Here is a 72,089-nt window from a genome sequence, read left to right as displayed (position 1 = left end):
AATGCTGTAGAACGTATATACAGAATTTTCGTAAAGTTAGAAGTACAAACCGTGTAGGTGACGATGAAATACTTGAGGTCGCGAAAGGAATGCACTAGCTAGCGTACCTAATAGCTTGGAAATCAAATTTGATGCAAATCCGATCGAGACTTAGTCGAATTTCCTAAGCCGGGAAGGAGTTTGACAAGGCCAAGTTTGGCAATTTTTGTAGGTGAATTGGATTAATTGGTGGTAAGGTTTCATGGCTGGTTTTGATAGCCTAACATACCTTCTTGAGTATAGAATAGGTGATTCGGCGTCTTAAGTAATGAATTTGATTTTTGGGGCGCTTTAAAAATTGTGCATGGCATGTTTCCAGCTAGTGTCAGCGTCAGGGCACGGTCACCATGCCTCAGCTTGACATTGCAGCGCTGGCTTGCTCGACATGTGTGCACACCACCGTCGCGCCACTGCACATAGCCGTTGCGTCCGCCTGTGCCTCTGCGTCGCTGCCGTTTTGATTAGTGCATGTGGTCTTGCTGTGGCATAGATTGTTGTACGCCATTAATGGCACCATGACCGTGCCACTGCATTGCCGCCACCAGCACATGGGTGTGCCCCCTCTATTGGCTATGCTAGCTCGCAATGATAGCCCGGGTGCGGTTGTCACATCCCGCCAAGGCTCGGGCCAGCAACCAGCCCCATTCCTTTCTTTTTCCGCTCCCTCCTCTGCTGCCGGTCCGGCCAGGCCACGCCTTCAATCCGGCATGGTGAGGTCCCATCCTTTCCATTCAGCATGCACCCAACTTCGTCTTCAAGTCTACTGGCCAACGGACCCCGCACCGCGTCGTATCGTACCTTGGCAAGCTCCAATTTGGAGCCGGCGCCCGCAGTCGCGCCATTAAAGGCGTAAACGCCGTTGCCGTGGGCAATTCGCGCCTGGTTCTTTTGAGTCCAATTGGTTATACCCCCAGCCTCACCTTGTAGTCCTCCACCTGATGTGCACCCTTAGTTGCACCGCTAGTGCCTGCCCAGTGCCGTTGATGCGGTCGTGCCACCACGACCGTCGCCGTGTTTACCATGCGCGCGTGGCCGGACTCACTCGGCCCGTCCCCGGTCAAGACATCATGTCTGGTAGGTTCTGGGTGAGTTGCTGATGCCCATCCTCTAGTCCTTTAGCCTCGGTGGTGCCTGAGCTCACGAGAACGTGGCCGCCGCCGCTGCAGGAGGTCCGTCGCTGTGGAGGGAGCTCTGGACCCCATCTCTATTCGTCGCTTCACCGCCCATCGCCTCGCGTTCGCATCAAGGTGAGCGTCGGCTCGCTATCAGGGGCAGGGAGGGGCTAGGCTGGCCAGCGTGACCGCCCGGTGCCAGCGCCGCCGCGCCGGTGCGCGCGTGGGTGTCCGAGGACGTGGCCGTGGTAAAGATGGTTTTCTCCAAGGGCTTGTTTTTGCGTAAACGCTGACTGTGGGAATAGTACTTCAGACGTCGGGGTGAATCGTCGGTAGTTCGAGGGTGTTTTCATAATTGTGACCGATGCACGTGGGCCTCCCCATTGCGGGCTGTCGTCGCACGGTTGTGCCGTGTCCGCGTGGGCCGCACCGGTGGGTCGTGCGCGCGCGCTGCGCGTGCATGGGCCTCGTCGCGCGTAGCAGGCCGCGCGGGTTGGATTTGGTTTTTCTTTTTCTAGAGAATTAGTAAAGGTTTATTCAATTTAGTTTTGAGCTGATCTTTAGAAAATTATAGTAAATGTTGTAGGTGTCCAAAAATAGTAAAACAAAATTTATTAGGTTCACAAAAATGATATCTATCTGTTGGTGTAGTTATTTTACAGTTATCTATGATAATGATAGATTCATTAATTCATTTAGGAATACTTAGTATTATTTAGCTTAATATTTATAGGAATTTTTGTGGCAAATTGGTGAGAGATTTAGCCATGAAATTTTTACAGTAGGTTCACTAGATTATTAGGTGCTCACTGTAATTTTTGTAGCCCTTGAGTAGGTTGATAAATAGAGTAGCTAGTACTCCTTATATTAGTATATATATATAGTAAATTGATATTAAGAGTAAGAATGCCTTAGTTGCTAAGATAATACATGCCATATTTCACACCAGTTAGTGGTAATAGTAGGTAACCTAGCACCTTAGTCGGTAGAACTAGCTTAGTAGCTTGGTAGGTGTATTCGTATTTTAAGAGTTGTTGTTGCCGTATTACTACGTATGCATCATCATTTTATGCATGTAGATAATGAGTTGGTAGAGTTCGTGTCTGTGGGCGAATAGGAATACAAGGAGGTCATCGAGGAGTACGAGGAGGAGATTCTCGTATAGGAGGGAGCCCCGGTGCCATTTGTTGCTGACTTTGTTGACACATCGCCTGCCCAAGGCAAGCCCCGGTGTATAACCCTTATTTTGAATGATCACTTAATATATATATGATGTGCATTTACGTTACAGGCATTTTATAGAAACTACATGTATAGATATACTTACCTATGAGTCCTACTAGTATAGGTCGAGTAGCTGCTATGCTTAGGAATTCAGTAGCGTGAGTAACCTGCTGTTACTCACAATAGGTGATAATTATGATCACTCATGATAAAATGGTGGAAAGGAAAATGGAAACCAGGCAGGGATAGGGTTTGGGTATTCGTGGGTGTAAGAGGTTGTGTCCTACAATCAATAGGGCATAGCTTGGTTACACTTTTTCCCTGTCTGTGTCGGTTAAGGACCGACCATTGCATTAGGTTCTAGGCAAGTCATAGACTTATTATCCTAAGTACATACTTGGGTATGAGTGTAGGAAAGGCTTGTTGCTCTCTTGTCGTGGGTTCTGGCTCTTTTTGGACCAACTGATTGGAGGCGCGGATGGTGGAGGTCTAAGCACCGCACTGAATCTAGGACTCAGGAGCGGGGGCTTGGAGTCCAAGTTTGGACGTGGACTTGGACCCCGTGACAAGAGAGCGATGGGTTGGTCTAGCTTGTGCCTAGGGTACAAGAGGGGCGTGTGTTTCGAGGTACCCAGCTGGGCACATTGATTCATGAATCACCGAGCATTCCGGTATGGCTTATCTACAGTCTAGCACCATAGTAAGAACCGAAAGATGAAAGGTGATGAAATGGAACTGTTTGCTCAACCCTTGCTTGAAAGTAGAACAGGTGCTTACATAGAATGGCTAGGTAATGAATTAATCATGACTGCTAATAATAACATAAATAAGGATTTACGAGTAGCATTGCTTTCTATAAAAAGGAAACCAGCATACCATAAAGCTTATCATATTCCCTTGGAGTCAGGAAATTATTCCCACTAGTCGGATAAATCTTGCGAGTACATTGTGTACTCAGGTTTTATTTACCCCTGTTGCTGGTACTACTTGAGGAGTAGCCATTGTGTGAAGGATTCTTCTGGTGGGCACAGACGGATCCTTATTTATTATTGATAGATGTTTAGTTGATGTTTATTTTCATTCCGCTATTTAATATTCCGCACTCTGAATTTGGTAATGTAATAATACCATTTTTAAGAACTATGGATGTATGAAATAGACTAAGTTTTGTAACTCGTTCTCATTATTGGATCCTTGGGAAAAAATGTGGATTATTCGGGCTCTCCCTCGGGGTGTGCTCGATGGAACCCGCCCAATGTAGCTCGCTCTCGGGGTGCTTGGTGTCAGTGGAAGACAAGCGCCTCTATAAGTGCGTTATTTTGGGCGGTTCTACCATAGTTGGTACCCGAGCCAATAATAAGTCTACGAGTTTATCACTCTTTTCCAAAACCTAAAATTTGACCAACAAAAGTTTTGCGAAAAGTGAGATGCGATAAAATTATCTAAATAAGTATAAGCCCTAGCAATATGGTCTATCTAGGATAGGGGCACTGGTTTTATCTAATCAATTTTCTGTAGGTATACTAACTTATGCTGCGTAAGAATCGTTTAGCATACGGAAAGTGAGTGTGCGATGTGCCGAAAATTCTTTTGAATGCCACTATATTCCGGCCGGAGTGAACATTTAGGTCGATGCATGCATCATGATAATAGAATCTTGCTTAAACTAAATTTCCCCTATACGTATAATTTGGATTAGTAAATTGATAGGATAACTAAAAGAATGCTTTAATAAATGTCTTATGATTTCTCTAATCTCTTGCTCCTAATCTGGAGCGTGGTCCCTAATGGTTGGTTCGTATCTGTTTACAGATGAACCTGAGGTCTGGTTGTGGGAGCACTAGTGCCGAAGCGGGCCACGGTCTTGGCGAAGGCCAAGGTGAAAGTGGCTGGGGCAATGAGCACGACAATAGGGAGAGTCATGAGGCTCCACTTCTGGCTCCTCCTCCTCTGCCACCGCCACCTCTGATGACTCATGCGGAGATGATGACGGAGATATTGGCTGCTCATTGTGAGTTAGCCCGTGCCATGGAGCTGCTGGCACAGGCTGTCGGTGGCTTCGCCCATGGAGGCCACGAGGGCAATGGTGGGAACGGGGGTGGTGCCCATTGTCCTAAGAGACCCTGCTCTTATCAGGATTTCTTAAAGCCACAGCCACCCACGTTCATGCCAACGGCTGAGCCTCTAGATGCAGAGCATTGGCTTCGTATCCTGGAGCAAAAGTTTCTGCTTCTCACCATAACTGAGGAGCAAAAGGTGCACTTTGTAGTGCAACAGTTGTTGGGATCTGCTAGTGCATGGTGGGATACATTCAATGCCATGCAGCCGGTGGATCACCGGGTGACCTGGCAGGAGTTCACTGTAGCTTTCAGAGAATATTATATTCCTGCTGGTGTTCTAAATAGGAAGTTGATAGAGTTTCTGGACCTTCGGCAAGGGAGTATGTTCGTGATGGACTACGTCAACAAGTTCAACCACTTGTCACAGTATGTTGGGACTCATGTTGATACAGATGAGAAGAAGAGAGACCACTTCTACCATGGCCTCTCTTGCAGCCTACAGAAGGAGTTATATACTAGGAACTATCAGACCTTTGGGGTGATGATGAATGCTGCTATTGCCATGGAGGGCTTGCAGCGTGACTCTCAGGCAGAATGGAAGTGCAAGCGGGTGGCTACTGGGTCTTCTAGTCACCCCTATGCTCAGAAAGTACAGGTTGTTAGGTGGGTGCCCTATTAGTCTTCGAGTGGGCATTCATTTTGGCAGCCTCAATAGACCTTTTAGGCTCCTTCCACTCAGTACCGTGCACCGACTCAGTAGGTACAACCTCAGTAGCCCTAGGGACAGTAGGTCCCACCTCGTCTGGGATAAGGGAACAAGCCTGGTGCTTGTTTCAAGTGTGGCAAGGAAGGCCTCTATGCCCAAGAGTGTCTGCAAAACCAGTCGGCCCAGTCTGCTCAGCCTTCAGCTAACTCTAGGCTAATCAAGCGAATAGTTATAAAGAAGAAAGCGCTAGTGAGCCGATCTAGATAGGTTAATTTCACCGAGGCCGAGGAAATATTGCAAAATAAACCGGTGATGGCTGGTATGTTCACCATTGACTCCCATCCAGCTTATGTGTTGTTTGATTCTGGCGCATCATTTTCATTTATGAGCATGGGATTTGCACACCGGCATAATATACCTCTTATGGCTATACCTTTTGCCTATAGAATTAGTACTCCGGGTGCGCAATTGTGCGTTAATACTTGGACGGATATAGTGGGCTTAGTATTAGCCACTCACACTTACCGTCTCCAGTTCATGGTACTGCCTGGGCAAGGCATTGATGCAATTTTGGGAATGAACTGGTTGTGTGTATATGGGGTAGTTTTAGATCTGAAGCAGAGAGTTGTTCAGTTATGGCTTCCTTCTTTTGAGGATAGGATGTCTCTTCTTATGCCCTCAGATCTAGCCTTACCTGTTGCTGCTCATGCTGAAGCTTCCCCTGATCTTGCCTCTATTCCTATGGACTGTGAATTCTCGGATGTCTTTCCTGAAGATCTACTTGGATTGCCACCGGATAGAGATGTGGAGTTCTCCATTGAGTTAGAGCCTGGGACTACTCTTATCTCCTGACGCCCGTACCGCATGGCCCCGAAGGAATTGGCTGAAATGAAGAAACAGTTAGAAGAGTTGTTGAAAAAGGGATTCATCCATCCTAGCTCTTCACCATGGGGTTGTCCAGCCATTTTTGTGAAGAAGAAGGATGGCACTCTTTGGATGTGTGTGGATTACCGCCCTCTTAATGCGGTAACAATTAAGAACAAGTATCCTTTACCTCATATTTATACTTTGTTCGATCAACTAGCTGGTGTCAAGGTGTTCTCCAAGATTGACCTCCGTTTAGGCTATCAACAAATCAAGATTAGACCACAAGATATACCAAAGATAGCTTTTTCTACTAGGTATGAGTTGTATGAATACCTAGTCATGTCTTTTGGTCTCACCAACGCTCCTGCATTCTTCATGTATCTCATAAACTCAGTCTTTATGCCAGAGTTGGACAAGTTTCTAGTGGTATTCATTGATGATATCTTGATATATTCCAAGAACAAGGAGGAGCATGCCCAACACCTTCGGATAGTACTAACTCGATTGAGAGAACACAAGTTGTATGCTAAATTCAGCAAGTGTGAATTTTGGTTAGATCAAACGTAGTTTTTGCGACATGTTCTGACACCAAAAGGTATATCTATATACCCTAGCAAGGTGCAAGATGTTCTAAATTAGAAGTTTTCCAAGTCAGTGCACCAGATTCATCAGTTCCTTGGTCTTGCTGGATACTATCGGTGTTTCATTCTAGATTTCTCCAAGATAGCTCAGCCGATGACCAAGCTGCTCCAAAAAGATGCCAAGTTTTTTTGTAGCTTGGATTGTGAAGAAGCCTTCCAAGCTTTGAAAAACTTTCTTACCACTGCTCATGTCTTGGCCCAACCAGATATTGACAGACCTTTTGATGTATATTGCGATGCCTCGAAGATGGGGTTGGGATGTGTGCTTATGCAGGATGGGCGTGTGATAGCTTATGCTTCACGCTAGCTGAAAAAGCACGAGGTGAATTATCCCACCCATGATTTAGAGCTGGCTGCTGTGGTGCACGCTCTAAAAATATGGAGGCATTATTTGTTGAGAAACAAGGTTCATATTTTTACGGACCATAAGAGCCTCAAATATATTTTCACTCAGTCCGAGTTAAATATGAGGCAAAGGAGATGGTTGGAATTGATCAAGGATTATAACTTGGAGGTACATTACCACCTCGAAAAGGCCAATGTGGTAGCTGATGCTTTGAGCCGAAAGTCATATCAGGTTGAAGAAGCACCTTTATCTCTCAACCATGCTGAGGTGCTAGCTCACATTGCCTTAGTCTGAGATTTACTTGAGCAGATTATCATGGAGCAAAGGCAAGCCACTTTAGAAATTCCTCACATCAAGAAATTAATTGTCGAAGGGCATGGTCCTCAGTTTAGTATTGATGTGCAAGGGGTAGTAAAGTACAAGAACAGATTGGTGGTTCCATTAGATGATGGGCTTAGAAGGAAGATTTTGAATGAAGCTCACCATTCCAAGTTGTCTATTCATCCTAGCAGTAACAAGATGTACCATGATTTGTGCCACTTGTATTGGTAGCCCAATATGAAGCAGGACATCACCAAGTATGTCACGGAGTGCAACAATTGTGGGAGAGTTAAGGCCGATCATATGCATACCCTTGGATATTTGCAGCCTTTGCCTATCCTTGTTTGAAAATGGGAAGATTTTTCTATGGATTTCATTATGGGTTTACCCCACACATCCAAGGGCTACGACTCTATTTGGGTCATTGTGGACCGTCTCACTAAGTCTGCTCATTTTCTTTCGGTGGACACTAGATATACAGCCAAGAAGTATACCCAGATATATTTTGACCGGGCTGTGACCCTACATGGAGTTCCCCTTACTATCATCTCCGATAGAGGGTCAGTTTTTGTCTCTCGTTGCTGGGAGCAACTTCAGCAATGTCTTGGTACTCGTCTCCTTAGAGGCTCAGCTTATCATCCACAAACTGATGGCCAAACTAAAAGGGTGAACTAGGTACTCGATGATATGTTGAGAGCTTGTGCCATTTCTTTTCCTAAGAAGTGGGATGAATGCCTAAAGTTAGCTGAGTTTTCTTACAATAATAGCTATCAAGAGAGCATTCGTATGGCACCATTTGAAGCTCTGTATGGAAGGAAATGTAGGACACCACTTTAACTGAGTTGAAGTGGGAGACCATGGATATTCTGGACCTAATTTCATCAAAGAAGCTCGAGAGCAAGTTAGCATTATTTAGGGTCATTTGAAGGTAGCTCAGAGCCGACAGAAAGTTTATGTGGACAAGCGAAGAAGGCCTTTGTAGTTTGCAGTTGGAGATTATGTGTACCTCAAGGTGTCTCCTATGAGGAGGGTGCATCGGTTTGGTGTCCATGGCAAGTTAGTCCCGTGGTATGTGGGTCCTTACAAGGTTTTAGAGCAGTGTGGTCCAATTGCTTATCGTCTCTAGCTTCCAGATATCTTATCGGTGATACATAATGTGTTTCATGTATCTTAGTTGAAGAAATGTTTATGGGTCCCTGATGAAGCTATGGAAATTAAAGGACTTCCTCTCCTGCCTGACTTGACGTATATTGAGCACCCTGTCAAGATCTTGGATGAAAAGGAAAGGGTGACGAGGAACAATGTGGTGAAGTTCTACAAGGTGCAGTGGCAGAACCACTCGGAGGAAGAAGCAACATGGGAGCAAGAAAGTGACATCCTAGAGCATTATCCCCATCTTCTCTCTGGTCACCGAGGTAGTTGTCTACATTGAAATATATTCCTTATCTCTTTTCCCACACTAGGCACATGAAATCTCGGGATGAGATTTTGTTTTAGGGGGGGTAGATTTGTAACACCCTCGGTTTTACACTGTAAATCTTTTGCTAAAACACTGCATGGGCATCATGTTTATGTGATAGTGTATGTAAAATAGTATGTAAATCAATTTCTGTAACTCGAAATGACTAACAGAAATGTGAAACGAAAGTTACATTTCATAGTCGAGTTATATTACTTAGGGTTTTAAATCAATTTTTATTAAGAAAAAATGCTATAGAACATATATATGGAATTTTAGTAATGTTAGAAGTACAAACCGTGTAGGTGACGATGAAATACTTGAGGTCGCGAAAGGAATGCACTAGCTAGCGTACCGAATAGCTTAGAAATCAAATTCGACGCGAATCCGATCGAGACTTAGTCAAATTTCTAAAGTCGGGAAGTGGTTTGACAAGACCAAGTTTGGCAATTTTTGTAGGTGAATTGGATTAATTGGTGGTAGGGTTTCATGGCTGGTTTTGATAGCCTAACATACCTTCTTGAGTATAGAATAGGTGATTCGGCGTTTGAAGTAACGAATTTCATTTTTGGGGCGCTTTAAAAATCGTGCATGGCTTGGTGTCAGCGTCTAGGCGCGGTCACCATGCCTTAGCTCGACGTTGCAGCGCTGGCTTGCTCGACGCATGCACACACCACCACGTAGGCCCCATATCGCTGCTACCGCTCCCAAGCAAGTGACTCTAGCACGCACGCACTCACGCGCATCGCCATGCTCGGTGGGACACTAGGGCCGGCGGGCCTGGCCGCTCTACTCTGCTGCTTTCATCGCTACACCACCGTCCCATCACCGTATTGCCCCGCGTTGTCGCCGTCGTGCCACTGCATGCAGCCATCGTGTCCGCCTGCACCTCTGCGTCGCTGCCATTTCGATTAGTGCACATGGTCTTGCTGTGGCATAGTTTGTCGTACGCCATTAATGGCGCCACGACCACGCCACTGCGTTGCCACCGCCCGCACACGGGTGTGCCCCCTCTCCTGGCTGCGCTGGCTCGCAATGATAGCCCGGGTGCGATCGTCACATCCCGCCAAGGCTCGTGCTAGCAGCCGTCCCCATTCCTTCCTTTTTTCCCTCCCTCCTCTGCTATAGGTTTGGCCAGGCCACGCCTTCAATCCGACACAGTGAGGTCCTGTCCTTTCAATTCAGCATGTGTCTGACTTCGTCTTTAAGTATGCTGGCCAACCAACCCCACACCGCGTCTTATCGTACCTTTGTAAGCTCCAATTTGGAGCCGATGCTCACCATCGCGCCATTAAAGGCGTAAACGCTATAGCCGTGGGCATTACCCGCCTGGTTCTTCTGAGTCTAATTGTTTGTACCTCCACCCTCACCTCATAGTCCTCCACCCCATGCGCACCCCTAGTTGCACTGCTACTACCTGCCCAGCGCCGTTGACATGGTCGCGCCACCACAGTTGTCGCCGTGTTTACCGTGCCCGTGTGGCCAGACTCACTTGGCCCGTCCCCGATCAAGACATCATGTCTGGTAGGTTTTGGGTGAGTTGCTGATGCCCATCCTCTAGTCTTTTAGGCTTGGTGGTGCCTGAGCTCACGGGAACATGGCCACCGCCGTTGTAGGAGGTCTGCCGCTGCGGAGGGAGCTCTAGACCCCATCTTCATTTGTCGCTTTACCGCCCATCGCCTCACGTTCGCATCAAGGTGAGCGTCAGCTCGCTATCGGGGGTAGGGAGGGGCTAGGCTGGCCGGCGTGACCTCCCGGTGCCAGCGCCGCCGCGCCGGTGCGCGCGCGGGTGTCCGAGGACGTGGCCGTGGTAAAGACGGTTTTCTCCGAGGGCTTGTTTGCGTAAACATTGACTATGGGAATAGTACTTCAGACCTCGGGGTGAATCACCGGTAGTTTGAGGACATTTTTGTAATTGTGACCGACGCACGCGGGCCACCCCGTCGTGGGCCGTCGTCGTGTGGTTGGGCCACGTCCGCACGGGCCACGCTGGTGGGTCGTGTGTGCACGCACGCTGCGCGTGCATGGGCCACGTCACGCATAGCGGGCCGTGTGGGTTAAATTTAGAGAATTAGTAAAGGTTTATTCAATTTAGTTTTGAGCTAATCTTTGGGAAATTATGGTAAATGTTGTAGGCGTCGAAAAATAGTGAAACAAAATTTATAAGGTTCACAAAAATGATATCTATCTGTTGGTGTAGTTATTTTATAGTTATCTGTGATAATGATAGATTCATTAATTCATTTAGGAAAGCTTAGTATTATTTAGCTTAATATTTGTGGGATTTTTATGGCAAATTGATGATAGATTTAGCCATGAAATTTTTACACTAGGTTCATTAGAATATTAGGTGCTCACTGTAATTTTTGTTGCCCTTGAGTAGGTTGATAAATAGAGTAGCTAGTACTTCTTGTTTTAGTATATATATAGTAAATTGGTATTAAGAGTAAGAATGCCTTAGTTGCTAAGATAATACATGCCATGTTTCACACCTATTAGTGGTAACAGTAGGTAACCTAGCACCTTAGTCGGTAGAACTAGCTTAGTAGCTTGGTAGGTGTATTCGTATTTTAAGAGTTGTTGTTGCTGTATTACTAAGTGTGCATCATTATTTCATGCATGTAGATAACGAGTTGGTAGAGTTCGTGTCTGCGGGCGAACAGGAATACGAGGAGGTCATCGAGGAGTACAAGGAGGAGATTCTCATATAGGAGGGAGCCCTAGAGCCATCTGTTGCTGACTTTGTTGACACACCGCCTGCCCAAGGTAAGCCCTAGTGCATAACCCTTATTTTTAATGATCACTGAATATATATATGGTGTACATTTACATTACAAGCATTTTATGGAAACTACATGCATAGATATACTTACCTATGAGTCCTAGTATTATAGGTTAAGTAGCTGCTATGCTTAGGAATTTGGTAGCGTGAGTAACCTGCCGTTATTCACAATAGGTGATAATTATGATCACTCATGATAAAATGGTGGAAAGAAAAATGGAGACTGGGCAAGGATAAGTTTGGGTATTGGTGGGTGTAAGAGGTTGTGTCCTGTGGCCAACAGGGAATAGCTTGGTTATACTTTTTCTCTGTCTATGTCGGTTAAGGACCGACTGTTGCATTGGGTTCTAGGCAAGTCACAGACTTATTATCCGGAGCACATACTTGGGTATGGGCGCAGGGAAGGCTTGTTGCTCGCTTGTCGTGGGTTTCGGCTCTTTCCAGACCGACTGATTGGAGGCGGGGATGGTGGAGGTCTAAGCACTGCACTGAGTCCAAAACTCAGGAGCAGGAGCTTGGAGTCCAAGTTTGGACGGGGATCTAGACCCCATGATAGGAGAGCGACGGGTTGGTCCTGCTTGTGCCTGGGGTACAAGCGGGGCATGTGTTTCGGGGTACCCAGCTAGGCACATTGATTCGTGAATCCCTAGGCAATCCAGTATGGCTTGTCTACGGTCTAGCACCGTAGTAAGAACCAAATGATGAAAGGTGTTGAAATGGAAGTGTTTGCTCAACCCTTGCTTGAAAGTAGAACAGGTGGTTACATAGAATTGCTAGGTAATGAATTAATCATGACTGCTAATAATAACATAAATAAAGATTTACTATTAGCATTGCTTTCTGCAAAAAGGAAACCAGCATATCATAAAGCTTATCATATTTCCTTGGAGTCAGGAAATTACTCCCACTAGTCGGATAAGTCTTGCGAGTACATTGTGTGATACAGGGTTTATTTACCCCTGTTCTAGGTACTGCTTGAGGAGTAGCCGTTGTGTGAAGGATTCTTCTGGTGGGAACAAACGGATCCTTGTTTATTATCGATAGATGTTTATTTTCATTCCGCTGTTTAATATTCCGCACTCTGAATTTGGTAATGTAATAATACCATTTTTAAGAACTCTAGATGTATGAAATGGACTAAGTTTGGTAACTCGTTCTCATTATTGGATCCTTGGAGAAAAATATGGATTATTCGGGCTCTCCCTCGTGGTGTGCTCGACGGAACCCGCCCGATGTAGCTCTCTCTCGAGGTGCTTAGTGTCAGTGGAAGACAAACGCCTCCGTAAGTGCGTTATTTCGAGCAATTCTACCATAGCTAAGGGGGAGCATACCCCTGCTACAAATCAGCAGAGCGGCAGTGCCGCACATAAGAGCAGTAGTGCTGCACTCCCTCTAACAGCAGCAGCAAGTCCAACTTTGATTCAAGGATAGAACCTACAACCTATATTCGAGCAAGAAGATAATGAAGATCTAGAAGATGGACAAGAGGCCATTGATTATCCAAGGCTAATGCAAACTATACAATAGGATCACCCCATTGATAACATCCTTGGGAGTCTTCGAAAGGGGGTAACGACTCATTCACATTTAATAAACTTTTGCCAATATTACTCGTTTGTTTCCTCTTTAGAACCTCTTAAGGTTGTGCAAGCACTTGGTGATCCGGATTGGGTGATGGCCATGCAAGATGAGCTCAACAATTTCAAAAGAAATCAAGTGTGGACCTTGGTGAAGAGACCCAACACCAATATCATTGGCACCAAGTGGGTCTTCCATAACAAGCAAGATGAGAATGGTGTGGTTACAAGAAACAAGGTGTCGGTGTTTCGTACAAGCACCGGCAAGTAAATTTATAGTAATGCGCGTTAGGCTTGGATGGTGCGCTAAAGGACACAAGATTTATACTGATTCGGGCCGAAAGTCACTACGTCCAGTTTGTTGCAGCCCGTGTTATTAGCACCATGAACGGTTTGTAGTAAGGGGTACAAACGATCGAGAGAGGGACTGGTCCCAAGTCTCTGATGGAAGGGTTGAAGGGATGTCAATAGGTTCGAAACAACTTGACTGTGTGTATTCATGTGTCGTATTGTTCGGTCTCAAGAGTCCGTCCCCCTGATGGAGGAAGCGCATCCCCTTTTATAGAGGAAGGGGGTGGTTTTACAAGGGCGAGGGTTTAGGATGTATACTCTACTTAGTCTTGTGGCTCACATCTACCTGGCTTCGTTCTTCATTTTGATGAGTACGAAGGAAGATAGGCGCCTACAATACTGTTGATGTCTCTATAGAATGTCAGGTTGATTACAGAATGCTGCCCTGCGCAGGGTGTGGGCTGTAGTATAGTGGTTTTGACTTATGGGCCTCTCCCAGCCTTGCTCCGCACGCCTTCTCGTTCCTGTGAGTCTTCATCGGAGGGACGAGGGGTCGGGGTCCGGAGCGACGATGTGGTCAAGGCCTTCTGACTTGGCAGACCTGAGGGGTCAGGAAGCGAGTGCTGCTCCCTTGGGTCCATAGCGTGGTGATGGAATGTCTGTCGTGGGTGGAGATATTAAGTCCTTTTCTGGAGCGTAGCGGTTGTCGTATATCTTCGTCGGGTTGCGTGTCCTAGGGCTAAAGGCGGCACCTACAACTCTACAGGGCGAGGAGCACGCACCTATACAACCTTTCGGGCTCTGTGGCGCCTGGAAGGGTCTAAAGCACCTACCCTGTCATCCCCTGGCAGTACTTTTCCTGCTAGGGCGTAGGGTATGGTCCTTGGAGCCATGGTTGACCCGAACGTCTTGTCTTGCCCTGTACTTATCATCTTTGAGGGAATGGGGAGAAGTTGTCAGGGAGGATGAATCCAATCTTTAGATATGGAGCAGGGTGAGACTCGTTCCTTACCGTCGGGCGAAACGAAGACCAATTCCTATCTCTCGGGTGAGACCGACCTCGCCCCTCCGGGGTCGGGCGAGGCGGAATCTATCCCTCAGCCCTCGGGCGAGACCGAGCCCGCCCTCAAGGCGTCGGGCGAGACGGAGTTTATCCCTTGGCCCTCGGGCGAGACCGAGCCTGTCCCAATGGCGTCAGGCGAGACGAAGATTATCCTTGAGCCCTCGGGCGAGGCAGAGTTATCTCCCAAAGGCGTTGGGCGAGGCGGAACCAAACTCCTGTCACTCGAACAAGGGATGAAACGGCGCCCTTATGCGTCTAGAAGTTTTTCACGTTCAGTGGTTATTGGTTCCACCTTCTGGGGTACCCTGGTGTTAGATCCTCGACAGTAGCCCTCGAGCCTCTAGGTGATTCGAGTAGAACCGCCTAGAGGGTGTTTTTTGACTTCGTCGAAGTTACTTTGCCAGAGGGTGCGCGCGAGCGCACCCGATGGGTGTAGCCCCCGAGCCCCCGGGTGATTCGAATAGAGTCGCCCGGGGGGTTGTATCGGTCCCTTTGCGGGTAAGGCTGAAGGACTTAGTTTTTTATCAACTGGATGTTTTTCCGAGTGGGTCGTGGCATCCCGTTCGCTGGGAACTGATTCAGGGCTGACCTAACTGGTGCTTCTGCCCTTGATTTCAGATCGTTCGTGGATCCTTCCTTAGTTGGGCCAGCCGGCGAGCTTCTGGGCCCTAGGTGGGCCAAAGAGAAAAGAACAGGCCTTCGTGGCTTGTGTTTCCCAGATGGGTAGAGAGTCCAGATTCGCCTAGGGAAGGTGAACCGTCCGCCGAGATTTTTGGGGTGAGAGGATAGGGACTACGGGCGCGTGTCCCGCGACGTGACGCGGTGGCACGCGTGGCAGGCCCGGAGATCGAGGCGGACGGTTGCCCTTCTCGCGTCCGTCGCCCCCTATAAAACCACGGGGTTCGCCCCCAAGGTTCTGTATTTTGCTCTCCTACCTTCGTGTTCTGAAACATCCACCACCAATCGCCCCAGCCTCCTGTGCCCGTATCGCCACCACCGATCAGCTTGCATTCGTGTTGCAGCCGCCGTCAAGCTCACGCTTGCCCTTCTCCCTAATTGATTTAATGGAGTTGTGGGGCAGATCTAGCATCACCTCCCGGCGTCTGGAGGGCCTCGTCCGCCGTGGCCTTCTCCGCCCACTGTCCGTCGTCCAGGAGTGGCTACTACCTGGCGACGAAGGTGAGCCGGTGCCGCCTGAAGGGTATGTCGTCTCTTTTGCCATCTTCCATGAGTGGGGATTCGGGGTACCTACGCATAGATTCCTTCGGGGGCTGCTGGATTACTATGAGGTAGAGTTGCATCATCTAACTCCCAATGGGATTCAACACATGGCAGCATTTGTTGCCCTGTGCGAGGGTTTCCTGGGGATCGATCCCCATTTTGATCTGTGGCGGTATTTCTTTAACATTAGTTTGTCGAAGAGGAAGATTGGGGGGAAAGATGTGAACGCGCCGATGGGATGTGCCAGCATTCATCTGCGCCATACCCGGTCGAGGGGTTACCCATACATGCGTCTGGCGACATCCAACAAGGGATGGCACTTGCAGTGGTTTTATGTTAGGGATGATGTGAGTGCCACCCTACCGAAGTACACATGACGTCTTATCGTGGACGTTCCAGAGTCGTGGGGCTGGGGCGTCCAGTCCAAAGACAAGAAACACATCTTCGACCTTCTTTTCGACCTCCAAGCCCTGAAGGATCGGGGTGTAAAGGGGACGGGGATTATCAGTGCCTACCATGCGAGGAGGGTGGCGCCACTGATGGCGCGTGTGCTTCCCCTGCATCGGATGATGCCCGGGATATCGTTTGAGGGGACGGTGCTCATTGACGAGGCACTCCCTTACTCAGAAGTGGCGTAGCGCATCAAGGAGGCGACGGAGCCGACGAAGGATTCTGTAGGCAGGGTCCTCGACATTGTGTATCCGATGCCCAGACACCCCCCAAAGCGGCCAGAGCCTGGATTCTTTGAATTCGTATGCCCTCTTTTCCTGTGCTCATTTCTTTTTCTTGGATCTCCATTTTTTAACACTTGCTTTGTGACGTTGGGACCGGCCGAGGGGGCTGGTCTTCAAGGATAGTCCGGTTCCGCTGCCGAAGGACAAGGTCGTGGCGGCGGTGAATCGACTCGCGGCCGAGCAGGCCAAGAAAGCAAGGGAGGAGATGAAGAAGGCAAAACGACTGAAGCAGGAGGCACGGGATCGGGGAGAGGACATGAGCAATGAGGACGACGATGATGACGATGATGATGACGACGATGACGAGGTAGCCATCGGCGTGGATTGGGGCGTCCTGGAGGACGAGGACGTGCTGACAAGTGGCCACCCATCCGTGCAGGGGCCCTTCCCTTTCCACGCGGAGGGAAGTGAATCGATGAGGTCAGTGGAGGCTGGCGAGTCCACCACTTCGTATGGCGTGCCGGCCGAGGACTGGTGGACGGGGGAGGGTGGGCTTGCTGCCACTAACCTCGAGGCGACGATGGAGGGGAGCGGCTCCGGTGCCGCGCCCCGTGAGATGATGGAGGGGGACGGCTCCGGTGTCACGCCCGACAAGATGAACCCCCCTGCCCCGGAGTAGGGGGTAGGCTTGAAACGGTCCCGCCCAGATGAGTCAGGGTAGGGATCTGGGGATCCATCCCCAAAACGCTTCCGCCGGCCAAGGACGTCAACGTAAGCTGCTGATTCCCCTGTTTTTATCCTTTTTCCATTTCCATTTTGACTTAATGGTTATTACCTTTGTGCAGGTTCTTGCGGACAGGTCACCCCCTAGGGCTGGTGCCCAAGAAGAGTCTCGCCATTCAAGAGGGACAGACAGTGTTGCCTGGAGTCACCCCCGTTTCGGGCAGGAGTGGTGCCAACGTCAGGGCCACGTTGGCCGACCTGACGGCGCCCGTGGTGGCTCCCACGCCCGCGGAGGTTACTGAGCGAGCGGCCTCCTCCATGGTGGACATGGAATAGCCGGCCGAGGGCCGCATACCGCCGGTGGAGGTGGTTGTGACCGTGCCAAGCCAGGATCAGCCGGGCACGGTCGTGGTGGCGCCCGAGGGCGTAGTGCAATCCGCGCCACTAGGGGCCCAGGTGGATCCGCCCGTGGCGCTCGAAGCGGCCCAAACGGAGGAGGGTCTAGCCGGAGGGTCCTCGAGTGCGGCGGTGGTGCCGCATAGGGTCAGGAGGGAGCCGCCCCCGGTCCCTTTGTCAGGAGGAAGCCGCTCCCCTACGCGGGGGGAGCCGCCGCTCCAGTGGATGGCCGCTCAGGACCCGACGTCGGCTCTTTTCTCGCTCAATGATCATTCCGAGAGCATGGAGCGGGAGGGTCTTGACATCGGGATCTCGACCATGCTGAACACCCTGGACCAGGCTAGAGGAGCCCTCCGTGAGATCGTTATCCCTACTACTCAGGTATTTTCTGGGCTTTCTTCTTTCTTCGCATGTTTTTGTGTTTTTGCATTTCTGATACCAGTCTTCTTCCCCTTCAGGTTCTTGTTGCTCGTAGCTGGAATAAATCCCAATTCCTTCATGAACAGAAGGCGGAGTGGGATCGTCTCTCCGAGGAGGCCCGGTTGTGAGTAGACATGGCCGCCCAGCTACAACCGCCCAGGAGCGGGAGGCCTAGGCGCATCAGGACGCGGAGGAGGCCCACGGGATGTTCGAGGATTTGTCGGCGAGGTCTAAGCTAGATGGGGAGGAGATTGCCAGGCTCCAAAAAGAGCGAGACGAGCTGTTGCAGAGGAATGCCGCGGCCAATGAGAAGGCCGGCGAAGTCCTGAAGGAGCTGGAGATGGAGCGGGACCTCTGGCGGAAGGCCAAGAGTAGGGCCACGGCCCTCCAGCAGAAGGTGGACGAGGACGTCAAGGTGGTCCGCTCTCTCCGGGCGGAGCTCGGTGACACGGTGAACCAAAGGTTGAGCGCTGAAAACGTCTCCGTCAAGCTGGAAAAAGAGGCTGCCCATGCACGAAGGGCCCTTCAGGCTGAGAACGATGAGCACGATCTTCTGCAAGCTGCGGTCGGGGTGGTTCTTAATGCCCTGAATGTGATGGAGCCGGTGGAGACCAGCCCGCTCGTGGCTCGTGTCGCAGGTATCACGGCTCGGGTGGGCCAGCTTGAGGAGAGTGCCTTTCACGCCGAGATCACCCAGGCCTTCACCATCGCCCATGCTCATTACGAGAAGGAAATCAACCTGAAGGTAATGAGCGAAGGCTTCCCGTCCACCTATGAGGATGAAGAGCTGGAGGAAATGGAGGAGATGGTCGCTCCCCTTGCGAACAACCTGGCAGACAATCTGAAAGAGATGGTTCTCCCTCCGCGGGAGTAATTAGTCTAACAATTTTGAGAACAACTTATATGTAATATGTGGACAAGTGTCGGTATTTTTCGAGTCTGGACGCGGTTTCGTGATTTTGCGTCGTAATTTCGTTTTGTTTGATTTTTTGCGATCTTACCAATCTGTTCCCCTGAATTATGCCGCTGGTCATGATGCGAGGAGATTGTTTCGAAAGAAAGAAAGGAGGTAGCCGTACCTTAACCAGCCCCCGAGTAAGGTCCGACCCCCTGCATTTGCTGGGGTCATGGGTTACTGGAGATCAGAACTATGGTTTTGGTGACAGGGTCGACGAAGTCCATGGATGACATCGCAATATTCCCCGCCCTATCTTCCAACAGAAATCCCCAACTGGGTATTCTATGGGCTCGGCAAGGTGGGGCCTTCAAACCTGTGTCCCTGTATTGATTGGCTCGAGCCCCCGAGCCTTGTTAGGGTCTGATAGGGGTCGGCCGTTATTTGCGTGTTACCCCGTCCTCGGTTTTCACAATCAGAGGGGCTGAGTGAACGACACTTGCCTCGACGGCTCGAGTATCATGCTCAATGAGCTCACTAACAGGTACGTTCGTGTGGAATCCGGGTCCATCATTTGCTGATGGGGTCAGCAGAGCCCTCTGGTGGCACTCCACAACTTCTTAACCCGCCTCCCAGCAGATGCCTGAGCCATTCGATAGGCTCCGGTGGCCCGATGGCCTCTCCTCGACGGAGATTCTATGGGTTTGGCTCAGGGTTAGAATCGAACAAGAGAAGGTCGAGACGTCCCTGTCCGCTTCTGAGCGGGGTTGGGCAAGGCCATTGGGGCTTGTCTCGGTTATCTCTCCCTGGCTCTGTTCAGCATGAGGCAGCCTCGAGCCCTTCGCGGGCCGACCTTCGAACCTCGGCCTGTGGTCGCCTATATCGAATGAGGCGACAGCTGTTTCGTGATGCGACACGAAGCGTTGGGATGTTTTGCCTACGTATAATATAATCGAAATGAAGGCGGGGTCGGTAACATTACCTTGGCGGTATGAGTGACGAAAGGCTCCTACCAAATGTGTCCATGCAGGGTTCGGACCCTGATGTTCACGATGAGGTTGGAGTAACCTGCATAAGAATCGCTATTCTTTGTCTTTTGTATCTCGGTGGCGGTCCGAGCCGTTTAATTAGCTTGGGTAACCTGACAGCTTCTCCTTTGGGGGAGATTCTGTAGACGGACCCCTCCGAACCCTTCCTGAGAAGGCAGTCGTCGAAGCTGGAGACGCGAGGGGCATTGAGCATGATTTTTCTGGTGAACAGAAACACCGTAGCTACGGAGGCGTAGGGTCTGCTAGTTCATCTAGTTTTACTCAAAATTCTATGCCCGTGTTTCGCATCCTTAGTTTTAAGCGTACGGAGGGGGTCGGGTGAGGAGGATGTCTAGATTGGTAGACATCCTTGGCAGCCCCCGAGTGATGTTCGTGTTCCCGCTTTTTGACGGGGTCGGAAGCTCGAGAATGAATTTTAACGCGTAAAGTAAGAAAGCGGAGATGCTTATCTTTCTTTGGCCGTTCGTTCGTCGTGTCTTCTGGGCCAAATGGCCGGCCCAGGAGATCCGAAAGGTCCTATCATCGGATCGTCCGTGGTCCCAGGCAGTGCTCAGTTTGACCAAAGAGGGACGCCTCGTCGATCGGGGCGCGTCCCGTCAGTTCCAGTGCATCCCCTCAGATATCAATCAGCATTGATTCCATATTTAAAGAGGGGAAGGGAGAGGGTTTTTCGTCCAACCTTTCGCCTTTCCTTAGCTAGAGCGCCTCCTCTTTAAATAGGGAGGGGGAGAGGAGTTCTCATCCCACCTCCTCTTCTGCCTCTGAGCCGCTATCTCTCCTTCTTCTTCCTTTCCGCCGAACGCGTCCGTGCGTCGCAGCAGTTCCTGAGTGAGGAAGAGTAATGCCAGAGAGAGAGAGAACTCACAAATTTGCTCATGAGTCTGGTGCATGATGTTGAGCCAGAGGTTATCCAACGTAGATGAGATGGTGCGTGCTGCCCTTGCTGAGGAGTCGCTGCTGCCGAAGGAGAAGAGGCGCCGGTGGGCGTCGTACGTCGATGACTGCGCCGTCGTCCGCTGTGCTCCTCCTTTGGTGGGAGGCGTTTCCTGCCCATACGCTGTTGTTAGGGTTATGGCTAGGGATGATGGTGTAGTCCCCAGACGCCCTAGCGGTGGCGTCGCTGTCGAGGTTGCGGCTGACGACGATGGCATAGTCCCCGGATGCTCCGGTGGAGGCGTCGCTGTCGGGGTTGCGGCTGACAACGATGGCGTAGTCCCTGGACGCTCCGGCGGAGGCGTCACAGATGGTGGCACCTTCGAGGATCTAGTGAAGCGACGGGATATCGGGATGTCGCCGATGGAGAGCATGGCACGGCGACTGCAGTAGATGAGCTGGCCCGTGTACACGCCCCAGGCGTCGCCGATGGAGAGCGTGGCACGGCGACCGCAGTAGATGAGCTGGCCCATGTACATGCCCCGGGCGTCACCGATGGAGAACATGGCACGGCGACCGCAGTAGTACTTGTAGTAGAGCTAAGCAGAGACTGTAATGAAATACCTTTGTGGGGAAGCCCCTGAGTAAACAGTCCTCTGAATTTATAAGTATATTGTTCCTTTTTGTAATGAAATAGCTTTGTAAGTGATGAATTTGTGCAAAAAATGAACAAAATTACATCCTTTGCTTATGGCAAGCAATTTTTTATCTTTCTCCTTTCTATAGGAATGATTTTAGTGCTTTCCGACCCTTCTCATGGTCTAAGTCATAAGAAGCTAGGAACGTGGGTGAACTAATTCTGATTGAACTGGTGAGCAAAGAGGTTGCAGCCGCTGGGGCATGGGTGTCTCGCAGTCCTACCAGTTGTATTCAGAATTGGTTCCCAAAATCTTAGCCCTTGGGACTCATTTATGAGGCGAATGGAAAACTTAGAGAATGTTTGTAAATATAACACAGGTGGTTTTTTGCAAGCGTAATACTTGTATTACATATGTCATATGTTACGATCACATGCCAGCCCTCGAGTGAGGTCTGACCCCTCGTGATTTGCAGGGGTCAGAAGTCACTAAGGATCAGGGTTTTGTTATGACAAAATCTGATAAGGAAGAAGTGTAAGCTTATTTTAAGGATAGAAACGACGTAGCTGCTCGATGTTCCAGGCGTTGGTGAAGACCTCGCCGTTGATGGTTTTCAACCGGTAGGCGCCTGGGCAAAGTACTTCCGCGATGACATAGGGCCCTTCCCAGGACGGGGAGAGTTTGTGGCGGTCCTTGTTGCTCTGCACAAGACGGAGGACGAGGTCTCCGACGTTGAAGGCTCGACCCCGCACCCGTCGGCTGTGGTACCATCGCAGCGCCTGCTGGTACTTAGCCGAATGGAGGAGGGCGATGTCGCGGGCTTCATCTAGCTGGTCCATGGCGTCTTGGTGAGATGCTTCGGCCCCCTGTTCATCGTATGCTCTGATTCTTGGTGCTCCGTAGTCGAGGTCCGTTGGGAGAATGGCCTCGGAACCATAGACCATGAAGAAAGGTGTGTAGCCGGTGGCCCAGCTAGGAGTTGTCCTTAGGCTCTAGAGCACGGCCGGGAGTTTAGCTAGCCAGCGTGCGCCGAATTTGTTCAATCGGTTGAAAATTCTAGGTTTGAGGCCTTGAAGAAGCATGCCGTTTGCGCGCTCGACCTGCCCTTTCATCCGGGGGTGTGCGACGGCTGCCCAATCGATCTGGATGTGTTGTTCATCACAGAATCAAATGAATTTCCTACCGGTGAACTGCGTGCCGTTGTCCATGATGATGGAATTTGGTACTCCAAAGCGATGGACGATGTCGAGGAAGAACAGCACGGCTTGCTCGGATTTGATCATGGATATTGGTCGAGCTTCAATCCATTTTGTAAACTTGTCAATGGTGACAAGCAGGTGGGTAAAGCCCTCGGGCGCCTTTTTGAGTGGCCCAACCAGGTCAAGCCCCCAGACCGCGAAGGGCCACGTGATGGGGATCATCTAGAGAGCCTGGGCCGGGAGGTGTGTTTGCCGAGCGTAGTACTGGCACCCTTCATAGGTGCGTATAATTTGCTCGGCATCGGCTACTGCTGTGGGCCAGTAGAAACCTTGTTGGAATGCATTGGTGTGGCATGATGACCGCAGACTCCACCGTGGATGTCGCCCAGCAGGAGTTTTCCCTGTTCGCCAGGGATACAGAGTTGCAGAATTCCGATGTGACTTCATTTGTAGAGTTTGCCCTCCACGAGAATGAAGGATTTGGCACGTCGTGCGAGCCATCGGGCTTCCATCTTGTCTGCCAGTAGTATGTCGTGGAGGAGGTAGTCGAGGTAAGGCATTCTCCAGTCATCGGGAGGGTCGGAGTCCACTGCTAGGTCCTCTTCAAGCTCCATGACCTCAGGGTCGGGAGGAGCAGTTGGAGGATCGGCCCCTGGAGTTGGACTAGATGGGCCATCGTTGGCTCGTTCCGACCCCGCGTAGCGCACAGAGGGTTTGTGTTGATCACTGGCAAAGACGCCAGTTGGGATTGGCTCTCAGCCGAATGCTGCTTTTGTAAGTGTGTCGGCTGCTTCGTTGAGGCGCCTTGGGATGTGATTGAGTTCGAGGCCGTCGAATTTGTCCTCCAGCCGTCGGACTTCTTGGCAGTATGCCTCCATCTTGGCGTCGTGGTAGCATGACTCTTTCATGACCTGGTTCACGACCAGCTGAGAGTCGCCCCTGACATCGAGGCGTCGGATGCCCAGCTCGATGGCGATTCATAGGCCATTGATGAGCGCTTCGTATTCTGCAGTATTGTTTGATGAGGGGAAATGGAGCCGTACCATATACCTCATGTGGACCCCGAGAGGAGATACAAAGACTAGTCCTGCTCTGGCGCCCTTCTTCATCAGCGATCCATCGAAGTACATTATCCAGTACTCTTGATCGACGGCTGCTGGTGGCATCTGGACCTCGGTCCACTCCGCAATGAAGTCTGCTAGTACCTGAGATTTGATCGCTGTTCGAGGAGCATAGGAAATGCCCTGATCCATCAGCTCGAGTGCCCACTTTGCGGTTCTTCCCATAGCGTCATGGCTACGAACGACCTCGCCGAGGGGGAACGACGTCACTACTATCACGGGGTGTGACTCAAAGTAGTGGCGTAGCTTCCTTTTGGTGATGAGGACGGCGTAGAGGAGTTTCTGGATTTGGGAGTAGCGGGTCTTGGAGTCGGATAACACCTCGCTGATGAAATACATAGGGCGCTGCACCTTGAAGACATGCCCCTCTTCCTCTCGCTCTACTACTAAGGCAGAGCTAACCACTTGGGTGGTGGCCGATATATAGAGTAGGAGGGATTCTCCGTTGCATGGAGGAACTAAGACCGACGGTTTAGTTAGAAATCGCTTAACCATGTCAAGCGCCTCTTGAGCCTCGGTCGTCCACTCGAAGCAGTCAGCTTTCTTTAGGAGTCGATAAAGGGGGAGTCCTCGTTCGCCGAGGCGCGAAATGAATTGGCTGAGGGCGGCGAGGCACCCTGTGATCCGCTGAACCCCCTTTATGTTTTGGATCAGGCCCATCCTTGTGATGGCTGATATCTTCTCCGGGTTGGCTTCGATGCCACGCTCAGAGACGATGAAGCCGAGCAGCATGCCCCTCGGGACCCCGAATACACATTTTTTGGGATTGAGTTTGATGCCGTTTGCCCGGAGTTTCGCAAAGGTTTGCTCAAGGTCGGCGACCAGGTGGTTAGCTCGTTTGGTTTTGACTACGATGTCATTGACATAGGCCTCAATGGTTCGCCCGATGAGGTCTCCGAAGCAATTGAGCATACAGCGCTGGTACGTTGCCCCAGCATTCTTTAGACCGAATGGCATTGAAACGTAGCAAAATGATCCGACGGGGGTGATAAAAGATGTTGCGAGCTGGTCAGACTCTTTCATCGTGATTTGATGGTAGCTAGAGTATGCGTCAAGGAAGCAGAGGGTTTCGCACCCCGAGGTGGAATCGACTATTTGGTCTATTTGTGGCAAAGGAAACAGATCCTTTGGACACGCTTTGTTGAGGCCGATATAATCGACACACATTCTCCATTTCATGCTCTTTTTCGCACAAGAACGGGATTTGCTAACCACTCTAGGTGGTATACCTCCATAATGAATCCTACGGCCAGCAGTTTGGCTATCGCTTCGCCGATGGCCCTGCGTTTCTCCTCATCGAAGCGGCGCAGGCGTTGCTTCACCAGCTTGGAGCCCGGGAGGATCTGGAGAGTATGCTCGGCGACCTCCCTCGGGATGCCTGGCATGTCCGAGGGTTTCCACGCAAAGATGTCTTTGTTCTCACGGAGGAAGTCGATGAGCGCGCTTGCCTATTCAGAGGAGAGCGCGGTCCCGATACGGACTTTTTTGCCCTCGGAGCTGCTGGGGTCCAAGAGGATCTCCCTGGAGCCTTCTGCCGATTCGAACGACCCAGTTGATTTCTTCGTGTCGGGTGCCTCTTCAATGATCTCTTCCCTGAGGGTGGCGAGCTCTTCGGAGGCAATGGCTGTGGATGCGTGTCCGCAGCATTCGACTTCGCACTCATAAGCGCGCTGGAAGGAGGTGCCGATGGTGATGACCCCGTGGGGGCCCGGCATCTTCAGCTTCAGGTACGTATAATTGGGAACGGCCATGAACTTCGCGTAACATGGTCACCCTAGGATGGCATGGAAAGTCCCCGGGAACCCCACTACATCGAAGGTGAGGGTCTCAGTCCGGTAATTGGACCGATCCCCAAAAGTGACGGGCAGATCGATCTGCCCTAGTGGTACGGCTTGCCTACCAGGCACGATGCCATGGAAAGGTGCTTGGATGGGACGGAGGTTCATTCGGTCAACGCCCATCTCATCGAGCATTTTGGCGTACATGATGTTGAGGCCACTGCCCCCATCCATCAGTACTTTGGTGAGCCGCTTTGGACCGACGATCGGATCTACGACAAGCGGGTACCTTCCCGGGTGTGGGACGGCATCCGGATGGTCGGTCCGATTGAAGGTTATGGCGGATTCCGACCACCGGAGGAAGGCTGGCGTGGCTGGTTCGGTGGTATAGACCTCGCGGCGTGTGAGCTTCTGGCGACGCTTGGAGTCATAGACCATTGATCCTCCGAAGATCATGAGGGCGCCAGTCGGCGTTGGGAAGGCGTCATCCTTCTCCTCTGTGTCGTCTGTGGCGGGAATAGGTTCCTTCCCCTGCTCCCCTTTGTTGAGGCCCCCAGCCAAGTATTTGCATATGAGGCCGCAATCCTTGTATAGATGCTTGGCCGGGAAGGCATGGTTTGGGCATGGCCCCTCGAGCATTTTCTCGAAGTGGTTCGGAGTGCCTTCCGCGGGCTTCCGGCCACCTTTGCGGTCGGCAGCGGCCACGAGCGAGTTGTTGCGTCGTTGCTTCTTATTTTTCTTTTTGGCGGGATGGTTGGAGGCGCCTTCGCCGGCGTCCTCGTCCCGCCTCATCTTTCCGTCAGAGCGATCAAAGATAGCTCCGACCGCCTCCTCTCCAGAGGCGTGACTGGTGGTGATGTCCATGAGTTCCTTGGTAGTTTGTGGGCCCCTGCGTCCTAACTTGTGGACCAAGGATTCGCAGGTTGTTCCGGACAGAAAGGCTCCTATTACGTCGGCGTTGGCGACGTTAGGGAGCTCGTTGCACTATCGAGAGAAGCACCGAATGTACCCGCGAAGGGTTTCATCGGTCTTCTAGCGGCAGTTCTTGAGGTCCCATGGGTTTCCAGGGCATTTGTATGTGCCCTGGAAGTTGCCCACAAAGATCTCCGTCAGATCCACCCAACTCTGAATAGTATTGGACGGTAGGTGCTCTAGCCATGCTCGCGCTGAATCGGCCAAGAACAGCGGGAGATTGCGAATAATGAAATTGTCATCACTCGCCCCACTGGCCTGACATGCAAGCCGATAGTCTTCAAGCCAAAGCTCGAGATTTGTTTCGCCAAAATATTTAGGGATATTGGTAGGCGGTCGATACCTTAGGGGGAACACGGTGTTGAGGATGTGCCGTCCGAAGGCCTTAGGACCTGGCAGGCCAGGGCTCGGGCTTCGGTCTTCGTTGCTGTCGTAGCGTCCGCCACGTCGGGGATGGTAGCCGCGGCATGCTGCTTCTCCGTCGTCGCCATGGGCGTGTTTCCGAGCATCGATGATGCTGCGTATGTCACGGCCATGGCCGAGGCGTTGATGTACTGGGACGGCAGAGGGCTGCCTGCCAGCTGGCGGGGTTTGGTGAACGAACGCGTCCCTGGTGGGACGTACTGAGGGCGAGCGCTGGCTGGTGTCGGGTTCGCGTCGTCGAGACAACGAACTTTCCGCCTGCTGCGCCGCCGCACGCTCAAGCAACGTGTGAATCTCCCTATGGGCCCGGCGATCTTCGGCCGTCGTGGCCTCCGGAAGGCCATGCAGCAAGGTGGTTGCTGCGGCGATGTTCTGGCTGGCTCAGGCAAAGTGAGGAAGGGTCCCATCGTCGGTGAGGATCCTTTGGTGTATGGTGCGGGCCATGGCACGCGCGCACCCCCCGTCTTTGCGGCGTTCAATCTCGCGATTGATGTCCGCGTACTCCCGGACGAGCCCTTGCCCGACCTCATCGATCTCTTGCTGACGGGCCCTTAGCTGCTCCATCCTTAGGCGAGATGGGGTTGTCGTCTCTTCCTCGGATCTGCTGTCAGGGTTGTTTGTAGGGGTGACCTCTTCCCTAGAGGTGCTTTCGACATGACCTTCGGGGGTCTGTGTCATGAAGCATTCCCAGGAAGGGTGGTGGCTCCCCCTACTGGAATCTGAGCTAGAGAACGATCATGGCTCCTTGTTGAGGAGCCCGTAGAGGGTCTCTGTATCATGCTCAATCACCCCCCATGAACTCGATGTCCGTGGGTGACTGAACCTTACGTAGCGCCAGAAGGTGGCCAGCGGTCGCCGCAGCGTTGTGGAGACCGAACGGAAACGCTGTCGGGGTGCTCCGTACGGGACCTTCTGGACACAGGGTGACGTTGTGCGAGACCTCACTTGATGACGGGACTCCCAGGGAGTTGCCCGACGGGCCCTCAAGCCTAAGACGGCTGAGGTTGATGGAAGGGGGAGATGTGGCGGCTGAGTGAGTCAGCGCCAGCTCTCCTCCTAGTGTGATGATGAAATCTAGGTCGCCGAAACGCACGTGTGCGCCTGGGGCCCAGGTGATTGCGTGGGTGGCCATCCGAGGCCTAATTCAGAACGCGCAAGCTCCCCTACCTGGCGCGCCAACTATCGGTGTTTCGTACAAGCACCGGCAAGTAAATTTATAGTAATGCGCGTTAGGCTCGGATGGTGCGCTAAAGGACACAAGATTTATACTGGTTCGGGCCGAAAGTCCCTACATCCAGTTTGTTGCTGCTCGTGTTATTAGCACCGTGAACGGTTTGTAGTAAGGGGTACAAACGATCGAGAGAGGGACTAGTCCCAAGTCTCTAATGGAAGGGTTAAAGGGATGTCAAGAGGTTCGAAACAACTTGACTGTGTGTATCTGTGTGTCGTATTGTTCGGTCTCAAGAGTCCGTCCCCCTGATGGAGGAAGCGCATCCCCTTTTATAGAGGAAGGGGGTGGCTTTTACAAGGGCGAGGGTTTAGGATGTATACTCTACTTAGTCTTGTGGCTCCCGTCTACCTGGCTTCGTTCTTCATTTTGATGAGTACGAAGGAAGATAGGCGCCTACAATACTGTTGATGTCTCTGTAGAATGTCAGGTTGATTACAGAATGCTGCCCTACGCAGGGTGTGGGCTGTAGTACAGTGGTTTTGACTTATTGGCCTCTCCTGGCCTTGCTCCGCACGTCTTCTGGTTCCTATGAGTCTTCGTCGGAGGGACTAGGGGTCGGGGTCCGGAGCGACGATGTGGTCAAGGCCTTCTGACTTGGTGGACCTGAGGGGTCGGGAAGCGGGTGCCGCTCCCTTGGGTCCATAGCGTGGTGACGGAATGTCCATCGTGCAAGGAGATATTAAGTCCTTTTCTGGAGCGTAGCGGTTGTCGTATATCTTCGTCAGGTTGCGTGTCCCAGGGCTGAAGGCGGCGCCTACAACTCTATAGGGCGAGGAGCACGCACCTGTACAACCTTTCGAGCTCTACGACACCCAGAAGGGTCTAAAGCACCTGTCCTGTCATCCCCTGGCAGTACTTTTCCTGCCAGGGCGCAGGGTATGGTCCTTGGAGCCATGGTTGACCCGAACGTCTTGTCTTGCCCTGTACTTATCATCTTTGAGGGAATGGGGAGAAGTTGTCAGGGAGGATGAATCCAATCTTTAGATATGGAGCAGGGTGAGACTCGTTCCTTGCCGTCGGGCGAAATGGAGACCAATTCCTATCTCTCGGGTGAGACCGACCTCGCCCCTCCGGGGTCGGGCGAGGTGGAATCTATCCCTTAGCCCTCGGGCGAGACTGAGCCCGCCCTTAAGGCGTCGGGCGAGACGGAGTTTATCCCTTGGCCCTCGGGTGAGACCGAGCCTGTCCCAATGGCATCGGGCGAGACGGAGATTAACCTTGAGCCCTCGGGCGAGGCAGAGTTATCTCCCAAAGGCGTCGGGCGAGGCGGAACCAAACTCCTGTCACTCGAACAAGGGATGAAACGGCGCCCTTATGCGTCCAGAAGTTTTTCACGTTCGGTGGTTATTGGTTCCACCTTCTGGGGTACCCCAGTATTAGGTCCCCGACACAAGGCAAGATTGGTTGCTCAAGGTTTCACTCAAGTAGAGGGCTTGGACTTTGAGGAAATATATGCACCGGTGGCAAGACTTGAAGCAATCCGAATGCTTCTAGCCTATGCCACTCATCACAATTTCAAGCTATATCAAATGGACATGAAGAGTGCATTCTTCAATGGCCCCATTCAAGAACTTGTCTATGTTGAGCAACCACCGGGTTTTGAAGAACCCAAGTTCCCCAACCACGTCTACAACTCCAAAAGGCATCCTATGGGCTTAAGCAAGCACCAAGAGCATGGTATGAATGCCTTAAGGAATTCTTACTTAAACAAGGCTTTGAAATAGGCAAAGCCCCTACCCTTTTCACTTACAAAGTTGGTAAAGATATATTTGTGTGCCAAATATATGTCGATGACATAATGTTTGGTATTACTAATCATACTTTTTGTGAGGAATTTAGTAGGATCATGACGAAGAGATTTGAGATGTCCATGATGGGTGAGTTGAAGTTCTTCCTCAGATTTCAAATCAAGCAAGTGAAGGATGGAACTTTTATTAGTTAAACGAAGTACACCTATGATATGCTTAAGAAGTTTGACATGGTGAATGCCAAGCCTATCAAAACTTTCATGCCAACCAATGGACATCTTGATCTCAACATTAAAGGGAAAGCAGTGGATACCAAGGTATATTGTTTCATGATCGGCTCTCTACTTTATTTGTACGCATCTAGGCCTGATATTATGCTTAGTGTGTGCATGTGTGCTAGATTTCAAGCTAACCTGAAAGAGTGTCACTTGGTGGCCATTAAGAGAATCTTGAGATATTTAGTACACACTCCTAACCTTGGTTTGTGGTATCCTAAGGGCTCTAAGTTTGATCTACTTGGGTATTCGGATTCCGATTACGCCGGTTGCAAAGTAGATCGAAAAAGCAATTTGGGGACATGTCAATTCCTTGGACGATCCCTAGTGTCTTGGAGTTCTAAAAAGCAAAATTGTGTAGCCCTTTCCACTACCGAGGCCAAGTACATTGCGGCCGGTGCATGTTGTGCCTAACTACTTTGGATGAGGCAAACTCTTTGTGATTTTGGATGTCATTTTACCAAAATCCCATTATTATGTGACAATGAGAGTGCCATTAAGCTTGCAAATAATCCCGTAAGCCACTCTACAACCAAGCACATAGACATCCATCATCATTTCTTGAGAGACCACGAAACCAAAGGAGATATCGAAATTCGCCATGTGAGCACCGAAAAGCAACTAGCCGATATCTTCAAAAAGCCCCTCGACGAGTCAAGGTTTTGTCCTTTGCATAGTGAGCTAAATATACTTGATTCTCGTAACGTCGTTTGAATTTTAGCATGCCTCTGTTTGATAAACTAGTATCTAGGCAAAAGAGTTAAAAAATTCATATTGTGCATGAAAATTATTTATAAAAGGCAACTTATGTATCATGATCATGGTCTGTATTGATTATTTGTTTCTAGTCATGGTATATAGGTGATGTGTGTCCATATCTTATACAGAGAGAGTCATATAGATTATAGCTAACTCTCACTATTTTGGGGAGTACGGTAGTGCCGCACTTTGAATCTCAATTGAGATTTGGTCCAAACGGTTTTACTGCAGGGCCCAGTTATTCTTCCTCTTATCCTCAGGCCCACAGTAACTTCTTTCTCTCTCTTCCCCCCTACACCGACGCCGTGCCTCTCTCTCCTCTCACACCCACGCCATCATCGTGTCATCGCCTGGCCGCACGTTGCCGGTCTCCGGCAGTGTCGCGATAACTGCTAGCCCTCCCTCAACGTCACTGATGGCTGCTACTGCCCCTGGCCTGAGCTATTTCTTCCATCTCCTCTACATTCCTCATTTAAGAAGATGGAGCACAGAGATAGTGATCGAAGGGGAAAAGGAAGATGAATGAGCAAAGAGACAAGGATCCACCTTGCCGTGGTCGAGGGAGGTCAATAGTAGCAGATAGTAGAGTAGCTCTAAGAGGACTTGGTGATAGGGGGAGGAGCGAGTAATACATTAAAGATGAGGAGAGGCTAGAGATGATAGGTCATACCACTGATGCCATTCCTAACAACCCACAGCATCTCTATGAGTTTGATGGCAGATACATGAGAGATTTTGAGGGTGAGTTCATCATGAGACCTCTAGATGACTCCCGCCAGCATGCAGTTGTCAACTATTCCAAGAGTTGGAAGCTGGTGGAAGAGGCAAGGAGGATCAATCCCTATGTAGTGCGCAAGGATTTGGGCCTTGATTATAGATTCTAGAATGAGTTTCATTCCAACTTTTATGCCACTGCCACTCTTGCATCCAAGAAAACCAAGATCATCAAGATGTAGTACATTGATTGGGATGAGATACAGAAGAAGGAGGAGCCTGAGTTTGACAAGGTAATCAAAATTTGTGACAGGTTCCAACTTTGAGACAACATGGGTTTCCAGTATAACTAGAATGATGAGGTCCTTGCACAGTTTCATGCCACATACTTCTATGACTAGACCTCTGATGAGATTAACTAGATGACTGATGGTCGGCACTACCGAGTCGACTTTGTACTTTTAGCTGGATTCTTGGCTTTGGGGAGGAGCATAGAGATTACACTTACATTCATGATGAGCCTCGAACTAAGATCCATGACATCAGTTACATGTAGAGAGATAGAAGGATTATAGATGGCAAGAGGAGTGATCTACACAGCTTCTATTACATCCTCAACAACCTCATCTGGAACACCATCAACCCAAAGGATGAAGCAACCTCAGATATCAATGGCTATGTGAGAAATGTGTTGGCTAGATTTGCTCTAGGTGGGGACAGGTTCAATGTCCCTAGATTTATGTGGACTGAGTTGAGATTTGCAGTGGAGGATGGGAGGAGTGGGCTGCCCTATGCCCCTTACCTAATGTTCATGATTGAGAGGGTCACTGGATTTTATTTTTTGAAGGATGGGATGCACTCCGTCTACAAAATTGAGAAGACCCAGCCAGCTGCAGCTACTTAGGGAGCGGGGAGCTCTCATGCTCATGTAGATATCCCTGAGTCTTCCCACTCTAGGTCTCGTAGAGGAGGCAAGATGAAGAAGTTTGGCAAGTGGTTGAAGGCAATCTTTGGCAAGTGCACCTATGCAGCTGACAGAGCGTATGAGACACAGCTTGAGCAGAGTCAGCAGCGTGGACAGGACCTTCCACCACTTCCTCCTACTCCACCTCCTCTGCAGTATGACCTTCTGAGTCTCTCCGACATAGTTTTAGATGATGATGATGATGATGAGCAGCAGGGACATGCAGCAGATTGGGATGAGACCCTAGAGGGATACCGTTAGAGACAGGAGTCAAGGTGTTCCACTCGCTACACCAACACTACTCACCGTTAGGGCCGTGCACATATTGACTTTGATGACGATGATGGTGATGGTGGTGCCGGGACTGCTACAGGAGGTGCTAGGTGGTGATGATATTTATTGGACGGACATCTTGAGAGATGACGAGTAGGTGTTGATCTTTTTTCTTTTCTTCTCTTTTTGGTACTTTATGCCAAAGGGGGAGAAAATTAGAAAATTAGAGGGGTCAACAACTTTTTAGCTGCGCTTCATGTCTTATTCGATGAGTGTTAGTCTTCGCTAGGTGGAAAGTTTGAGAGTCGCTCAAAACTCTAAATTGTGAAATAATGCTACTATTTGACTCTTTGTGTATCGGTATGGACATGTATCGTTGTGTGGATTAGAAGTCATCTTATTGTGCTAGGTAGCATATCTTTTTTGTTTGAGCTAGCTATGTGGTGTTTGACTCTGTCTTGCTTGTACAGTCAGGTGTGGCACTGCCGCACAGCAGCAAGCACATGTGTCCATAAACTATCATTTGCATCATGTTTTACATACCTGACACAGTATACAGCACCCCACAGGAGCATGGATGTAGGGGGAGCTCCATCACTTTCACTAAAATGTGAATCTTGGCTTCTTATGACAATTTGAGAATTTAATTCTCTATTCACATACTTAGGGGAGGCTCTACACTCATGGCTCGAAAAGTCTCAATATTTATTTCATATCTTTTGTAAGCTCTAATTGGGTTGTCATCAATCACCAAAAAGGGGGAGATTGAAAGTGCAATGAAGCCTTAATTGTGGGTTTTGGTGATAATGACCATGCAATTAGAGAACTAATGAGATTTATCGAGATGACAAGCAGGAAATTTTATATTCGTGGATGCTACACGAATCAGAGGAGCCTCCAATTACAAATGTAGATGGCTTCAAACTCAAAGGAGGTTAAATTCTTTTATATATTGAATTTGAGTATAGGAAAAGCCATACTATAAAGGGGGGCACAATGCTTAAGCTAATATATGCTACCAAGTGCTCAAACAACTAGAAGCATCCTCAGATTCATAGCTAAGACAGTCTATACTTCACTATTACCCTTGCTGTCTTGCGGGGTGCGAGCTCCGACTCTCCCGACCCCTTGGGTGCGAGCACCGACTCGCCCGACCCCTTGGGTATGGGCTTCGGTTCGGCCAACCCTATGGTCGCGGACTTCATCTCGCCCAACCCCAAGGTCACGGGCTCTGGCTCACCCGACCCTTTGGTCGCGACCCTTTAGATGCAGGGGGATTGACCATCTTCGTCCATCCGAGCGAGGCTGCCCTCCTTTGCTGGGCTGGCTGGGCTACCCATTTATGTGAGGCCTAGTGCTAGCACCTAGCGGGTGCCCCTGCCTTTGCCTTATTGCCTCCCATTCATTTGCTGCTAACCCGCCCTCCTTCGTCAGCATCACGGTTGTAGACCACTCTACCAATATGTTTGCTTTACATAATAATAATCTTAGCTCCCAACAGTTTAGCCTAGTTTGTATTTATGGTGATCCTCACCACCGTACTACCAATGCCATACGGTCGTAAGTGCTAGATTTTGTTGTAACTAACAGCAACTTGCCTATGCTATGTATGGGTGACATGAACGATATTATGCATGTTAGTGAAAAATCAGATCCTGGTAGGCCTAATCTAAGGCATATTAATGCTTTCTCTGACCATGTCAAGCAGTGTGGCTTCATCGATTTGGGTTACAGTGGCCCGGCATACACCTAGACAAACAAAAGATTCAGTGCCACGCCAATGTTTCAACGACTCGACCGCTCCGTTGCTAATGCGGAATGGTGTTTGGCCTACCCAGCAACAACTGTCTGCCACCTTCCTATACTCCGTAGTGATCATGCACCAATTCTTACTCCTCTCAACTCTACTCGCCACCGCACTAACAAACCTTTCTGTTTTAAAAACTGGTGGCTCATGGAATAGGACTATCAAATGGTGGTGCAACAGAGCTGGACTCGCTCAGCCTCACGATCCTTTGTACAAATGAAAGCGCAATCAAGTCATAATTGTGGGTTTTGGTGTTAATGACCATGTAATTAGAGAACTAATGAGATTTATCGAGATGACAAGCAGGAAATTTATATTCGATGATGCTACACGAATCGGAGGAGCCCCAATTACAAATTTAGATGGCTTCAAACTCAAAGGAGGTTAAATTCTTTTATATATTAAATTTGAGTATAGGAAAGCCATACTATAAAGGGTGGCATAATGCTTAAGCTAATATGTGCGACCAAGTGCTCAAACAACTACAAGCATCCTCAGATTCATAGCCAAGACAGTCTACACTTCACTATTACCCTTGCTGTCTTGCAGGGTGCGAGCTCTGACTCGCCCCGACCCCTTGGGTGCAAGCTCTGACTCGCCTGACCCCTTGGGTGCGGGCTCCAACTCACCTGACCACTTGGGTGCGAGCTCCGATTTGCCTAACCCTTTGGTTGTAGGCTCCGTCTCGCCCGACCCCAAGGTCACGGGCTCTGGCTCACCCGACCCTTTGGCTGCGTCCTCGTCTCACCCGACCTCAAGGCCACGGGCCTCATCTTGATCGACCTCTTGGGTGCAGTGTCCATTGAGGGCTAGGGGTATATATACCTTTCCCTTTTGTCCCAAACGGCTATCTATGATTTAAGTGACCGTTACAGGCTAGGGGGTATGTATACATTTCCACTTCCTTCCCAACGATAACTAACCTGCTCTTGTCTTCTCACTTCAGCATGCCCAAAATAGAGCAGGAGCTCTCTCTCTCTCACTCCATTGTTGACCTCAAGCCCCCAAGAAAATTCATTGATTTCCCCATCAATTCTTGAGGAAAAAAGGTTCATAACTCGATTAGAGAGCAACTCCATTGATTTACAAACTCTAAAGAGCACTTGGTTCATGTTTTAGCTGGTGGTTGTGTTTGTTACTCTTGGAGCTTGGCTCCTAGCTGGCTGGAGCATCACCCGACGAGCTTACCAAGTTTATGGCAGCCCCAGGAGGTTTGTAACCATCTCTTAAAGCTAGTAAACTCACCCCTCATCTCAAGAGTTAAGTCTCTTGACTTGAGAACAAGGAAGGGCTGGAAAGCTCTAAGCCTTAGTGGCTAACCTCAACAACGTGGAGGTAGGCAGGCCTTGGTGGCGAGCCGAACCATGTGATAAATCATTGTGTCACTTATGCTTGATTTATTACTTGCATGACATATTGTGGTTGAGGTGATTTCTAGGATTGAGGCCGATCTACTTGTGTGTAGTGTTCCCACCATTTTTAGCTATCGATCTGTGTTCTACTACCCTGCGGTAAGCTAAGAAATTTATCCGATCTAAATTTGGTTGGGTAGATTTTGAACTGTGAACTAATCTCTCCTACAAGTGCAGTAGTGTCGCGCTTACAGAGCGACAGTACCGTGGGTGAATATGACTTCAGTTTGAGTTGAATTTTTACAGGCCTATTCACCCCTCCCTCTAGGCATACCAAAGATCCTACAACAAAAGACCATGTACTTGGCCGCTGACCTTCATAAGTGGAGAAAAAAGAAACCTAAAATATCAGATCAGGTGGCTACAGCTGAGGATCAACTTCTGCAACAACAATCCATACCCCCCCAACTTCAAGACTTTGATCTGCAAAATCACCTCACGCAGCAGCATCACCAACTACTACTCAAGAATGAGGAATTCCACCTATAGAGAGCCAAGAAGAATTGGGCCACTCTCGGTGACTGCAACACTTCATTCTTTCACCTCTCCATCACCAAGAGAAATAGAAAAAACATGATTTCTTATTTGCAGAACACTGATGGAACTCATGCCACCACCCCTGATCAATTAGCTCACACCCTTCAAACTTATTTCTGAAATATTTTTAGCTCTGAACCTAACCATCAGATTTCAAATGACATAGGTTCTACCGATGATCATTCTATTGCAGAACATGCAAATGCTGGTGAAGACGCACTACGCTACACCAACTTAGTGCCACAGATAGAAGAACTTCACAGCATTGTCAAAAATATGAGAAGCAATGCCTCCCCTGGACCTGATGGACTCAATGCAGCATTCTACAAATCGGCATGGCCTTGGATCTTTAACAACATCCACACTTTGGTAAGTGATTTCTACACCTCAGCCTTTATGCATCCTGAGGTAAACCAAACCTTTATTGCTCTAATCCCTAAGAAAATGCAACCTATGTTACCTGAGGACTTTAGGCCCATTAGCGTCTGCAATGTCATTTATAAGATTATTGCTAAATCCCTTGCCGATCGACTTAAGCCTCACCTGCCTGACTGTATTGATCACTCTTAGGCTGCTTTTATTAAGAACAGGCACATCTCTTCCAACATCATCATCACTCAGGAAATTATCCACTCCTTCACTCTTAAGAATTGGAAGCAGCAGGCTTTCCTGCTTAAACTTGACCTTGCTAAGGCTTTTGACCGCCTTAAATGGAACTTCATTGCTACAACCCTTCGACGACTCGGGCTTCAAAGTCACTTCATTTGCCTTATTCATGCCTGCATCTCTACTCCCACCTTCTCTATTCTCATCAATGGTGAGCACACTGATGCTTTCCCCTCTCAGCGTGGTATTCGACAGGGGTGCCCCCTGTCGCCTTACCTCTTTGCGGTTGCCATCAATGAGCTTTCCATTCCTTTACAACATGAATTGCCTACTTCTAACCTAATGGGAGTCTCTCTTGGACCCGGCTACCCTCCTATCCACTCTCTTCCTTTTGCAGATGATCTCATTCTCTATGGAGCCACAAAGGAGCAGGAAGCTACCAACATTCATACTATACTTCAGGAATTCTGCCATCGGTCTGACCAGGTACCCAACCTACAGAAGTCATAGATTATGTTTAGCAGGAATGTCAACAACACTACTATAGCTGCAATTAAGAACATCTTTCTTGTACCTGACCTTCTACCTAATACTATGCACCTTGGTCATCCAATCATTTTTAATCACAACGATAGAAACAAAGCTTATGAATTTATTATTAACAAGTTCAAGGCTAAGCTTACCACTGTCAAGGCTAATAAGCTTAATCATTATGGTAGACTCACATACATTTAGTATGTTCTTTCCTCTATCCCTATGTACTATATGTCAACTGTTCTTTTCAAGACTTTTCTCCACAGAATCAATGCTATCATCAGAAGATTTTGGTGGATAGGTGTTCAGGAAGACAACCCTACATCCCCTATTGATTTCCGATCTTGGGAAGATATTTGCCAAACTAAGGACAATGGCGGCCTAGGCATTAGGGATCTTTACACTATTAATAAAAGTCTTCTCACCCAAGCCGCTTGGAATATTGTCACTAATAAGAATCCTCTTTTCTCTCCTATGCTTAAAGCCAAGTATTACCATGACATTTCTTTTTGGACTGCCAAAACAAATGGACCTCGCTTGGTTTTCTGGTCTTCTGTTTTGCAGGTCAAAAAAGGAACTATGCGCCAATTCTACTTACCAACTTCATGCAGGTAATACCTCCATTTGGTAAACCCCTTGGTGCTCTCTTTGGGAATCTATTCATGACCACATTCACTTGTCGGTTACTGATCTACCTCTCCCTGTAATTGTCTCCCAACTTTGGAATCTTGACTCTAGATCCTAAAATGTTGATCTTATTGCAAATATTTTTGATGATCAGGCTCTCCAGGCCATCACCAATATTAACCCTATCAACAGTGAACAGCAGGACACACTAAGGTGGATTCCATCAAAGAATGGACAATGCTCTACTAAATCTATTTACAGGCATCTCAGCTCCCAGTCGGTCGTCCAGCTTCCACAACAAGATTCCAGGAGTATACAACCACACGCAAATCAGATACTACAGAGGGTGTGGAAAAGCAACGAATTATCGCCGCTGATCAAAACCTTCACCTGGCGACTAATACACAGGGCACTTGCCACAACTAAAAGAGCAGCAAGGTACTCCACTAACATTGACAAACATTGTGCAGCTTGTAGAGCAGTGGAAGATGACGCACACCTCTTCTTCCATTGTCATCTTCCTCGTGTGGTATGGTTTTCTTCCGATCCACCTCTTTGAACTGATAATCTTCCTCAGGAGGAAGATGGTGTTCAACTCATCCTTCAGGCAATCATTTCTAGCTCCACCCCAAACCTAGTTTTCCACAAAATTCTTATCACCTTATGGTATCTATGGAAAGCAAGGAATGATGCTCGCTTCCAGAGGCAAAATTGGAATCCTTGGCAGGTGCATCATGCGGTGGTGGCCCATATTGCCACCAATCATCAAGGGACTGTTGCACTCAATGAGCCAACACCCAGTACTGAAGCCGACCTTCTGCCACCAACAACAGGCCGACCACGGCCAACATTGCCACAAACAGGTCAGCCACCACAAATGCAACAACAACCTTCGAACCAAAGGTACACAGTCACTATGCCGGCTCAGCTCCAAGGCAACAGGTGCTATGTGGACGCATCTACCTTGTCAGACCAACACTCAATGCCCCCTAGACAAGCTAGTCTCGGGGCATTCATACTTAACATGCAGGTATAACCACCCCAGGGATCTACGTCAAATCAAAGCTTGCTGGCTGCATGCACTTTAGTCCTTATGGCCGAAGCAGCAAGCCTAGCTTTGGCTTCCACTCTCATTGACAAGCTGAATTTAGGCACCACCACCTTCCTGTCGGATTGTGAACAGTTGGTTCACTTCTTCAATCAGGATGATCACTCGAACCCCCCGGATTGCACAATCAAACATTTCACTCAAATATTCTCCAACCATGCAAGATCTAGGGAATCCAAGATTTTCAAAATCAACAGAAGACTAAACACAACAACAGATGCTCTAGCACGCCAAGCTCTACAACAATTGTCCACTCGGAGCAACATCTTAGAACACTCATGCTCTTATGAGCACCATGTATTGCATTGCCCTCTATCTCAAGCTCTACAATATGTAGACTTGAATGTTGTAACACTCCTTGCAACGCGTTGCTGCTAATTAATAAAGTTGTTTGTTGTCAAAAAAAAAACTTTTAATGCACCCACCGCACGTCCTTTGGACTTTGGGCAATGCTATGGATGCATGGAGGATTCGGTTTTCAATACACTATTTGACATTTTTGGTATGGGACCGACATGTACCTTTTTTGTTTTGGATGGATCCCTAGATTGCGGATACGTCGCAAATCCGATCGTGACGTACTATACACACGAGAGTCCAATTTTTTTTCAGAGGATATAAACCTAGTGGTTAGGACACCCGCAATGGTTAGAGCTGGTTACTACCCCTAAGCCAACTTCTTCAATAATACTAACTTTTATCACATAACTTTTAACATGGATAGCCCTACAAAAAACTCTCATATAACTTTAAAATGTGTGCAAGAGCTTAACTCTCGATAAGAGCTAGTTTTTTCTTTCTTCTATTAAAATATAAGAAAAATACTTATTAAACGTCAATTGTTGAAGCTGCCCTTAGTAAAGCCTAGTCCCACGGCTCAAGAACCGAGTGAGAGTGCTTTTGCCTGAAGTCATTAGTCTACCGGAACCGGGCCAATAGGTTGTTGGCATGTCAGTTTGTCATGGACCCAACGTCCCAGCCAACTTCCACAGAAAACTGAAGCATGGAACTGTGGAAGCGAGTCTCCCCACATGGATTTGCAAAGGAAAAAGACCGTCTCATTTCTACATGTGGCTCCTTTAGATCCCAGCCAACTTCCACAGAAAAGAAAAGAGGTCGTCTCTCTTAGATAGAAAACTAGATTTTTAGACTCCTAACTTATGAAACCATCCAATTTACCTTCACGAGTGGTTCCTTTAACTGATATGACCATAGGCTACTTTTCCATAATGCTATTCTCATGAAAGATAACCTTTCAATCGTAAATTAGAAGGGTAACGAGAACCGTGCCTTTTGCAAAAAAAAAAAAAAAAAAAAAAAAAACAATGGATCATCGATTTTTAATGCACAGCAGCCAAATATATGTTTGGAGTATGATTGCTTTTGCTATAAGAGTTCATTGTAGACCATCTAATTTTGAGCAATACTGAACTTGGATCAAATTAAATTTACCCAATGGGGAACTTGTATACACAGTGGGTCTTGCTGCTGTAGGTTTACCTTGGTTATCACCAACCTCTCCAACCCCTTGGTGCTCTGGAGCTTTGGTTGAAAATTGAAATGCTGTCTACAGGAGGGGATGTCTTTGAACCTATGAATTTGTAACTTCGTTATGTGACTTGTGAAATTCAGTCTCTACCATTGTGGGAAAAAAATGTCTACCATCCTACGTGGTGCTATGTCACAAGAGAGGTAAATTGGACTATATGTTGCTAGTTCAGGGGTCAATAATTAGACTTTATTGAAAAATTATACAAATAAATTTTCAAAAAAATTTATCAAAATAGCCTTTGGAAAAAATATGCATTTAAAACATAAATATGATTTACTCTTGAAAATTCATATATATAAAATGTGCTTTAGCTCCAAAAAATATGAAATTAGCTTCATATTTTTTTTCTTCTAAAATCATACTTTATTAAATTTCCTAGCTTAGAATTATTCAAATTTTATATGATCTCCTAAATCTAAAACTAGGTCTAAATATAAAATAGTGGATGCAAGGAAAACTCCTTAGAGCATCTAGAGTATCTCCAAGTGCCTTTCTAAATTTCACTCTCTAAATCATCATTTGGAGAGTCATTTACATAAAAAACATTTTCTATATCTTTTCACTCTATAACATTTTTTCTATATCTCATACGCACTCCTATTCTTGTCTTCTATTTTTGGCTAATTCTTGTCTTCTATTTTTGGCTAATGAAAAATCCGAAATACAAGATGACTATATTTAGATGATCATTTGGAGAAGCTATTGGAGAGTAGTATTTTACCAAAATCTCTATTCCTACCATTTAGGAAGGATATAGAGAATCTTTTGAAGACGTTATTATTACAGACCGCAGCATGCATTACCACGCAACCAGCCGTGCAACTACAAACAATGGTTCATCAACCCCAACATGTATTTTAATCGTCGAGACATGCACGGAATTTTCCAAACAAAACAATAATTCAAATTAGGATTGCACATTACCAACATATATCATGTGATTTAATTAATTTTCCATCCATAGGACATCACAACAACGTGCGCAAACTCAGCGGACCATCAGTGGTAGCTATTGTGCGACTTCTCAAACTTCCGAACCAATATCTATGACTTGATCGGCTACACCCGGCCGGACAAATGCAACCCCTCCTCGTTTGTCATCATTGACCCAGCACTCGGTGTAAGTCCATCCACTACTAGAGAACTGATACTCACTGTCGACTCATCACCATCGGTTTCTTACAAACCGTGGCTGCCCGCGCATAATTTTGCCGATTCCTATCACTGTCGCTTTTTAGTTTGAACTAGCAGTGATATTGGGTCATCACTATCAGTTCTTGGCTCACCGTCGGTTCGGGAAATGGCCTAACAGTGATAGACTGCACAAAAACCTTCATAACTTTCTCATTTGATGTCCAATGAAAATGAACTTTACACCAAAGTTGTAGTATTCAATGAGATCTACAACTTTGTAGTTAATTTTTTTAATTTAAGATCGTTTTTATGCATAAATATCTACCACAAGATTTTTTGGAGTTAATACCAAAGGAATCCACATGCTATATAGACATATAGTCACAAGTGAGTGTGTAGTGGTAGCGAATTATCTCGGATGGAGAAACGACCAAAAGAAAAGTTTTAGGTCTTGAGAAGATATGAAACTTTGTAATTCACAATATTTTTATTTGAAATAGTTTTGATGCCGAAATATTTGATTTACAAGATTTTATATAGTTCATACCGAAGAAATTCATATGCTTTAGAGTATAAGTTAGTGTGTAGTGGCAGGGAATGATCTCGGATGGAGAAATGACTAATATAAAAGTTGTAGATCTTGAAAAATTATGCAATTTTGTAGTTGACAACTTTTTATTTGAAATAATCTATATAAAAAATTACGTTTGAATTTCTTAGATTTAAAATTTAATTTTTCAAATGACCTCGGATGGAGAAACGGCCAAAATAAAACTTGTAGATCTCGAAAATTTATGCAATTTTATAGTTGATAATATTTTAATTTGAAATCATCTATCCAAGTAAAATTATGATTGAATTTTTCTCATATTTGAAATTCAAATTCTTCAAACAACCTCGGATGGAGAAATGACAAAAACCAAAGTTCTAGATCTTGAAAAGTTAAAAAACTTTGGTTGATAACTTTTCATTTGAATTCGTTTAGGATCCCAAATACTCATTTAAAAAACCAGATGAATAAAAAATAGGGACGACGAATATCCCTAATAGACACAAGCGTCTTGCTGGTGGAGTTGGTAACGGACGAACACGCCAAGGTTGAGGTTGGAGGGTTTGAGCACCGGCGGCTGCAAAAGCGCATGTTTCTAGCGCAAAAAATCACATGACTTGTCGAAAAAATTGTGTTTTCGCGTGCGCGTGGCTGTCTGTTTGGGCACTGTCGCTTTGATACCGCCGGTTGATAGGGTTTTTGAACTAGCACTGATGTGCTATTCTGGGTAATGATCCACATACAAGATCCAACCTCGCTGCTTTGATACCGCCAGTATAGAGTTTTTGAACTAGCATTGATGTGCTGTTCCGGGGTAATGATCCACATACAAGATCTACAGCCTGTTCGGCTGGGGTTGAAACGATCGTATACGATCGTAGATTATTACTGCTGGCTGGTTTGGTGTGAGAGAAAAATACTATTCTGACTGGAAATTTACGATCGTTTACGATCAAGCGAACAGACTGCTAACCTCGCCACTGCCAGTTAAAAGGGTTTTTAAACTAGCAGTGATGTGCTGTTCTGGGTAATGATCTACATACAAGATCAACCTCACCGAGGCCCCATCACGGATCGGCTGGTACATAGCAAACCTCTTCCATGTCTTCTGCCGTCAGTACGGCACAGCATAGAGCTGCAACGCCGACCCGAGCCGCAACGTGACCAGCGTGGCCTCATGGTGGCTTGTCAGGTAAGTTAGTGTTTTGGTTGCTGGGATTTGCTGGGACAGGATGGGATATGGACCTCTTTCTTAGCCTGTTTGGTTTAGAGTCGTAGAGGCAAAGGGATGAATATACTCCATAGATATCGTGACTCCGCATCCCACCTGTTTCAGGGTCTGTTTGGAACAAAGATTTTTCGTAGGAAAAATGAAGAAAACGAAAACAGAGGAAAGGAAGACGAGGAGACCGTTTGGAACGAAGGAAACGAGCGGACCCTTTTCTCCGGAAGCCTGTAGCAACAGCACGGTTTCACCGGAAAAAACCATCTGCTCTTACCTCTGGTTTCACTTTCCTTCGCGCTTGCCCGAGGAAAATCAAATAAGAGAGAATCGAGCAGCTAATACAGTATATATTATCATTTCATTAAGCACTAATAATAACTATAGCATTCAAAGTCTTATGATTCTTGTGCTATGTATTCCTACGTTCCAAACGCTCATTCTTAGTTATTTTCTACGTTTTTCCTTTCCTCCATTATACCACTACATATTCATCTCATTTATGTATTTTTTTCCTATTCCTATATTTTCAATTCCTACGTTCCAAACGTGACCTCAACGGACAGAGTCACCCCTGCCCCCAACCGCTCATTTCCGGAACTGCTCGAGTGCGCTCCGTACGAAAAAAAAGCAGCGCTCTCCCTCGATCCAATAGCCCACGTGGCGGAGGGCCACCAGGAGGGCGCGTCCACGGCGGGCGGCGGCAGCGCTGCACCAGCACCGGCCCAGTGCGTGGTCGTGAGGGTGAGCGCCGGCCCCGGCACCGGCGCGCGGCCATGCGAGCTGCAAGCGTAGTCCTGGCTCTAGCGCGAGGAAATCGAGCACATAAAATCAAGCAGCCATGTGTGAGCGGATGGAAGACGACGAAAGAAAGAAAAAAGATAGAATGACAAGTGGACCTCACTAGTCAGGTTTTTTATCCCACTTTTAGATATCTCTCCTAACCAAATAAAAATAGAATAGTCCTCCATCAACCAAACACAAAACAGGACCGTCCCGTCCTGAAAACTGAGACGGTTACATCTCATCACCGTGTCTCGCAACCAAACACTACCAGCCTGTTCGGTTGGGGCTGAAACGATCGTATACGATCGTAGATTATTACTGCGGGCTGGTTTGGTGTGAGAAAAAATACTGGTCTGGCTAAAAATTTACGATCGTTTACGACCAAGCGAACAGGCCGTACATACACTTTCTGCACGAGCTGTCATGCCACACGACCCTTGACCTCACCAAGACCGATGTTGCAGGTGAGCTAGGTGCATTGCTTGCCCCACGACATCGTGGATCTTGCACACCTCGATCACATGATCAAGCGGGAACACATTGACAGTGTTCACGTGTTTTTTTAGAATCATGCTCCATATCATGGTGCCCAGCTCGGAAGAGACATACCACACGATTTTAGAAAAAAAAAATCTGAAATGGGTCTCATATTTTTCTAAACCGAAACAAAATTTCAATTATTTTTAGATTGCTTCATATTTTAGAATTTTTAATTGCATTCTGAACTAATATAATTTTTCTAAGATTCGTTCAATTTTAGGATTTTTAATTGCATATTTTCATTCAATTTTAGTGCCAGTTGCTACAAAATCTAAAATTATTCGAATATATTGATAACGTTGGCTACAATTTGATTGGAATTCTTTTTCAATGTAAAATACACCGTACAGCGTTGGACAGAGGGAGTAGATGAAAACGGATCGGATACGGACGGATATCACCGATATTACATTTGTTTTCATATTTTTGTCCGGATTCGGATTCGAATACGGATAGTGTCAACTATGTCGGATAGAATACGATTGGATATCAACATCATAAATATGCGATTTGAGTATTCAGATACAGTATCAGATGATGGATATCCGGACTCGAATACGGACAGATCTTAACCCCTCTAAACGGATTCGGTTTCGAATACGGTCGGAAAATATCCGTACCATTTTCATCCATAGCCCTGGGCATCACACAAACCCATCAACAAGTTGGCCACCAAAGTAGCATGGCACCAGATCACGAAATATAGCATGGCTAAATCAATAATCATTAAACTCTGTGTTTTGTCAATTTGCTGGGGGAATATTCTCCACAACCGATGTATCAACCAAAATGCAAACAAAAGGAAAATAAAAAGCTCAAATCCTTTAAACCTCTAACTATTTTTTTACAAAGGTAGCAAAAGAATACTCCAAGCTATACAACACCACCCTTGGAGGAGTGTTTGAGAAATTATCAAGATTGTAGTGAGACCAAAGAGACAAACTCGGTGCTCAAACCCCCACCTTTCCTAATGTTGATCACAAAATGCTCAGGGTACTTTCTTAGCAGCAATGCAAGTCCATGCCATGGTCTACCATCAGTTTCAGTCTCCGGAAAGTCTTCAGATGTCAGATATTTTCGCACCCTGCTGTGGTGCCACATATTGCCGTACTTATCAAACATCTAATACAACAGAAAGATTTGTTAGAAATAAACAGAAGGATATAATAAACATGAAGGAAATGTAAAATAGAGCAAACTACACGACATCTGATTAGGACATAAGCCACAGGAAGTAAACAATAATTGCAAACAAGAAACTGTCAAGCACAGAATAGGAAACAGAGCAGGGCACCAAATGGTCCTTGATCATGAGACACTGGTTGTGCCCAGACCTATTAGTACTGGAAAAATAAAGTGGCAACTACCGGCTTCTAGAAGATTACAACCACCACATTTTGATTAAAAAAAGACCACATATGGTTTGTTTTTTTCTTTTTTTTAATGAACCCCATTTGGATTTGGTAGAACAGAATTTGCATGGTTCAAATTTCGAAATACTACTAACCCATATACCATTGTATGGAAGCTTTCAGCCTACAACTAGTAGAAAGGTGACTGACTATGTCCAGTTTCAGTAGTTCTGTGTCTTGTTTAAAAAACATTAAGCACAGTGGAAATTACCAGTAAAATGTATATATTAGAAAAAACATGTATTTATCAGATAGCATTGCAAAAGCTAGGATCCAACTTGCTCAAGCAAAACCTTAGGCTGCTAAAAAAAAAAAAAAAACTGAGAAGCTTATTCTACAGAAATATTGCCTCCACTCCAAATCATAGTTCACTTTGGCTTTGTCCCAAGTCAAACTTCTCTAACTTTGACTTAGTTATTAGAAAAGTATATACTAACATCTACAAGTTCAAATAAATGCACTATCATGACATATTTCATAGAGAATTTAATGAAACTAACCCGATGTTGTAAAAGTTAGAGAAGTTTGACTTACTGCAAGTTAAAGTCAGCTATAATTTGGAACAGAGGGAGTACTATCTTTTTTTTCGAAACCAAAATCGGGCCATTTCCACTATCAGCGAACTGAAATACAGATGTTCGAGCAGACATATCTGAATTCTGAAGGGGCAGAAAGGGGGGGGGGGGGGGGGGGGGGGTGATATTGCCACACAACTAACGTCTGACAGCGCAAGCCTGCTTCAAGCTGTCCCAGCTGCAAGTGGTAGTAAAACTATCTGGTACTCCATGATTGTTATACAAACAAACTTGTAACAGCAGATTAGATTTTAACTCTACTTGGATCATGAGGTCAATCCTTACTGAACAAGGAGCTTAGATCAACCTATGCAAGGTTCTTTTTTACTGGAATTCTATAACCTATAGATACCCTTAGCATAGCCATAGACACGAAAAGGAGTGTATGTGGGCACCATAATTCATTTCGTCAAAGGGAGGACAGTAGAGGGGTAAGGGTTACGCTCAGGCTATCATAATGCAAAGGTACAGGGAATGGCAGCATCCATAAGAATAAGATTTTAGCTAAAACAAGGGGGACAGCAAAGAAATAGCATCTACTGATACTTCTCCATGAGAAAAAAAAACTTCCTTACCACTTCATGAAGCTTGTTCATAGAAATCCATTCCTGAGGTCCACAGAGATCAGACAAGATAGTAGCAGCAGATGAGATAGCATCTTTCTCTTCCAACTGAAGCAAAAGTTGATCATCTGCTTCCCTGTAAGATTTTGATCCTGCAGCAGAATAAAACAGTTATTTGTCTTCAACATGATCAAATTATTTTGACAACACTATGGAAGATTATATATATATATATGAAAAATATGAGTGCACACAGGTTCCATGGGAAAAGCCCGAAATTCTACTAAAAGTGATGAACCAAGTAGTAAAGTATTAATAATGCAATAAAAAAAGGGCAGACCCAGTGCCGGAGGCTCCCACATGAGTGGGGTCTGGGGAAGGGAAAAAACGAGGCAAGCCTTCCCCCCGCAAAATCTACGGAGAGGCTGCTTAGAACCCGCGACCTGGTGACTCAGTAAGACAGCTCTCACCACTGCACCAGGCCTGCCCTTCTAAAGTATTAATAATGCAATATCTAAAGTAATAGAAACTAGCCATTTCATGATACTTAGTATGCACTGATGCTCTAAACAATCTATAATGAAATGTTTTACACTGCAGGCAACAGAAAGCTATCTGTGCTTACATCCTTACAATGTTTCAATCTTCCAGATCAAACATAGCTCTCGATTCAGATACTATTTCAAATAAAAAGATGGTGAGAAATGTATGAATTAGCTATGTAGACATTAGCCCCACCAACAGCACCGTCCAAAATTATTGTTAAAAAAAAATCAGATTTGTACATGTCATGTGGGGCCAAGGCTATGTCAGGCGCCGGCGCAACCGCGACGCACGCCGCGCCGAGGAACGCGCGGCCCGCGCGGACCAGGCTGTTCCAGCGAGCCTTGGCTAGATGGGAAGTAGGGCGGTTAGTTGTTAAATCCCTAGAATCAAGGAGTGATTAGTTTCCCTTTTGGTTGGCCTCATGGCTATATGTATCCAGCAACAAGAAGTTAAGAATTAAGCAAGGAATTATCCCTAAACTCCTCTCTCGCTCTCGTTCAACCAAAGCCTGCGGCGGAGGGGTAAACCTCGCCGGAGAAGACGGATCGCGACTACGAGTTACGTAGTCGGGGTCGTGCTATCCTAGGGTTTGAGGCCCTTGACAACCTTTAAGACCTATCGTCTGGGACTTCGCCACAAGATCCATGTCGTTCCAGCATCAAGGGCGCTCCGTCTGCTGGTCGGGCGTGCCCTCGGCCTCCGCCGCGCGCCTGCGCACCATCGCCGCGGCCAGTGGGACACTCCTGGACGAGCTCCTGACCGCCTACAGGGACATCTTCACCGAACCGACCGGCCTTCCACCCCAGCGCACCCGCGACCACGCGATCGTCCTCAAGCCAGGCTCCGCTCCCGTGGCAGTTCGCCCGTACCGGTACCCGGCGGCCCACAAGGACGAATTGGAACGCCAGTGCGCCGCGATGATCGAGCAGGGCGTCGTCCGACGCAGCGACTCGCCCTTCTCCTCACCGGTCCTCCTCGTCAAGAAGGCCGACGGCTCGTGGCGGTTCTGCGTCGACTACCGCGCCCTCAACGCTCTCACTGTCAAGGACTCCTTCCCGATCCCCGTCGTCGACGAACTCCTCGACGAGCTCCACGGCGCGCGCTTCTTCACCAAGCTGGACTTGCGTTCGGGGTACCATCAAGTGCGGATGCGGCCGGAGGACATCCACAAGACGGCATTCCGCACCCACGATGGCCTCTACGAGTTCCTGGTGATGCCCTTCGGGCTTTGCAACGCCCCGGCAACATTCCAGGCACTGATGAACGACATCCTCCGGGCCTACCTCCGGCGGTTTGTACTCGTGTTCTTTGATGACATTTTGATCTACAGCACCACATGGGCAGATCACCTCCGGCACCTTCGCATCATCCTCACACTACTGCGCCAGCACCGCCTGTTCGTGAAACGGTCCAAGTGCTCCTTTGGGGTGGCCTCCGTCGCCTACCTGGGCCACACCATCTCCGCGGCCGGTGTCGCCATGGACCCCGCCAAGGTCCAGGCCATCCACGACTGGCCCCGTCCCAGATCGGCTCGAGCGGTGCGAGGCTTCCTCGGCTTGGCAGGCTACTACAGGAAGTTCGTCCACAACTACGGGGCCATTGCGGCGCCCCTCACGGCGCTCCTCAAGAAGGAAGGGTTCGCGTGGAACCCTGATGCGGAGGCAGCATTCGGCGCCCTCAAAGGGGCCGTGACTTCGGCACCGGTACTGACCTTGCCGGACTTCACCAAGTCCTTCGTCGTCGAGTGTGACGCGTCCACACACGGCTTTGGCGCCGTCCTGCTCCAGGAGGGCCACCCGGTCGCATTCTTCAGCCGGCCCGTCGCGCCCAGGCACAGCTCCCTCGCGGCGTATGAGCGGGAGCTCATCGGTCTCGTGCTCGCGGTGCGGCACTGGAGGCCATATCTGTGGGGCCGCCGCTTCCTCGTTAAGACGGACCACCACAGCCTCAAGTTCCTGCTGGACCAGCGTCTCGCCACCATACCGCAGCACCACTGGGTCGGCAAGCTACTTGGCTTTGACTTCACCGTCGAGTACAAGTCCGGGGCAACCAACACTGTGGCGGACGCCCTCTCCCGTCGCGATGCTGAGGAGGACAGCATGGGCGGCCTCCGCGCAGTCTCGGCACCGCGCTTCGACTTCATCGGCCGTCTTCGCCACGCTCAGGCCGTCGACCCTGCCTTGGTCGCCATCCACGACGACGTACGGGCCGGCACGCGCGCCGCGCCTTGGACGGTGGCCGATGACATGGTGCTGTACGACGGGCGCCTGTACATACCGCCCGCATCGTCCTTGCTCCTGGAGATCGTCGCGGCGGTCCATAACGATGGCCACGAGGGCGTTCAGCGCACCCTGCACCGACTTCGCCGTGACTTTCATTTTCCCAACATGCGTCGTGTTGTGCAGGATTTCGTGCGGGAGTGCGTCACGTGCCAACGCTACAAGTCGGAGCACCTCAACCCGGCGGGACTTCTCATGCCCTTGCCCGTTCCCACCGTCGTATGGGCGGACATCGGTCTCGACTTCATCGAAGCCCTTCCCCGGGTCAACGGCAAGTCCGTCATCCTCTCAGTCGTCGACCGCTTCAGCAAGTACTGCCACTTCATCGCCCTCGCCCACCCGTACACCGCCGAGTCCGTGGCCCAAGCATTCTTCGCCGACATCGTCCGCCTACACGGCATGCCGCAGTCCATGGTCTCCGACCGTGACCCGGTGTTTACCTCCACGTTTTGGCGCGAGCTCATGCGCCTGATGGGGACCAAGCTGCACATGTCCTCCGCCTTCCACCCACAGTCGGATGGCCAGACCGAGGCGGCGAACAGGGTTATTGTCATGTACTTGCGCTGCTTCACCGGAGATCGGCCCCGCCAATGGCTCCGGTGGCTGCCGTGGGCCGAGTACGTCTACAACACGGCCTTCCAGTCATCCCTTCGGGAGACACCGTTCCGCGTGGTGTACGGCCGCGACCCGCCCACCATCCGCTCGTACGAGCCCGGCGAGACTCGGGTCGCCGCTGTTGCCCGGGACATGGAGGAGCGCGACGCCTTCCTCGCTGACGTACGCCATCGTTTGGAGCAAGCACAGGCGGTCCAGAAGCTGCACTACGACAAGCATCATCGGCAGGTGTCTTACTCCGTCGGGGATTGGGCCCTCCTTCGCATCCGCCAGCGTGCCGCGTCGTCCCTGCCTCAAGCACCGACGGGCAAGCTGAAGGCCCGCTTCCTCGGTCCGTACCGCGTCGTCCAGCTCATCAACGATGTCGCGGTGCGTCTGGAGCTACCCCCGCAGGCTCGCATTCACGACGTGTTCCACGTGGGCACCCTCAAGAAGTTCATCGGAACACCGCCGACGACTCCCCCACCCTTGCCTGACATCAAGCATGGCTCGGTCGTCCCTGCGCCAGACCGCGTGACTCAGACTCGTTTGGCCCGTGGAGTTCGTCAGGTGCTGGTCTACTGGCGCGGCGAGCCGGCATCATCAGCGACCTGGGAGGACCTCGACGAGTTTCGCACCACTTATCCAGCATTTCAGCTCGAGGACGAGCTAGATCTCGAGGGGGGGAGAGATGTCATGTGGGGCCAAGGCTATGTCAGGCGCCGGCGCAACCGCGACGCACGCCGCGCCGAGGAACGCGCGGCCCGCGCGGACCAGGCTGTTCCAGCGAGCCTTGGCTAGATGGGAAGTAGGGCAGTTAGTTGTTAAATCCCTAGAATCAAGGAGTGATTAGTTTCCCTTTTGGTTGGCCTCATGGCTATATGTATCCAGCAACAAGAAGTTAAGAATTAAGCAAGGAATTATCCCTAAACTCCTCTCTCGCTCTCGTTCAACCAAAGCCTGCGGCGGAGGGGTAAACCTCGCCGGAGAAGACGGATCGCGACTACGAGTTACGTAGTCGGGGTCATGCTATCCTAGGGTTTGAGGCCCTTGACAGTACATGTTCAGGAATTAGGATCTAAGAAGCAGATGCATTAAGAAGGCAACTTGCTATCCTGTCAGCAGACCAGAAATACAGACAACATTCACCACGTAACTATGATCAACAAAGAGTTATAGATAAGTTAGGAAACCTAAAAAAGGAAGAAGAGTTTTGGCAACTGCTCTTAGTAGACAAACAGAAAACCTAAGAATCATATACAGGTTTACTGGAATGCCAAAAAAAACCTAGTCCTGCGAACTTACATCCCTTATTGTGTAAGGCCTAAGGACATGGTATGTCTAGAAAAGCATGCAACAGAAGTATAGAGCTAGGAAATCAAAGAAATATATTTTCCTGCCATTACATTAAGAATCCTAAAGTTACTGAAGATCATATTTTGTCTAGCTTGAGGGAAGAAATCATATTTGATTTTGATTTCATATATCTAATGTATTTTTCTTGACTGCAATAACTGTCATAATGTGGCATTACTACAATAGGCTGTTAAAGAAGACTTGCAAAGAAAAAACATTGGCGATCCAAAGATACTGGCAATGTTGGGTAATACGATACACAAAGTGGAGTGACAGAAAGATCTGAACATGCCCCAAAATACATACTACATTGCTGTCACCATTAAGTTTGCAATAACATAAGGTGTGTAAAGTTTGAAAACAACAAAGAACTCCAAATCCTTGAGCTGGCAGGAACAGTAATTTCACTAGCATCAAAAGATGCAAATAACGCTAGTCACCTCCTACAATCTTTTGCAGCACAAACCAATGTCGCCCCCGCCCCCCCCCCCCCCCCCCCCCCCCCCCCCCCGGCGCTCGCGTATGCCTCTTGCACATCCATCAGGACAAGAGCATCATCTCAACAATGAAACTTATGGTTGCCACCCATTCAATGAAAAAGATATAACACTATCACTATGCGATCCACTCTCATCCAATTGGCAAGCATAAGCGCAACAACTCAAACCCAGCAATCATGAAGAAACCAGAAGCGAACAATACATAACAATGTAAAGACAATAAATAAATGAAACTCTATTACCACCAAATTCACTGCATGATGTATCACCCATTTCATTGGAATATACAGAAAAAATTACAGCATAAGCATGAAGTATGGCCTCATCACCAATCACATGAACTTGATAATGCCAATTCACAAAAAAACAAACTCAATGTACAATCAGACAAGCAGCAACTATCATTTCAGTATTTCACCAATCAAATGAACTTGATAATGTAATCCCAATTCCCAAAGAGCAAATGCAATGTACAATCGGACAAGTAGCAATTCTTCAAATCCAACAGAGATCAAGAAATGCAAGAATTCAGTACCGTTATCCCCATCCCTCCGACGCTTTGCCGCTGCCACTGCCACGGCCTCTCCCTGTTCATCCTCATCCTCGTCGTCATCAGACGGAGGCGGCGGGATCGCGCGCTGGACGGCGGGGGCACGGCGCGGGATGCCGGCGTCGAAGACGGAGCGGGAGGGGAGGAGGAAGTAGAACTTGGCGTCCCCCATCTGGAGGAGGTCCTGGGAGTCGAGCTTGACGGGGGCGGACCCGGGGACGTGGTGCACGCCCTCGACGAGGCAGCCGTTCTTGCCAAGCACCTCGAGCGCGAACCGGCGGCGCGGGAAGTCGTAGAAGATGCGCGCATGGCGGCGGGAGACGTTCGTGCCTCCGCCGAGGGCGCCGAGGTCCACGTCGACGCCGTCGTCGGCCTCCGGCGGCGGGGCGGCGGGACCCTTGCTGCTGCGGCAGCTATGGCGACCAAGGACGATGGAGTAGGTCTGCATGTAGTACTCGAAGCACTCGCCCTGCAGCTTCGCGAATCCTACGTCCCGGTCCGACGCCGCCGGCGAGTCGGCGGCTGGGCGCCGCGCGTTCCCCATGTGTAGCCGAGGAGGGGTTTGGGGTTTGGACCGTTTGATTCTGATTAGGGGCTTATAGGGCAACAGTGCGAGGACGAGCAGAAAAATCCTCTCTCTCAATTGCGCTGAGATTATTACCCGCCCGCCGGCGGCGATCAGGCGATACGACCATAACCTTGAGCGAAAACTAGCTATGTTGGGCTGCAACCGGAATTTAGGGCCGGCCCATATACGAGTACAAACTACTCCCTATAAGCCGGGTGGTGTAGCACTTTGACATTTGTTTGAATTTATTACAAACTACTCATTTTCTTTCAAATTATAAGATGTTTTGATTTTTTAGATAGCTTTTGCTAATACTTAAATATATTGTAGCAAAAATATGCACGTGTGATACGCACGTATTTATTATTTCAATTAATCATATATTGTCTAAATTATATATGAATATTAAATTATGAACTAATTATCTCTTGCTTTTGAGACTAATAATACTACCTTAATTGGATAATTATGCTGATATCCGGATTTTTTTTTCAGATACGGATACTGAAGCCTTGTTTGATTTCTCATAACTAAAATTTAGCTACTAAAATCAATGACTAAACTTTAGTCACTTTTATTTGGTTCTAGTGACTAAAGACCATTAAAACATTTCAACAAATACCAAACTCTCCTAATGAATGTACAAATCAGGGTGGGGGACTGGCAATAATGAGAGACAGCCCCTGTCTACTGGGCACTTTAGCCCACTTTAGCACCTCTTGGAGTAATAATATAACTAAACTACTTTAGTTCCTTTTCAATCGGTTTATTAGACAGTTTAGCAGGTAAAATGACTAAAATTTAGTCAGGGTGAAGCGGATACCATATATTGTCTAAATTATATATGAATATTAAATTATGAACTAATTATCTCTTGCTTTTGAGACTAATAATACTACCTTAATTGGATAATTATGCTGATATCCGGATTTTTTTTTCAGATACGGATACTGAAGCCTTGTTTGATTTCTCATAACTAAAATTTAGCTACTAAAATCAATGACTAAACTTTAGTCACTTTTATTTGGTTCTAGTGACTAAAGACCATTAAAACATTTCAACAAATACCAAACTCTCCTAATGAATGTACAAATCAGGGTGGGGGACTGGCAATAATGAGAGACAGCCCCTGTCTACTGGGCACTTTAGCCCACTTTAGCACCTCTTGGAGTAATAATATAACTAAACTACTTTAGTTCCTTTTCAATCGGTTTATTAGACAGTTTAGCAGGTAAAATGACTAAAATTTAGTCAGGGTGAAGCGGATACTTTATGTGGATGTCGAATACGAATGTAATATAGTCGATATCCGACGAACACGGATAAACCGTGAAAAAATTGGATATATCCCACACGGATACTGGCCCCGTTCACGTGCCCTTAAACCCAGCTTGATCCGTTTATTTTTTCATCCGGAACAGTGTTTTTCTCTCACAAATTCATCCAGCATTCCTCCAAACCATCCAGATTCCTCCAGAATTCAGCAAGCGAACACGACCAGCTGTGTTGTAGCCTGTAGCCCACTAAGCCGACGTCAGTCTCCCTGTCTAAAGCTTATTTGGTTATTACAGTATCTCCTAAAATTCATGTTACATCGAATATTTGGACACATGTATGGAGTATTAAATATAGACTAATTATGAAACTAATTACACCACTTACGACTAATTTGCGAGACGAATCTTTTAAACATAATTAGTCAATGATTTGACAACGTGGTGCTATAATAAATATGTGCTAATTATAGATTAATTAGACTTAAAAAAATCGTCTTACAAATTAGTCTGCATCTATATAATTAGTTTTATAATTAATCTATATTTAATGTTTTTTATTAGTTTTTAAATATTTGATATTTGATGTGACATAAATTTTAGAAGAACTGAACACCCCCTAACCCTACGCAGGCGCAGCAGTCACGGCGTCACGCACACGCTCGCGACTCGCGAGGTCTTGCCGCCAGCTGTCCCCTCCGGAACTCCGCTGCTCCATCTCCGCCCCTCGCCGCTGGCTGTCCCCTCCTGACCTCCGCTGCTCCATCTCCGCCCCTCGCAGTCGCAGATCAGGTATCGCCTCTCTTCTCCTCCGCTCCAACTCAACTTAGCCCAGTAGGGTTTCGATTTCATAAGCTTCTACAATGTCAGGCTCACGATTGTTGGGTTTTTTTTTTCTTTGAATATGTTGGATTTAGGATGCCTACTGGTACTGGAAGTGAGAGTGTATGTGCAAGCACGGGAGCATCCCCTGCTGCTGCCTCTACACCGGTTGGCACAGGTCAATCAGCCGTCCCTCAATCAGCAGCTTCAAGTCTCTAATCGTTGCGACAGGTAAACAATGTTTTTTATTCACGATGAATCGACTCTGAATCTTGCATTTGTTATTTCCTCTGTTTTGGATATATTGGCATGGGCGGATTTTCTTTTTGAATACAATCCATTGTTTTAAAAAATTAAATCCTGAATATACATGCTTTTGCTTGTATCATATAAATGGACTTGTATCGAGAATAAAATATTTTTTGAATATTCTATATCATAGCTCCAGAACATCTGTGTACAATGTTTTTTGTCCTCCTTCCAGTGGGGTCAATAGCTTTGTTTTTGCCAACACCCACGTACTTTTGCGTGAAACACCCCGTGACAACGCTACGTATAGTTGGCCATGAGAGATACTGGTTCGGGTAAGTAAATACCTACATTAGGTATGGTTTGACCTTGGGCTTTATTTATTGTCATTGCGAAACTCAACCTGATCGGAAGTTGCTTCCGCTTAAATTTGAAGGGCAACGTAAGGTCCTCAGAAGGAGACATAGGAATTCTTGGTATGAACACTCTAGTTCCAGCATGCTGCCCATTAACAATTTCAGCGTCGATTGAGTTGTTTTGAAATTCTCTGACGATTAGCCTTGTCCCATTGCAAAGTCCGTTGTGAGGATCTAGGTTATGTAGCAAGATAACCGGGCAATTCTTTTTGACTTTGAGCTCATGAGGAGGCAACCCATTTGGTGTAATAGTATTAAGGAAATCAATAGGGTAATTATTTCTTGAATCATCATCGACCGAATCAAAACTATAGTATACCTTCTCATCTCCGGGAAACTTTTCAATCATTAACTTGTTCACTGCATCGACGTGCTCGTTCCTTGTAGAAAGAATTGCTCGCTCGCTCATATAATCTGTAGAGTTGCAATTCGCTCGTAGATTCGGAAATACCCTATCGATAAGAATGTTAATGTTAATGGAAGCATCTTCTAAATTTGTCATTTTATTTTTTAAGGAATTCTTTGCAAAATCTTCATCGTTGCATGTAATCAGAATATCATTAGGCAGTTGAACATAATCATCGCCAAATGTTTCCGTGCCATTTCCAATTCTTAATAGGTATTCCAAGAACCATGTGTCTTTTTGAGCCCGCATATTCTGGGTGAGCCAAATGCTCCGTACATTATACCATATATATGATCTCAGCAAAGTAGCATCTGTGATCTGGGCTCTTGTTCCTCGTGTCACTACAGGAAGAACATGCCTGAAGTCACCTCCAAACAACATGACCTTACCACCAAAAGGTTGATTGCAGCCCATTATATCTTGCAATGTTCTATCAAGTGTTAATACCGCTTGTCTCTTTGTCATTGCAACTTCGTCCCATGTTATTAGAGCAGCCCTGCGAAGCAACATAGCAGTTCCACTCTGTTTTGAAAAGCTACACATGGTATTAGCATCTATTTTGATAGGAATCTTGAATCTTGAGTGGGCAGTGCGACCACCGGGCATAATAGATGCTGCTATACCAGATGTTGCGGTAGCAATTGCAATAAGATTCATTGATCTCACTTTAGCCAATAAAGCCATATATAGATATGTCTTTCCTGTGCCTCCAGGACCATCAATAAAGAATACACGGCTTCGTTTATTGAGCACATGATCTAGTATCTCATCAAAAGCAGCTCGTTGCTTCACATTCAGTGTATCAATAATCTTTAGGTGATCTTTGTCAAAACCAGCCTTTAGTTCCTCTGTAAGCTCTCTATAATAGTCCCTTGATAAATCATCTATAAATTTCAAAGACAAATAAGGCACATGTTTTCATTATGTGTATAAAATGGACAAAGTAACATGAACATGAAGCAATAATAGTAGAGGTTATATAATATCACTAATTAAAGTGAACTACCTCACTTGATTCGTCCAGTTCTGGAAGGCCATAGCTTTTAATACCTCTTCCCATTGAAGCAACATGATTCGAGATGTCTCTAAGCACCATTTGCTCAACCAAGCCAGAGTTCCCATGGGACCGACGGCAATCCTCGGCCATTGACTCAAAATGCTTATCCCAGAGGCTACGAACATTGGCACACTCACAAAAGACCATAATCGTTGCAAATAACCTCCTAAGCACAAGGCATTTTGAATACTTTAGATTCAGTCAAGCATGCATCTAATGTCTCATCGGTCTCCACAAAGCCCATGGCCTCACAAGCCTGTCTAAACGTAGGATATGTAGTACCATGCCAAGTTCTAAGATCCTCAAATGAGGTTGCACCCCTCACATGGTTTAATAGCACCCGTAGGTAGTATCTTTCACCTTCAGCAGGGTGAGCATACACGAGCCTGCCAATCTGTGTGCGTTGTTTTCTAGGCTCCCAGCGTTTATGAGACTTCTTCCAAATGAAGTATTCTGGGAACTCCCTGTATAAGCAGTGTTTTCAGGACGGCTGGTCGAGTCTGGACGCCTGGGGACCGTCCAGAACGTCCAGGACGATTAGTCGTCGTCCTGGACGATTAATCGACCCTGGACGAGTCCCCTGGTCGTCCCCTATATATGGGGAACTGATATACCATATATATTATATAGTTACTCAAACTAATATACACACACTAATATACTACATGTTCTGGGCTCTAGATAGGTCAGTTGGCCACTTACCTGGCTGCTGCAGAGCCCTTTCTTGTCTTGCTGGCTGCTGCTGACAAACTGAAATTATAGAAAAATAAAGCACATTAGCAAGGAAATATGGTGAAAGGCAATCAGGTGAAAGGCAATCAAGTGATCAACAAAGGAAATTAAAACAGTAAAGCACACAATTTAAACCAGTCCAGAACTGCATAGTGCATAGTGGCTAGTGGGCATAGTGCCACACTGCCATTGCCATAGTGCATAGTGCAATAGTGCATACATCAAGTCCAGTACATAAATAGGCAAAACAGCCAATGATCTAAAGAACTACTCAAGTAGAGTGCCATCTACACAAAAGCCTCCTCCATCTCCATCTGTTGCACATCCATGGGGGTCTTCATCCTCCTCCATTGGTGCCACAGGATCAGATGCATCTTGATCTTCTTGGTCTTCATTTCTTGCATCAGCATCATGGTCACTATCATCTTCCACTGCACATTGCCTCTGTCGATCTAGATCTACACAGAGAAACAGAGCTTCAAGCTTCAAAGCACCAAGATTGAACGAGGAGGTGATGACTGACCTGAGGAGGAGGAGCTCATATTCTTCGTGCAGTCTTCCTCCCTTGCACAGTTGGATCTGCAGTTCTGCACCTGCTGGATCTACAGGCCTGCGTGCCTGTAGCACTGCAGCAACCACAAGGAAGAGAGGGAGGGCAGCTGGAAGAGGGAGGGCAGCTGGGAACCAAGGGAGGGCAGCTGGAAGGGGGAGGAGCAGCTGGAAGGGAGAGGGAGGGCTGCTGCTGGACTGGGAGAGGTGAGAGACTAGAAGACTGAAGAGTGAGTGTGTCTGCCGTGTGAGTGAGAGGCTGAGGGAGTGAGGGGGTAGGAAAGGGAAACCCTAATGGGCTTGGGCCAAAATATAAAATAGGCCCAGCTCTCAGATACAGCCCACTCTCAGGCTGGACGGGCTGGACGACTAGCACAGCTTGGACGGGCGATTAATCGCGGCTGGACAACGATTAATCGGACGACTAGTTTCCTGGATGGTCTGGCCTATTCGGAGGCCCTGGTCGAGTTTCTAAAACCGTCTAGGACGATTAGTCGCGATTAATCGCGATTAATCGGACGTCCTAAAAACAGGGTGTATAAGTATTTCCGAGCTGCAGGATTTTCCATGTTTGTCCTGAAATACTTTGTAAGCATGGACCTCTTCGCCCTTTCACTTTGGACAACCTTATTTAGATCATCTCTAGATTTGTATGAGACCATATGCATACCTGGTAGGTGCACTTGCATTTGCAGTACAGGTGGTGACATAGAATACAAAGGAAAGCCATACAACCTGTACATCGCCTCTATAGCGGTTATACATCTTGCATTCCTATACTGCTTAATCTCATCAATTTTTTGTGCATCACTATTTGAAGGATCAACAATACACAATCATGACCTTTATATATGTACTTAACAGACTGAATACTGCAGCAAACCTCAACATTAATATGGCACTTATACTTCATCAGGAGCGTTGGGTTATATGGAACAACCCATCTGTTATCTAATTTTTCGCCCCTTACTTTCACACTTTGACCATCATCCCTTCTCCTATAAATCGGATATGAGTCCTTTCCTTGTTGGGTGGTTTCACAAAATTGACGAGGATACTGAAAACAACATTCTCCATCTACCATGCATGGGCAGTTTCGATTCAATGTACCACAAGGACCATGCATCATATGCTTGCAAACCAACCTATGCAACACGGGGTATTTCATTGGGTTAGGTAGCTCTGCTGATATAAATCTGTCATAGTCATCTGGACTCCTCAACTTATCATCTGGCTCCATAATCAAAAGGAAGTGTTCATGTGGTAGGCCTCTCTTCTGAAACTCTTACATGACAATATGCCGCGACCTTGCCAAGGACTCCTTTTTTAATCAAATCATGATGCAGGTTTAGTAATTTGGCCCTATACACCCTCGTCACCACATCAGGACGATCTTGAGGGGTTTGCCCAGGCAATAACTCTGCCATTATTTCATCCCAATAAGGGTTGCATGTCATTGTTATTAAAAAAATCTGGCTTACCAAACCTAGTCACTAAAGTCATTGCATCCATAAATCTCGCATGAACATCTCTATCACTTCCATGGAAATCTTTGGATAAGACAATTCTTTTTCCTGCCTCTGAAGCACGGGTCACTCCAGCAGCGAGTGTGTCGATTAGACCCTAGAGTGAAAGAAATATCAATAGATGATAATTTAATAAAGTGTGAAATGCACCTATTTTATGATTATTAAAAATGTCCTCACCTGGTAAAGGTCAGCACGGATGAGATCTTGATTATCCGGTTTAGGGTACCAGTCTAAGCGCATTGACTCAACTTTCACATATATGTCGACAGCCCATTGTTGGAAAAGACGACCACCACAAAAGAAGATGTTAAATTCCCCTTCACGCATCTGTAGCCTAAAACATAAGTATTCTCTTGCGCTGACAAAACGTCGAGATTCTTTATCTGTCGTCAGAAGCATTTTTACTTTTATTTAGTTTGGTAAACAGTGTTCCATCAAGGGATACTGTGTATTTATTTTGTATATAATTCTTTATTTGAAAATAGAAGTCATACCTTGAGCTTCAGTATCCTCATCGTTTCCATCATTAGTATCGTTATTATCAGCGTCTCCTAACAATCAATAATTCTCTTAGCCAACAACAAATTACACATACAATAATTTCTAATGACTATGCAAATTGTAACATCATATACCTTGACCATCAGGTACCTCATCCAGCATAGCATCGTTTATATCAACTATATGGTCATCTACAATTTAAATAGTTTAAATAATAATCATCCAAAAAATATTGATATCAATAAATAAAATTTGCAATTATATATAGATCAATATAAAATATGTAATAGCAAATGAACCTTGTCGTTTACGTTTTGTATATTTCCTCTTAGGCTTGGACACAGGTGGTTCTTGGTACAATATCATTTTATCCTCCCAACCAGTTTCACCATTAGGGTATAACAAAGGATAAGCTAAAGGATCATAGCAGCCATGATAAGCCCTAATATAATGCGGACGGTCCTCGTGACCATATATTATTATGCTCTTGTCAAATCTATGTTGGGGATCATTTCCATCCATCCATATGGCAGCAACCTGTCCCATTGTAGGTGCATTGTATCTCCTTTGATCAACAGATATCTTCGTATTGAGAGCGATTGTGTAGGCTTGCAAGTTTGGCAGAGTGCCTAGACTCCTGAATGTTTGCACATATGGATTGTTTTGTAGAATTATCAATATTTTTCTAATCAACTCAGCATCAAGATGGGGAGACCTCTTAATCCTATGAGGTATAGAATTGTCTGTGTCATAAAAATACAACTGCATATGCCGTGGTCCTTTACCACCAGGCATGAGCGGATCCAACTTGTGGTATATCTGACCTTGTGCTTTAAACGTATAAACACCTGTACCTCTTGCTGTGGCCAATTGACGATCAACTGAAACACCAAAACTGGTGAAAGAGAAGTGCAAATTGAAGTATCTTATGTGCTTTCTGAAATACTTTGCATTACTATCTGTTTGACTGGTGAACAAATGTCGAAGTTCATCGGGCACTTTTGGTATAAATATATTGATGCGCCCCTTTCGACAACAAAAGGCAGGACCTTCACCAGGGAACCTTTTAGCACAGCAGAATTCACAGTTGGGCACCTTTTTTAACACAAGATGATTTTCAGGAAGGCCTCTATATACAAAGTCATAAGGATCAGGTTCCTTTGCCACTGAATCGGGTCTCATATAGTACTCATAGCGAAAATCTGCATTAGATCAGGAAGAATATTTGAACTCCACTATTGTTAGGACACCAATAAAATTAATTGAATGTATGTACTCACCTCTGTCGCTGAAAACCCTTGCCTCCTCATCCTCATATATGTCAGGGCCACCCTCATCTGGATCGAGGCAATCTAAATCATTTTCTGGTCGAAAGATAAAATTAGAGATGAAATTAATACCCAGTCTAAATGTACCCTGCCTCGCATTGTTAAATATAATTTGATAAATTTATAAAGAGTTAAATACACCAGCGGCCCTCGAACTTATAAGGATGTGTCACTTAGGTTCACGAACTCGGAAAATACACTTTTAGGTCCCTAAATTTATCAAGTGGTGCACCGCAGGTCCATATAATACACGTAGGCACTTCTAACTGACGTGGCATGACAGCGTGGCATGTATTTTTACATTTAACCCCTCTAATTCTCTCTTCTTCTCACATCGTAGCCCATGACCAACACAGCGTGGTTCAGAGCAGGCCCTTGAACCCTAGACGGCGCTGCTACCGGCGTTGATGCGGATGGACACCGGCTGCCCGAACACCCCCTGCTCCATCATCAGGGCGACCTCGTCAGCGCACAACCCGCAAAAAATATTGGCAGCCAGCACGGCGTGGTACGGGCTGTCCGTGGCCCACCCGGCTTGCATCTCTCGGTCATGTCCCAGTCCCACGGCGAGTTTCCAGCGGTAGGAAAGCACGCTGTTATGCTTGGCGAGCTCGCGTCATCAGTCGATGGACACACATCTTAGGACCTTGGGCGTGTGCGACATGCTTGTTAACATTCGTGGAGCTGAGTTCCGCGCGCGATGCCAGTCCTCTTGGAGGTCCTCGTCGAAGCTGACTGGGCCACGAGCGAGAAGGCGCTAGCCACGCTCGACGGCGTCCTATGTGACGACGCTGGCCTCGTGGCCGCACGCGCACTCGTTGGTTGTGCAGGTGCTCGTCGAGCGATGCTTCACCTGTACGCTCTCGGCATGGCCACGACTTTCGTCGTCTTAGCGATCTAGCGCCTCTATGGTGTGGACGCCTCCGGCGCTGCCGCTCGCCACGGTGTCTTCAAGGACAGTGTCAGACAACACGAACCTGCTGGGCTCCATGCCTCCATCGATCAGGCCATGCTGTGCCAGCTGCACGCACTGTCAAGGAGCAGGAGCACTCGAGCAGAGAGTGCTCCATCATCAGCGCGGCCTTGTCAGCCTAGCTGTCCACTTGCCCTGGTACTTGTCGTCGATCTTCACCACCGGCAGTGCAAGTGCATGCACAATCACGAAGAACAGCGCATACAGCGTAGTGCTTGATGCATGGATGCACGCGTGCGAATCTGCATGACTCCTGCCTGGCAACGTAGCCAGGGTAGTTAGGAGCCTTGCCGCATTGGTCTACAATTAACACCTGGTTGATGGTGTATTCGAACGCGTCTTTGAATGACTCATTCACACATGCGGAGAGCACGCCCCTGGCGGGACAGGCGGCTGCTTGTTGGACCTAGACGTGCTACCACTGGCGAGGCTGCCGGCGACGTCCTGCTGGTCGTCGGCTTCGGGCAAGGTGCCGGTGTACGTGCCGGTGAACTCGTCCACAGTCAAGTCGAAGAACTTGTTGAGGCTGAGCTTTGCTTGCACGCCACAACAGCGCCCGGTGTCTTCACTAGGCCTGTGGGATGTCTTTGAACCACGCCGTGCTGGTCATGGGCTACGACGTGAGAAGAAGAGAGAATTAGAGGGGGGTTAAATGTAAAAACACATGCCACGATGTCTTGCCATGTTAGCTAGAAATGTCTACGTGTATTATATGGACATGTAGTACAAGTTTAAGGACCTAAAAGTGCATTTTTCGAGTTCGTGGACCTACGTGGCACACCCTTATAAGTTTGAGGGCCGCTGGTGCATTGAACTCATTTATAAACTTACCCTCAATCCCATGTATTGGATCCTCGGGGTAAAAAATAGCCGAGTTATATGGCTCTTCATCCCTTTTCCTTTTTGGAACACCAGTACCTACATAAAATATTTACAATCGAGAATAATTGAAAAGGTATATAATTATATACAAATATCATGATGACAAAAGCTGCAATTGTATGGAAAAGACCATGTATGTTGTGTTTGAAACCTTGTCTGATTTTATTATTTGTATTGAGCAAATATTCCTTATCACCATTGTTCTGCATGGAAGCTAAAGGTTCTGGTTGCTGTCGAACTTGCGTTTGACGTTCGAATTTTTTAGCAAGTGTCCCATCGCGCTTATGGTCTACATTTTGCTCCCTCGTAACAATATTGTCACCAGCTGCTTGGGTTCTTTCTCTCTCTCGATATTGTCGCTGGTATTCACGATTCCTTGTGCCTAGTACCTCTTTCTTCAAATCAATGGTCCCCAAAGTTCCAATGCCAACAACATCTGAAGCATTAATGCCCATCAATATTTGACTGCACTCCTTTAGATTTCCATCTGCAGAACCAAATTGTTTCTGCAACAAAAGTTGGCATTAGCTACATATTTAACAGAATGTCAATTACAAAACTGAATTTGGATTCAGTGATATCATATTTTGACTGACCTTTAATGAATCCATGGCTGCTCTGATTTTTTCATTTGTATTAAGCAAATTTGCCTCATCACCATTGATCCGGATGGAAGCTGAAGGTTCTGGAAAAATAGTAACTAATCCTGGCCATTGCTTTCTCTCCAACTTGCATTTGAAGCTTCTGGTTAAGATTCTGCTCCCTCATATTTTCACCAGCTGCTTCGTTTCTTTTTTTTTTCTCTCGATATCGTCGCTGGTACTCACGATTCCTTGCGCGAAGTTCCTCTTTCTTCTGATCAATGGTCCTCAAAGTCCCAATTCCAACAACATCCGAGGGATCATTTTGACTTACATCTGCAGAACCTAATTGATCCTGATAAAAAATGAATTTGAATTTAAGAATTGCATATTTTGACTGACCTTTAATGAATTCATGGATCAGGTGGGATTGCATACCTTTAACGAATCCATGGATCAGATGGTGCTCCACAGATTAGCAGAAGAGGACGGCTTTGAAAGCACAGGAGAAATTAAAGGTAGTGCTCCACAAAGATTGGTAGAAAGAGGACCAGCCGAATCTAGTACAGGAAGAGGATGTACGCGTACGTGAGATTGAACCTGTAATATGCGTGGGATTGTACGTATGCGTATAGGAAGGCCTGTGATATGCGTGGGATTATACGTGTGCATATATGAAGGCCATGCATGATGGCTGGGTACGACACGGTCAGGGGCTAGTTGAGAGCGAGAGTCGTGCTATGTGATTTAAGTCCGTTTTTTTTAGCATTGTGATTAAGTCCGTTTGGGATTGTACGTGTGCATACGCATTGTGATTAAGTCCGTTTGGGATTGTACGTGTGCATATATGAAGGCCATGCATGATGGCTGGGTAGGACACGGTCAGGGGCTACGTTGAGGCCGAGAGGGAGTCGTGCTATGTGTCTTGCCTGTTGCGCAAGCGTACGTAACTGAGCGGGAGTCGCGCTAGAGCTGCCGTTGCACAGGCGTATGTGATCGAGACGGAGTCGAGCCATGGGATTGAGGGGGGCGTGGGTAAGATCTTGGACGATGGAAGGCTCATATGATACATTATTTTGATCGAACGGTTATTAATGAGGATGAGTAAGATTTTTTATGACGGAAGGCTCATATGACGGCTTCAAGATTGAACGGTTATGAAAGAGGGAGAACCCCCACCAAAAAAACTCTGCTCTTTTATAGTGTGACGATGACTATGACTATGTCTAAAAATGCATAGCTAAAGTAACGAATAAAAAAAGTCAAAATGTCTTATAATTTGAAACTAATGGAGTAATACACAGTATATCAAACTTTAGTTACAAAATTATGTTTTGAAAGAAATTATCCATTGATCTTATAAAATGTATATGGTAGAAAACTTGGCCTTACATTTGCTACCATAAGAGGAATGAAGTTAAGGAGAGATGTGCAATTTTATTTATATAGACAACAAGTTATTGTTTATGAAATGATCATTAGTTTGAGGATTTGAAGTGTATCAGTATATGCTTTATGAGGAAGAAATAAGAATGCCTCAAGAGTTCACATATCTCGAATCATGTCCCAGATATCTCCCAAGATATGAGCTAATTTTGGAAGAATGGAAAGAGCAAGAATGGGAGGAATAAAAAGGACATGTCCCAAGAATCAAATTGTGACAATTCTAAAGAGAGTGACAACAGTTCTATAATAAAGAGCAAACCAGGAAGGAGTGGAAGGAACTAAAGAGGAGATTGGTTGAGATGAAGAAAGAAAAGGACTGCCCCACTGAGCATTGTGAAATTGGCACTAACCTTGACCATTTCGTGAAGGGTGCACTAGCCTTGCTTCCTCCTATATATGGTATTTTCCTTTTTGGACTTCCTTCTCGTGAATGGATTCATTCCTTACGGACATAGCCATGTATACATATCTATGTCCCATATGGTAGATATGTGTATAGTTTGTGCTACGACTTGAGTTGTATTAAAGGGTAGTATAGTGTTAGAGTCGAACTCTATATCATAGGGGGCCATAAATATGATGCAACCCCTGTTGTAACCATCAGACAACTTGGCGGCTGGTTTGGGCGGCGGCAAAGCCACGGGAGTGACCGGATGCTAGTGTAGCTATTGTTTATGGGGAGGAGCGCCTGTAGTCATGTTCCGATGATGTAGGCACATGTTGAACCTCTTTAAAAAACATCGTGCTTCGGTGTTGTTCTCGCTTGCGTATTTTTTTATGGTGTTTATGCTTCTGCGTTCTTCGATTAGTAGATTCGTTTGGGTTTGGATCTAAACACCATATTTCTTCTCTGCTCCTTGGCTGAGCAATGGTTCCACAGTGGTGCTACATGGTATTCTTCACCCTTTTGTCATACTCTGACATCTACCCTTGGATGAAGTTGTGTTGCCATTTGTCCTCCTGTGCAAAACAACACCAGTAAATCAAATAACCATGTCGTGTAAGAAACCAAATAACCATTGACTAGAACAACATTCAAATTGAAGGCATGCAGAATATTAGGTTACTATATAAAAAAACATGTTACCTCAAGGTGACACCCCAAAGAAGTGTCTACCTGCGTGCTTAATTTATCAGCAATGGTGACACCATAGTTGAGTTTCCCTCTCTTCTCTGCACTCTTGAGTGATTGACATGTCCTACACATATATAAAAAAACCCTAAGCTCCAAATCAAATTTCATGAATCTAGACACGAATAGAATGTAACTAGTGCTCCAAACCTAGGCCCAACCTGCACACATAGCATAAAACCTTATTGCTTGAATCGTATGAAAACAACCCTAACCCCAAAATAACATAAGTAGAAAGAGTAGGCCCCAAAAGGCCAAGATTCATCTACAACTTTAGGCCCAACATCTAACAAATAACATAATCGTAGGCACCAAATAAGTCGAATAACTCAACCTTGGACCCCAAATTGGTTCCAAAACTAGGTACAACATGAATTACTAACAATGACATTTGGTTGCCATGCCATGCTCAAGGTCCTTGTTTGAAGCTACTTGACATATATTGACCTTTTCGCTTGCCACCCCCTTCTCTCCTCTACTTGGCACCATCACTACACTCAGATTCAAGAAAGGCGGCAGGAGGTGGATGAATGAGTGGTTATAGGTGTAGTGCGGTGCGATTTTTAGGGTTACAATATGAGGATGCCGAGATGGGTTAAGACTTGCGAGCTGGGTCGGCCTAGTTTGGCCACTGCAATGATGACCACCATGGGGCATGGGTCTAGGTGTGACACAAGGCAAAATGAGAAGGGAATTTCTATCTACAGTTGGTCGCAACTCACGAGTTGGATCAGACCAGTTTAGCCTATGCGAGGATGTGCTCCAAGTGGTATTGGCCTAGGTGTGATGTGGCAAGTCACAATATGTTGTCTATCTCTATATATTTATGGACATGTGAGCCCCTTAGTTAGATACATGGAAGTTATAGTAATATCTTACAAGGAACCAAACTAGGATTATTAGTTCTAAAATAAAGGTCTTTCATTAAACTCTACCAGATAAGTGGACAATGATCTGCGTTCTATATATAGGTGGCTACGTGCTTTCATCTACAACCTAAATCGTTGCTTTGTATTTGATTTATAGGTAAACAAAGGTTTTTATGCCCTCTAATCGCTTTAAGTTCCAATACTAGAGAACTTACCTACCCCAATGAACTTTTTCAGATGAAGACTTACACCATTGAACTAATGAAACATGAGACATTACGCCCCTGCACTCGTTGAAGATGGTTTTCATCTAACATGTCATTCGCTTTTCCCAGTGGACCTATATATCTAGGCGATTAAGCAAGTCAATTAACATGGCCATGAAAACATTAAGTGTAGTTTTAATCGCGGGTCACGCTGATAATATAGAGGAACAAAACTTATAAGACATTCAACGTTTAAGCATAATCCAAGTTTGAGGTATATGGTTGGCATTATTATCATTATCCTGGCAAATATCATTCCACCAGAACAAAACAAAACTAATGAACTCACTAGTAGCAAGTCTAACTCTATGCTCTTCATGTACTAAGTGAGAATTGATTTTTTGTTCAATAGCAAAGTATGCCTCAAAGATCGTAGTACCAACAAAAGCAAGCATTGTAAAGTTGGTTTTAGAAAAGGGATAATTATTACCACGATCAATATTACCTCTCATCCTACAACAATTATGATGTAATATTTTCGACAACCATGTGTTGCTCACCTCATGACGTGCATCGACATCCTTATCACCATTACCATCATCTTTAGCCTTCAAGTCATCATCGACAATGTCATCATCATATCTATTTTGGTGTTGTTCATGTTATCGATGATGCTCAACATCTTCAATCTACTTGACCAGAGTGTTGAGAGTTCGCATGATGTCATTAAGCTTTCCATCAATGAAGTGCGCTCATTTCGAATATGCTTTTAGAGGTTGTCCTTGGACACACACTCATTGAACAGTGGGAAAAGCATCTTCCCTAGTTCCTTTACCTGACATTGTTAGTAGAAAGAAGAAGACAACACAAAAATATTATCCCTACCAACTACTAGGATGTGGTCAAAGAAGTAAGGCACACAACTCTCAAGTGTCTTACCACGGCCTTACAAGTGTTCTTACCAATGTAATAGGTAGTGCAACCAATGGTTGGTTTTGATACCTAATGTATAGCTTGAGAGTAACAGATGCAAGGTGAATCTGTACTTGATCAGAAGAATGTGGAACTTGGACAAGCACTATATTGTAGCAATGGATTAGCAATAGTCATAGTAGATTAGCAAAACTAAATAAAGATCGAAAGTACTAGTCATAGCTGCTAGTCTAAGATGCATCCTTAGATGTAGAACAAGTTGAAACAAAGGACTAATAAAGGATTCGGAGATAGTGCCAAAAGAGTGCTTGTTCTGCCTCTTTTTCTATTTTTCAATGTTTTTGTTTGATTTTTTCTTCTCTTTTTCCTTTTATTTTTCATCTTTTTCTAGGGATGTACGATGAAAGCATCAAGATGCCCAAGAGGGGGGGGGTGAATTGGGCTAATTCTAAATTTATGCAATACTTAAGACCTACACTTAGCCCATATCAACCCTTGTGTCTAAAATGGGTTTCTATTGTTTTCCCGCACAAAAGTTTTGCACCCTAGGTTTCAATCCTACTCTAGCATGGCAATTCTAGGAATGTAAAGACATGAAATAAATTGCTCAAATGTAAATGCTCAAAGTAAAGAGAGGGAAAGGAACACGGCGATGTTTTCCCGAGGTATCAGAGAGTCGCCACTCCCGACTAGTCCTCGTTGGAGCACCCACGCAAGGGTGTAGCTCCCTCTTGATCCGTGCAAGGATCAAGTGCTCTCTACGGGCTGGTTCTTTAACACTCCGTCGTAGTGAATCGCCCACAACCACTCACAACATGACTTGGGTCATCCACAAGCTCCATCGGATGATCACCAAACTCCCAATCACCACCGAACCGTCTAGGTGATGGCGATCACCAAGAGTAACAAGCACAAACTCTCACTTGACCAAGACAAGCCTGATGAAAAGGGTGGATGTACACTTGCTACTCCCTATGCACTAATGAGGTCCTTAATCTTGGATTATCAAATGTCAATCACCTCACTAGGCTCTTGCTCTCCCTTGCACTCCTAAGGTGTTTCTTAGTTGAACAAATGGGCAAGAGACCTCCCATGGACGAGTGGAGTAAGTATTTATACCCCCTCATTCATAACATAACATTTGGAGGCTGAGTCATCACTCTGCGGGCTAACCGGACGCTTCGATCAAGGTGACCGGACGCTCCGGTCAATTGTGCCCTCCACTATGTCAAAGAGAGCCATTAAGCTCTGACCGAACTCTGACCAGCGTCCGGTCAGCACCCACCAGACGCGTCCCCTGCGTCCGGTCAGCACCCACCAGACACGTCCGGTCATCAAAAATCCTTTCTAGAACCTTACTGATGTTGATCGGACGCAGGCACCCCAATGTCTGGTGCTCCTCCACTCAATGTTCGGTTAGTACCAGATGACTGCAGTGGATCAAATGAACTGACCGGACTCACCTTCCAGCATCCGGTCACAATCAGACCAGTGTCCGGTCAGTACCAGACGACTGCAGTTGATCAAATAAACTGACCAGACTCACCTTCTAGCGTCTGGTCACAATCAGACCAGCGTTCGGTCAGTCATTTGACCCTCCATTCACTTCCAACTTGAAATCCTATGTGAATGAAGTTGACTCCAATTGATCTTAGGGCTATTCCTGAGCTACCTAGTGCTAGGTTTCACAAGTGTGCACCACACCTAACCCACTAGACTCACCTAGGTAAAGCTACTAGTCCATACCCCTCTTAATAGTATGGCCAAAGGAAAAACAAAGTCCTAAACAATCTAAGTGTCTGTTCAACACCAAACGACACTTAGAACTAATCCATCCTTAACCTTGTCATCCATCCTTTGAAAACTAAAATGATTTCCATCGATAGGGGCATGACAACCATGATTGCCCAATCAATTTCTATTACCATGGCCTAACTCAAATTGCCTCTGCAAAACACACGTTAGTCATAGTAATCTTGTGTCATCATTAATCACCGAAACCCAACTAGGGG

The 72,089-nt window shown here is 47.0% G+C and overlaps 1 protein-coding gene and 1 pseudogene across 1 annotated transcript; one reads left to right on the top strand and one right to left on the bottom strand.

The window, feature by feature from the left end:
- The first annotated feature begins 32,573 nt into the window (after positions 1-32,573).
- Positions 32,574-39,843, top strand: LOC136488963 (uncharacterized; annotated as a pseudogene).
- A 6,126-nt stretch (positions 39,844-45,969) lies between these two features.
- LOC136484974 (FHA domain-containing protein FHA2-like) lies at positions 45,970-54,241 on the bottom strand. The gene is made up of 3 exons (XM_066481930.1): positions 53,610-54,241; positions 47,812-47,951; positions 45,970-46,371 (listed from the first exon to the last, which is right to left on the bottom strand). Exons 1-3 carry the CDS (start codon positions 54,166-54,168, stop codon positions 46,162-46,164), a joined length of 909 nt encoding a protein of 302 aa, XP_066338027.1. The 5' UTR covers positions 54,169-54,241; the 3' UTR covers positions 45,970-46,161.
- Positions 54,242-72,089: the final 17,848 nt, after the last annotated feature.

This window comes from Miscanthus floridulus, chromosome 10, assembly GCF_019320115.1.
Source record: "Miscanthus floridulus cultivar M001 chromosome 10, ASM1932011v1, whole genome shotgun sequence".
Lineage (NCBI taxonomy): Eukaryota > Viridiplantae > Streptophyta > Magnoliopsida > Poales > Poaceae > Miscanthus > Miscanthus floridulus.
This window is presented reverse-complemented; position numbering and strand designations above follow the sequence as displayed.

Excerpts from the sequence above, each read along its gene's own strand:
- LOC136484974 (XM_066481930.1), bottom strand. The coding sequence starts at position 54,168 with ATGGGGAACGCGCGGCGCCCAGCCGCCGACTCGCCGGCGGCGTCGGAC. Across the intron at positions 47,952-53,609 it reads TCGGAGGGATGGGGATAACG|GATCAAAATCTTACAGGGAA; the intron begins GTACTGAATTCT and ends ATTCTGCTGCAG. Across the intron at positions 46,372-47,811 it reads TGAACAAGCTTCATGAAGTG|ATGTTTGATAAGTACGGCAA; the intron begins GTAAGGAAGTTT and ends CTGTTGTATTAG.